The 72,089-nt window shown below is 41.8% G+C and overlaps 1 long non-coding RNA gene across 2 annotated transcripts; it reads right to left on the bottom strand.

Annotated features, from left to right (window-relative positions):
* Nucleotides 1-18,666: 18,666 nt before the first annotated feature.
* Nucleotides 18,667-42,871, bottom strand: LOC141937869 (uncharacterized). Of its 2 annotated transcripts, XR_012627104.1 has the most exons (5): nt 42,708-42,871; nt 42,108-42,187; nt 39,639-39,723; nt 20,701-20,780; nt 18,667-19,262 (listed from the first exon to the last, which is right to left on the bottom strand). It is a non-coding gene; the product is annotated as an uncharacterized LOC141937869 (long non-coding RNA). The 2 variants fall into 2 exon arrangements; XR_012627105.1 differs by lacking the exon at nt 39,639-39,723.
* Between the last annotated feature and the right edge of the window lie 29,218 nt (nt 42,872-72,089).

The following is a 72,089-nucleotide window of genomic DNA, read 5'->3' on the forward strand; positions in this document are numbered from 1 at the left end:
TTCTGATCCTGGCCAATCTAAAAAAAGGCCATAATTTGTATTAATCCAGGATGGTTTCCCAGTTCATCTGGTACAGCCACCTCTATAGTGGATGCTGTTGAGTATCATCAGCTCCTCTGTCATTTGGTCTGTTGGATACATTCTCAGTTTCTGGTAGCTGACTATAGTTACTGACTCATAGCTTGTTATGGCTTCTAATGTGAGAATCGTATGCCTGTCCCTGTGTTGAGCAGGACAGAATAAAGAGAAAATAAACATACACTAAGCCAGAATTTTCCACAGACAATACCAGATGGGCGCCACCATTTTATGGTTGGTGTTGCAGTCAGGATACCAGACTTAGCCCAAACACTGGAACCTTCCTTATTCTGAACAAATACAACCATTCCTCTTTTTAAGAGCTCCTCACCCCATGGAACAATCTTTAATGCATATACAGGTAAAAACTTTAATGGAAGTCAGATCCCTTTTAATGGCTCTAGACAGGCATTTGGAATGCTGTCTGAATGCTGCAGGTTATCAGGTATACATTTTCATTCCAACTAATTTCCATATGAATGACTTGGGATAACTGAGAAGCTAGATATATACAGTCCTGTAATAATGGGTCAGAACTGTTTCAACAGAACTGAAAATAAAATTTATGGATGTAAATAAAGAGTAACGTTCCTCCTATACATTAGGTAAAATATGTGCACCCTCATTTTGACTTCTCAGGAAAACCTTCCATTTTGTAGAAGAAAGAAATGGACTATGGCAGTGTGTTCCGTACTGCTCTCGCCGTGGCTCAGACAGCTCTCCTGCTCTCATGCTGCTGCTCTGCTGCAAAAGCCAGCACATGTGTGGCCACTGCTAGGGTGTGCTTGGCAATCATCGAAGCACAGACGCCAAGCTCTGGAATGCATTTTTTCCAACATTGATATATGTAGCTGTCTTCCTGGCTGGATTTCTTTGTGCTGCTGGCTGGCTCCACAGTTGGCTCCCAAAACTACTGAAGGAGTTGCCAAAAGGACTGGTGTGAGGATTAGTCTGGTTTAGCTGTCCTAACTTTCAGGATGCTGTGATCTTTCAATTTCCCTTTCACAAAGGAAAAAAAACCCCAACACATCTTATTTATGTTTAAGTACAAGATTCTAGAGGCATTTTTTTTGAGAGATCCTTTTTCAAGTGACTTTTGTGGTGAAGGAAGAGGAAGTGTCATATTTTTCTAAAGTGTTAGAACATACACAGCAAACAAACCCCTGTACAAATTCTTCCCATACTTTTTGAGCAGGCCACAGATTTGTCAAGTTCCTTCCTTGACTTGTTCATAGCTATATGGGAGAACCATATTGCTTTCTGCATTTCTTCAAGACGGGTTGTCTTGAATATTTTTAAGTTGGCAACAGGCAAAACAACTTATTTATGTCTCTAAAAACAGCATGTAAGAACAAGTTACATTGTTCAGTTTACGACTAAAGCAAGAATACTGAGAAGAATACAAAAGAATACTGAGACAGGAACCTCTGCATCTTGAACAAACATACCAATCCAAACATCTTCCTGAACATTTTAAATGCATCGGATAATGGTGTTAAAGAAAGGGTATCAAGATGTGCCTGAGCTGTCAGGTAAATATCACAACACAAAAGCAGGTTGAAGGTATTAAAATGTAATAAAATAACATTTATTTCATTGCATCTTGACTGTATGACAGGTGTGTAAATGATGTACATTCTGAAAATGGGCCAGTAGACAACACTTTCCCACTTTATTTTGGAGGTCTGAAAGGCGCTGTAGCTTATTGACGCAAAAACCATTATAATGTTCCTTTGGGGATAATGCAGTTCTGTACTGATGGCATTCAGCACTATGCTTACAAGGCACAAGAGAATCCATCATGCGTTCACTCCAATACCTCTAGTTTCCAGGTAAAGGTATCTTTGGTACTAATTTCCATAAGAACATCCATTGCTAAGCATAGGCATGTGCTGAAGAGGTGAATACCCTTGGCGCTCACTTTGTGCTTTGAAAAGTTCTTATGAATTTGGTCGCTTCAGTCCTTCCTGGAGCACTGCCTGGGGTGATGTTGCTCCATTCCCAATGTGAAACAGACTGTAATTTGCACAGACTGTTCCTCAATCTTTTTCAGAAGAATAAAACTTGGGGAATGTTTCCAACAGTGAAGTGCCTGGAAAAATTAGGGTAAAAGATTAAGAAGCCCAAATGATCAAAAAATGAAGAACAGGGGAAAAGATGGAGGAAATAGAAAAAAGGAAGTAGCAGAAAATGGATCAGAAAGGGCTGTATTTAGAGAACACAAGGTTTAAACCTTGTGGTCTTATGTGCAAATCACACCACAGGAACATTTCAAAACTAGAGCCTGTACTTTGGGCCCCATAGACCTTATAAGACAGCTCCCGAATGATGTACTACTTGACAAGTGTCAGAGGGAAAAGTAAACAGCTAGTGTTTTTCCAGAGGCAATGGCAAGGAAAGAACAGTAAAACGTACAAAAAACTCACCCTACCCTCAATTAACTTGAGACTGTATAAATCTTCATCCATTTGTTACTAAGGTAAAAGGTTGTTCCTAGGAGAAATAAAGGATCAAGTGAGATAACCATTGTAGAAATATCTTTTTATTTTTCTATTTTCTTTTTCTTGTCTGGAGAGGGCAGGAAAAATAATTGAACCTTTTATTGATGACAAGGGTTTAAAATAAGAAAATTAATTTTAAAAAATGGTGTGGGGGTGTTCTTTGGGATGGGAGAGGAAGGGATACAATAATGGATTAAAAGAATGCAAGAAACTTTAAAGACTTGTGAGGACAGAGGTGACATTTTATTTCATAGTGTATTCATTGTTGTGTCTGTGGCTGAGGCCTGAAAAGTGGGTGTGTACTTTTGGGTAAACATCAAAAGTCTGAGAAGTTCTACTAGATGGTTCCAGAGGTTGCTTATTCAAACCAGTCTGGTTTGGAGGGGATAGCTCTTCTTGCAGTTCATTTCTGTTTCTTGTTGTGGCCAAGGAAGCAGAGAGGCAAAAAGAAAAAAGAAGATGAAAATATTACCATGTTTTAACAGCCTAAGAAATTTTGTTTCGATTTGCTTTTTGAGGTAAAGGTTCAGCTCTGTTCCTTCTCCATGTTAGTCTGTTAAACCATGACATAAACGTACTGAGTATGCTAACTGGTGATGGGTGTCTGTCTGGTTTAAGTATTGCAGTACCTATTTTTGATCCAGAATGTTGGTAACTCAGGTAATGCAAGCAAAGGGTCACTGTAACCATTCTGCTAACCAGATATATTCGGCATATCATTTCAGTTATTATAGTAAATTTTGAAGAAACTTACTTAGGACAAATGTCAACAAAATGCCATCCAGCTGCAGGCTGTGAATCCTTCAGAGAGCTGTCAAAAATCTTTCCTCAGAGACCAAATATTCTCTCTCTGTGATCTGATGTAGGCTCCACAACCAAAAACCACAAAAGTAAATGTATTACATTTTAATGAATTCAGCAAATAATTCTCGAGATCACAGACAGCATCTTTACAGATTTACAGATTCACTAATTTAAAATAAAAATATAACTACAAAATTAGCCCTATTATTTATTGGTGCATGACAGATTGTACTGCATTAAGTCTGAAATTAATAAGCAGATATATAGTCCTATGAAGTCTGAAATTTTAAATGCAGCTATCTACAGTTACAGACGTGAGATTTTGTTCTACACCTCTAGAACTTTTGATGTGATTTTGCTTTGCTTTATGTGTCTACAAGATGCGAATTAAAACCAGTTACAGTAAATTCTGTATTTGCAGAACAATCGCATTTTAACTTTAGAAAAACACTCATACTGAAGTGAGAGTAACCTGACATTACTTTCTTCTAAAAGACAAAGTTAAAAGCAAGTGCTTGGGCTAAAATGTCAAATTTGCCAAGACCTTAATAAAATCCTGCAAATACAATATACGTTATAAACATTAGCAATGGGATAAGGAAATAGCAAGTTATATCAAATACATAAAAAAAAGCTCCAAAAATTTCCTGACCCTCTCGAAGTTATGACAAGCAGAGGGATTATGGGAAAGGGGAGAAAAGAAGAAAAAAAGGGAAGAAAGTGTAAAAAAAATGGAATCAGAGGGAGGTGAACCTCACTAACACGCTGTTCATACTTAGACAGTTACTCTACAAGGTGAGAGGACACACGGGCATAGATTTGAGCATATGTCGCCGTTTTGTCCAAAGAATAGGGAAATTTAAAGAAGTAAAGGAAATTCCTGCAAATATATGCTAAGAAGCCTGTTAAAACAGAATGAGCATGTCTAAGTCTTTCAAATTAGAGCCTAAGGGGACATCTTTCTTCTGTTGTGAATTAACTAGGAAATACAGAAAATATCTTTTACTAGAAACCACCAGCTGATTAACTGACACAGGGCTTCATTGTGCACAATTTAAGGCTTGTCTATACTGTCAAAACTCTGACAGAATTTAAGGTAGGAGTTTTTTGCTACAACTGTAATGAACAGGCAAATTCACTTCGGTTTGCTTGTGCAATCTTAATGAATCCAGTGAGTGTTTTTGAAAACAATCATTTGACACGCATGTTACAATGTGCCCATTTGTTGCTGTGCTTCATGCATTCTGGGCTCTCTTCATGGGACTCTAGGACTTGTGGTTAAATTTAGTAGCTCTCAAGTCTTCTGATAATACATAATTCAATCTTTTTAAATGAGCCTGTGACATTTTGAAATTCTGTGGTAGTAGTATTGCTGAGTATGGCATTCCTCACGGTTATTAAAATGAATTAATGTATTTCAGATTCATTTGCAATGATACAAACAAGCATCTTTGGATGAGTAAAAGGAATGGCAGCCAGCCACTTGGTTAATTGCTGTGGTGCTATAACAGTTCTGTTTGAAAAGCAGGAGCTGAGAACTACCCAAGTAGCCAGTTTACATTAATTTCCTCACGCTGCTTACTTTATTTAAATGTGATACTGGTGGGATACATTAGGAGGATGACCAACAGTGATGTCAGAACTTCAAGTAAGGAAGATTTCTGGGGCAAAGAAGGGAATGAACTGTACGCTGTTCATTTTTATGAAAAAATTATGCAATTGTTCTGTTTCATATCTTACCTTAAATCAACAGGGGCTCTTGTGGGATGAAACCATCAGCAATTTAACAATGACTAATGACCATGACAAAACAAAGCATTGAGCGCTGGGCTAAGAATACCAAGAGTCATTGAGAAAGCAGCGGGGATATTACTAAATGCCAATTATTAGTCTAACTCCAAAAGGACTGGCAAAGTCTATCCTCCTGAGCCTAAGAAAAAAAGAAATCTAAAGACAAAGGGGGCAGGAGGAGTCTTAGGGCTGTCAGTGCAAACTGTGGGAGGCAAAGCAGGAGATGTGAGAGTGGCATGCTTAAGAAAGACATCAAAACTACAATAAGCCTATAAACGGGTGGAGAACTTGTGTTTGAACAAAACTGAAGTGTGGTACAACAGGGAAAGCTAGAATGGAAGATGACAGAGATTTGTCTGTGCATGTTATTTAACATGTCCTAACAGCTGTGCAAGATCTATGCCCTATTGTCTTCAGTTCAAAAATTTATGCCCTGCTGTCACCTTGTTAGCTAGTCAGTCTTGCGCAGGTACACTAGATCTTGCTACAGCCACACCTTCATTCTGCTGCACAGGTGTCCTCAGAAATACAATCTCTAATCACAACAGTGTTTGCTATCTGCATAAATCACCCTGGTGTTACACCCTGCAATACCAGTATGAGAAGTGACAACAGTGTGGACAGTATTTGGCTGATATTCTTCTTTGTCACTGCTGCATATCAAAGGTTGAAAACCATCTCTGAGGACATCCATGGATGGAGGGTTGGGAGGAAAAGGTTTGGAGCTTGACCTTTTATGCTATAGATTCAGTTTTGAGTCCAGCAGGAAAGAGGACTGATACACGTTGGGCAAAGAAAATATACTTAGTCCTTCACGTAGTCATAGCCTCCACAGGTAGCATCAACCAGAAATAAAATTGCTGATGTTTCCCAACAATGCAGTCCAAGACAGTCCTGACTGAACCATTCAGAGACTTAGGCTAGGGCTATGATACTTGACTCCACGACTGCGTTTCAGTCAAGAATTTGATTGAAAGGACTATATGGAATTGCTGTAGAGTGCATTGCACTATGCAGGCTAACAGAGCAGGAAAGAAGTGAAGCTTATGATGGTCAAAGGAGCAACATAAGCTACAAAGTAAAGGAACTGGCTCAAGCAGAAATGAACAACATAGAGGGTGAGCGAAGAACTGGTGTACCCAAAGTTATCCATGTATATTGTTACATACATATAAACCCAGACTGTTTCACTGTTGAACTCAAGATAGCAAAACATGCCTTTGAGATAAGCTCTATCTTTTGTGCTAAAAAAAGAGAAATTATAGCAAAGAAGAAAACAAATCCCCAAACAAGCCCTTAGGAACATTTTGCGCAGCCCCACTGAAAGCCAAGAGCAACATAAAAGGATGAAAATTAACCACGTTTAAATCCTTAGAAAACTGTTTTTAGGGGAAAATATGCACTACGTTCAACTAGTTATTAAAAAAATCTTACTGCTTGTGACTGTAATTTTTGAAAATTATGTTCTTCTCAATGTTAGTGTGTTTATCTTGAACTACATTGTGACTGTACATTGGTAATACTATGCTGGATCAAATTGTTTTCTGTCTTGGGCTAGTACTAGTGTGCATGACAAAATACAAGCATAAGGAAAGTGACACCATTCAGTTTGCTCCCAATACGTCAACTTTTGAAAAAGCATAAGGAATTATATATATTCTTCTGATATTCAAACAACCTCTCAAAAAGTTTCATGCTGTTTTGAGTTCTGCTGAAATTACATCACATTTACATCACACCTCAAAAACATTTGCAGTGCTGGTAAGAAGATGAAAATCAACATGTAAAGGAATATAGGCTTGAAATAAAAACCTTCTCCTTTATTGCTTTCAGTCTTCTAAATTCAATTAAAATGATTGCTGTAAGCGAGATGCCAGAGGCTGCAAAAGGAAATTCATTGATGATAATAGTGGTGACTGTGTTTTATTCATGTTTGTGATGATAGAAGGAATATTGGTCTGATTGGGTTTGATTTAATTGGGTGCATATAAAATTTTAAATTATAAATTATTAATTATTTATCTGTGCTGTACACCAATGAGCAAATATGTATACCAATGAGCAAACAGAACATTGTTCATCAGCCAGTTTGTGTGGCAGTTCACCCTGCAGAATAATTCAGAATAATTTATACCTACATAATAATGGATTCTTTGGGGCTCTTTCACTTTGTTTGCAAATGGAATAGTGAATCTTCAGAAACACAGGTATTATTAACTGGTTCCTCAGGCAGTCAGATTATGAGAGAAAATATAGACAAAGGTAATAAATTCATAATGAAAAGCTGGACAAGGACACCAAGCCTTATGTCTTCATTTTCATGGCTCACACAGAAGCAAGAAGCTTGTCTTTTTATTTCCCCTTCAAATCAGGAGGCAAAATCTGCTCTAGAATCAGTGCTAGAATCTTTTCTGTTCGCAACTGTAGATTTAAAGCAAGGCAGGAAAGCTACATGCTCTTCAAAACAGTAAAGATTTGGATAGAGAAAATGGTCTTAATTTGCTACTAGTTATCCCCGTAAAAGCTGAATGGCTGTTTTGTGTGAGCTTGATGAGGAATTGAGCCAAAATCAGTGTTTCTTTAATAGCTTTGGAGCATGCAGTTCAGCCTATTTCCTAATGGGTGTCCATGAAATGGCCTTCATCTTACAGTATTGACCATGACATTATCACACAGATAAAGACAAAGAGAGACAGACAAAATTAATGTTGCTTATAGTCTATAAGAATTATAGATTCTGTAAGAATTACAAATCATAATAAGGAATGGAGTTTATAATAAGTAAATCTAAAGCCTACATGAAATACAAGGTTTATAGATTACGGATAATAAATATGGATTTTTGCACATAATGCATGCACCTGGGGTTATGCTGCTTTCTGTTTTGTGGATTTTTTTTTTTTTTTTTTCCAAATAGGTGAAGAGACAGCTGAACACAGATGGCTGGCTAGAGAAATGTCAATTATCTTGCCTTTGCATTTTCATATCTACGATAGTAAAAAAAAAAAAAAAAAAAAGGGAAAATGAAAAATGCCAGATGTGTGTCCTAGCACGCTGATGTGAAGGAAACTTTACAATGAATGTTGACATTTTGGCATTCAGAACATTGTTCTGACTGGGGTCTAAGTGGTGGATTGTCAACATTCTTCACTTCCTCCTAGTAAAATATTTGCTATACAGTGTAAATAAAAACTACGGAGCTTTTTCTTCACATTAGCTTGCTGAAACATCTGGATTTGTGTTTAGATTGGTTGGCATCACAGGCTTATCCTTCAAAGCAACTTACTTTTATTTTCTGTTTTCTAATGAACCACTCAAACATACAATGTTTTTCTAAGTAAGACAATATTGTTTGACTATGGGAATAATCTTAAATATAAAGTGAAAAATGGTAGAATAGGGGCCAGATGAATCTGTAGGATGCTGATGTGAAAGCAGGTGAAATATGGAATGATACAGCACATACAAAAAATGTTTACATTTCTGTCTATGGACAAAGAACTTTTCAGCTGCAACTGCTGGACTCAGTAAATAAGAGTAGGTATCTACTTCCTTTATATCTACAGTCAATATTAGTTCTCTAACGTAGCCTGGCTGGTGGGGAAAACATACACAAATGTCTCACACAATTCACTAATGACACCATGTCTCCAGATCTCACAAGACTTTGGCAGTAGTTTTCAAACAGCAGCTCCTTTTTTACTCAATTAACAGCCCACTGAAATACCAATGAGAGTTCTCATGAAACAACCACTTCATAAAAGAAAATCAGGGCACCACAAACTACCAAGCTACCACCAGCAGATCAAAGGCTACCTCACTGTGAGGTTCAAAAAAAAATCCAAACCAGGTAATGTCCAATATGAGATCACTGTGTCATGTATTACTGCATTCCAACCTTGCTAAATATTTTGGGTTTGGACCCACTATATGTACATTAGACCATAATGGTTTAGCCTGACATGTGCTAGAATGAAAAAGCATAAACCACATTTTCCAGTGCTCTGATATCCACCTACAGCTTTGATAAACTATATCACATGGAACAAAATACAAAGCAACCTGGGTTACTGTAAGTAATGTAACGAAAGGAAGCAGCCATGTTTCTGGACTACTAATTTAGGTTGAATAAGATGTGACCAAGGCATTCAAGGTTTTAAGATACAAGGACTTTCCTAAGCAAATTTTATCTGCATTATTTTTTAATGTGTCTTGCTACAGTTAGTAAAATAGCAAATAAAAGTACTTATTCTCAAATTATGTTATACCAAAATTAAGGTCATTTAAAAGGGAAACTCAGAAAAAGGGATGTGGCTGCAGAGAATCAAAGTTAACTTTTAACAGAAGACTTCAGCAAATACTATGAAAGAGGGGAGTGTTTTAGAGCGAGACGGTAAAACAAAAAGAGAGATGACAACTCTTTTACCTGAAAGTAAACTTGTGTATGGTCATATGGAAGCTCTGTCCAACTCAAAGCAGTAACTGATTAATGTATGAACCTCTTTCTAACCTGAAAGACAGTACAGAAATACCACAGCGGTTTGAAATTTGTGCTTCTACAAAGTAATGAAAGGCGTGGAGTCTGTTTCTGTGATTTTTATCTAGTGCCTTTTCTGCTAGACAGTGTGGTACAATTTGGCTGTTAGGAAGACCAGTGACTTTGCTGAACAAAACCAAGTCTTTCACTACCTTCATTTTTAACAATATATTTTGAGAGCACCAATAAATTATTAAAATAATATAATGACAGAAATTCATATCTGGTTTTAAATATTATAGCATGCACTTAAATGCATGCACATACATGCGTGCACTTAAATACATGTTATAAATGCAACTCTTCTGTTGTTTTATCTAGTAGTATTTCTACATAATACTTGAATTTGAGATGTGAAGAAGGCACCTAATCTTGGTTCATACTAAATATGTCCACATGTGCTCAGAATTGTGTATTATTTTTGAGTTTATAGTTAATGACAGCAGTAGAATTTTTACTCCCTGAGATATTATGAAAAAGAGCAAGATTTTTTTAGTGGTTATGTAGCTCCAGATGCTAGGACAGACAAATGCAGAAGAGTAGACAAATTTGCACTATCCACAGAATCGTTTGGAAGCCATAATCTACTGCTTTCTTTTCTATACCTAAATGCTCATAACTTAGGCATAATGACACTTTCTTATGCCAGTTTATTTTTCATAATGGAATAAAACAAAACTCTCTCACTTTTTCTGGAAAATCTAAGCTTTGTCTTGGGCAGTTGCTGCTCACTGTCATGCAGTTTGACCTGGATGTATCCTTCTGACTGAAATCATAGAGAAAACCACTTACCTAAAGCAACAAGCCTTTGACTGTCCAGCAGCTATGGTGCTCTAACCTCAGACCAACAAGGTGTTACTGAATTTTTAACTTTTTATCATACAAGGCTTACTTCATCAGGTATTGATTAATTTTAACATCAAAAAGGATAAATTTTAAAAGTTATTTTAAATTCTCTTGCAGAAAGCAAATCCTAGCACATGTTTCTTTTTTGTTTTAATCTTCTAAGATGTGTTTTCAAGAAAGCAAAAAAGATTATTGCAAATAAATCTGTATATTGACAATTATATTTCAGTGATTGTAAGAGCCTTCAGTCAAAATCCTGTACACCTGATGTGCGTTTACATAAAAGGTAGCATGGCTGAAAATTACTACCAGAAAGGATCTTCCAAACCTTGCAATATTAAAAGTAATAATAAGAATGCAGTCAAAAATAATTTAGAAAACCCAAAATTTTCTCAGTGATTTTCATCCTCACTCCAAGGTATATCTGCCTCCAAAATTAGCTTAGTGTAAAGCTATTGATATGCTCTTACTGTTCCTTTGTCTCTTTACATTCATTATAGTTGAACTGAACCAAATATTTCTTCTTCATGGCTAGGCTTTATTAGCAAATAAGGATAAACATCCCTGTTATAGTGAGAGAAGAAAGTGGTTACTGATTTTTTGTCAAAACTTGGACCCTCAAAACAAATCCATGCAATATTCAAGCCAAAACAATAAAACCAATGCTGCAATTCCTCTTTGAAATAAAATTTATTGTGAAGAAAAATATGCTATGTGAAAGATCTCTTTTCTGCAGACAGTAACATTATTGTCTTAACTATTTACTGACTACAAATACAAATACAAACTACATCTGATTGCAGCCTTTTTTTCTTTTCCATTCCCAAGATACTTCTTGTGACATTTTAATACACTTAACATACATGTGTATACATTTCTGTATAAAAAATAGTAATATGCTTCTAGGGTCTGTTAGTCTGTTTATTTTACATGTGTGCATTTATATGAGAAATATTTTAGTTATTAAACTTCCTGTCAATGAAAGATTAACTTCTCAGTATGGTTTTATACAGTAGAACTTATATTATTGTTACAGTCAGAAAAGTGACTGTAAAAACGGTTCTGTTTATGAGTGTACCAGTTCCTGTGTGCCTTCAAGTCAGTAGGAATTTATAGTAATGGTTCTGTAATTAAGGAACATATTTTGCAGACTTTACTCTAGGGACACCAGCATCTATTTTACAGCTTTCTAAAATGCTTTAGTTTGAAAGAACTCTGTCTTAGCATAAACATGTATATCAATTTATTAGCAGCACCCTAGTCGTCAGTAAAAGACACTTCAGAATTTGGTCATCTTGATTTAAAGACAATGAGATTCATTACATCTGTTATCTGTGTAGCAATGGAATAGACCCTAGAATTGTGAAGAGCCTAGGAGCTTATTTCTCTTCCTGTGGAGTAGTACAACACATGCAGGGACACTTCTCCCACTTTCAGACCTTGATTTGAGGCAAAGAAATGGATAAAGAATTCAAAATAAATCAGACAAACCTCAGGCTTAGACAAAGGGAAAAATGAGAGCTGACTGGACTCTCACTCGAGTCCCAAAGGAAGAGAATTTCACTGCCACTCACAAGTGAATGAGCAAGCTGACTGTTGGCCTGGCATCTACTCAGGTATAAACTTTCCAAGGAATGGAGGCTGAAGACAAATATTTTTTATCACATAATTGTGTTTTTCTACCATAGCAGATAACCATTCTGGGCACCTACCTGAGTTAAATTATTAGTTACTTGTAATGGAGCATCTATTGTGGGTAAGGGCCTCATTTTTGCAATTTATTTCTGTGGGTTTCACACTGTCTTTGTTACTGCCCACTGTGGACTCCTTAGGAATGCCACAGATTATTATTTTTTTTCTTTCTTGTTTTGGTTTTTGCACAATGGTTTGTTTCTTTTAGTAACTGCTATTACCTAACTGTTGGACATCATAAGCAAAAATTTTAAATACAGCTTCTGTTTGAATGTCTGCTAGCTAGCCTTCATGTACACAACAGGAGCTGCAATATTTTGAAAAAGGTCACAGAGCACAAGTGACATTTTTTGATGTACAGATATGTAGCTGTAGCTATACAAAGATATATGTGCAGCTTTTTTACTTGTGGTATATAAATATAAATACCTGTGGTATATATATAAATACTGTGTCAGAAATTACAGCTGAAGACCTTTTAATTGTTGCTAAAATCCCACCTGTTTTGGACTCACCTACTGAAGGACAGTTAGAGTCAGTAATCTGGGCAGGTCAATGTCTCCCCTGCAGACCACAGTGTGGGCTGAACTGAACTAACTGTCTCTGTACCCTGCTGTGCTTTTTGTAGGTCTACTTCACTGTCTGTCTGTCTCTTGTCTTGATGCTCGAGGTAGAACTATTTTCTCAGATTTTTCTGAATACCTTTCCTGTCTGTAGAGCAGAGATGCAAAACAGGCTGAAATAAATACTGAAAAAAATCAACAGTGGCAAAATCAGAATTGAGTGATGTTAGAGTACTTGTGAACTAGAGACACTATAGAATCAGAAGAAAAAAAAAAAAAAGGCCAGTGGGGAGAACTGCTCTTTTGATGAAAGGAAAATTTAATGGCTTACTGACTTGCTCCAGAGAGACAGAACTATTCTCTTCTAAAAAGATGTGAACCCAAGCCCAAAGAATGCTGTAGAAAAATGAGGAAATAGAGACATGGATGTGGACAAAGGATTTATTTTAAATTATGTACTTCTTATATTTTGCTAGGAGTGAGTTTTACAGTTGTATACAAAATCTGCATTCTTCACATGTGTTCCTAAATGTCCACAATATTGACTATAGTACTGTCATGCTGAAAAGTGCTGCTTACACTAAGAAAAAACATAGGGGTAAGCAGTAATTTTACAGGTCAGAGCAAGCTGGTGCCACTTCTGTGATAAGGTAACAGACAGTCTGTACTCCAAATATGTGGAAGAATAAAGTGCTTCAGCACATTTAGAGCAAGTCCACATGATCCCTGCAGACTAACCAAGCCTCTGTCTATGCTTCACGCAACTGGACTCCAGCCAGATCTCAATTGGAAACTGCTGTGAGTACAGTGCTATGCCGAAGTTAATAAGTCTTGCTGAGAGACTGACTTCAAGCTCAGAGCTGGATCACAAGTGGCAGACAGAGCCAGTTTAATTCTGTCTGCAAAAGCCTGAGCAGACATAGTTTAGGGTAAAGGAAATCTGAGATTATATAAAGTCTATGGATTAGGATTTCACACTGCATAACTCCCTAGTGGGACAGCCAAGAACACTACCCAGACTGGCAGAAATGCTCTAAAGCCTGCTAAGAACAAGATAGATTTGCAAAATAGTTGGGACAGATGAACTGAGACATCTCTAATTGGGTGCCTTCTACAGATCGATCAATCACAACTATTTCTTGGAACTTATTTTCCCACTTAGGGTAGATCTAAAGTAGATATGAGAACCTATATTTAAGATGAATCCCAAGGCCTTACATGCATACAGTCTGTATTATCTTGTGTGTGCATATGGTAGCTCTTCTATTTATAAGGCTTGTTTACTAAGTTATGAACTTTGATTACAGTAATATATTTTGATACAACTACAATGAAATGATGAAAATTTTGACAAAACCCGTATTTTTTATTTAAATTTATTTTAAAACTTTTAAAATAACTTTTTAAAACTAAAACTGATTTGAAAACTAATTGCAATCATGGAAAGATGGCTGATCATGACCATGTCCATATAAAATTTTGGACTTGATAATGAAGAGTCATACCTGCTTTGAATGTCAGTACATTATCTTATTTAAAACTGATGTAAAAACCCATGTTTTCTCTGCATATTTCATGCTGAAATATGCAGCTGTCTTATAAAACTTGTCTTTTCATCACCAAACACTTCACATTTGAAGCATGTTCAGCATGTTTGATAAACATATAATTTCAGAATTTACCACTCTGTCCACTTCCTTCTAATCAACTACACTGATGTTGAAATGGCAAATCAATATACTTTTTAAATGGAGGAATCTATTTACTGCAAGGTCCATCTTTCTTTGAGGAGATAGCACAAGTGTTATTGAACGCCAGAAAAGAGACTATGAAGTGGTGGGCTGGAAAAAGTTTCCTGAGGTCCAGAAAGGCTGAAGAGAAATCCTTTTGAGCTCCACTGTAGCACTGGGAATAAAAGCCAAAAGCCAACTTTACATGCAGACCACAGGACTGAAACTAGACACGATAAAGAAGAAACTAAATTGTATGGATCCTAAGTCTGTAGGAAATGTGTGGCTAAGATGTGTCTACAGGTGGGGGTTTTTTATTTGTTTTTAATTTCTGCAGTTTCTTGCTGAAGTAACAACAGATTTTATTTCCACAATAATGAACAGAAACATCTACTTCGAAGACATATTTTTTTAGCCAAGAATGAGTACAACCAATATGACTCGTCCCAAACAGACCAGGTTAAAAAAGGATCAATATAGCTAAAACTGATACCAGAATGTGAAAATCAATGGCTAGTCAAGAAAATGTTCAAAAAAGTCAAATGATACCACTCAAGAGCTTTAAGATCAGAGTTGAGCCAGGATTGATCAAAGCAGTAGTTTCTTCAACTTAATGACTCAGCAATGATGTCACAATTTTAGTGGCTTTTCTCAGGAATGTTTACAGCTCATAAGTGTTGGAGATCTCTGGAAAATTTGGAACATGTCATTTTACAATTTGGCCTGTACAAGCTGGGTTTTTTCAGCTTAATTAATGACCCAAGGACTCAATTTTTTCATGAACTAAAAAAACCCCCAGGGTTTGGGTTGAACAGAGTTGAAATGGATTGAAAACTGACTGAATGGCCAGGTGCAGAAGGTGGTGGTGTAAGGTCTGGTTGGAGGCCAGTAACTAGTAGTATACCCCAGGGATCAATACTGGGTGCACTCCTGTTCAAAATCTTCATTGATGATCTGAATGGTGGGGCAGAGTACACCTGCTGCAACTTTGCAGATGACACAAAAATGGGAGAAGAGGCTGTTACACCAGAGGATCATGCTGCCATCCAGCAGGACCTCAGCCAGCTAGAGAAATGGGCTGACAAGAACCTTGTGAAGATCAACATGGAGAAGTGCAAAGTCCGAAGATTAACCCCATGCACAATATATGCTGGGGACCACCCAGTTGGAAAGCAGCTTGACAGAAAAGGACCTGGGGGTGGATGCTAAATTGAACGTGAACTAGCAATGTGCTCTTGTGGTAAAGAAGGTTATCCTAGACTGCATTAGCAGGAGTGTCACCAGCAGATCGAGGGAGGTGATCCTTCCCCTCTCAACACAGGTGAGGACACACTGTGACAGGTGCATCCGCCCAATGAAAGCAGAGCTTCTTGGCTGCTGAAGGGTAGCAGCTCCTGACTGCCTTTGTTCTCAGGGCTTCGTGGTAACTGGGGACTTTGGCCAATGGGAGCTGCTATTGACCACAGGTCAGATTCAGCCTGGATATCAATGGAGTCCCCTGGGGGAGCCATTTTGGAGCTCGTCCCCTAGAGCAGCACGCTGGGGTTGAAAACTCTCCCCTGGGGTCAGGACGCTGCCCAAGGAAACTCCTCGAGGGGCCTTGGGTCAGGACGCTGCCCTGAGCAGGTCCTCGAGGTTGAGAGCCCTCACTTGTCAGGTGAGTGATAGAGAGATTTGGGTTGCCGTTAAACCCTAAGGAGTGGGGCTTTGTAAAGTGTTTTGGGTTGCCATTAAACCCTAGAAAGTTGTTCTGTTCTCCTCTCACAGACACTCAAACCTGTAATTTACGGAGAGCTAGTTAATTGTGTTAATAATAAATTTTTTTATTTTTGGTGGTTGGTTGTTTATTTGAGAGCCTCTGTAACACACACATGCAGTACTGTGCCTAGTTCTGGGCTCCCCAGTGCAAGAGAGAAATGGACATACTGGAGAGAGTCCAGTGAAGAGGCACAAAGTTGATCATGAAACATCTCTGCTCTGAGGTAAGGCTGAGTGAGCTGGGACTGGAGCCTGAAGAAAGGAAGGTTCAAGAGAGGTCTCATCAATGTATCTAAGTGTGCTGGCTTTGAGTGGTGTGGGGTTTTGGTAGTGGGGGAGGAGGCTACAGCAGTGGCGCCCTGTGAGAAGCTTCTTGAAAGCTCCCCCAGCTCCAAGTTGGACCCGCCTCTGGCCAAGGCCAAGACAATTAACAATGGTGGCCATGTGTAAGGGACTGTGTCAGCTGTTCTGTCTCAGCATTGCTGTTGTGCCATTACCATCTCCTGAGTGGCAGGGTGGTGTAAGACTGTCGGACCATGTCAACTGCCTGTTTTGGCACTGCACCACTTCCTAAACTAGGCCTCAACATCCCATTGCCATGAAGTACGCCCTGAAGAGGACAAAAATAGCCCCGAAAAACCCACAATGTCTGCCCAGAGCTGGAACAACTACCTCTTTCGTAACATCTACCAAGCTGAGCATGCACGCAGAGCAGGGGGGAAGAAGTTGGGATGAGGAGGACGTGCGGAGGCTAAAGGCGTCGCCGGCTGACACCCCCCCCCCCCCCCCAGTACGACCACCGTGAACACCTGAGCATGCACACATGGGGGAACACAGGGTGACAAATATGATAATGAACTCTGTGGAAATGGGCGGACTGATCATGGGGACTGGGATGATAAAAGGACTGCGTACTCTTCAGTCGGGGGACCATCACCTGCACCGAGACCGAACCAATGGGATGCGCTGGATTTGTGGTGGTGGTAACTAATCTCATTGCATCTCTTTCGTTTGCTTGCTTAGGTATTCTGACTCTTTCTTTCTTCTTCTTTTTGTCCTATTGCTATTATCAGTTGTTACAGGAAATAAAGCTTCCAAGGTTGTATGACCGTCCCTGCTATTGGATTGGGACACCATACCTCTGTGATAATCTATTTAAGAAGGGCAGCCTGAGAAGGGGTAGGGATTTTGTGAGAAGGAGAGAAGGACACCTATGTGAGCATGAAGGTCAGTGGAAGGAATGAGGAGGAAGGCGGGGACGTGCGCCAGAGCATGGAGCTCCCCTGTATCCCATGGTGAAGCAGCAGGCCCACCCTCCCTGCCACCCATGGAGGTCACCGGTGGAGGACTGGTGGAGCCTGTGGCCTGTGGAGGACTCCCGGGACTGTGGGAAGAAGAAACCCCCACTCTTGTAGTTCAGCACTGGGAGGACTACAACACATAGGGGTGACCCATGCTGGAGCATCTCAAGAAGAATGCATCCCATGGGAAGGACTCACGACAGAGAAAGTTTGTGGATGACTGTCTCCCATGAGAGGGATACTACATGGAGCAGGGGGAAGCATGCAGAAGAGTGCTTCCCCCCACACACACCTTGCAGAAAGAAGTGGCGGAGTGACTGCACCCCCCATTCCCTGCTCCTGCACCACTGGGGGAGGAGGTAGAGGTATTGGGAACAAAATCTGAGCCCAGGAAGAAGGGAGGGGTGGTGGGAGGTGTTTTTAAGATATTCTCACTGTCCCATTACGTCTGTTAAGTGTCATTATCGTTACTGTTTTGAATTAAAGTGATGTCCTTTTTCTTCCCCTAATGAACCTGTCTTTTGCCTGTGACCATTAATGGGTGAGCAACACCTCTCTGTCCTTACCTCTATTCCTGAGCCTTTTGATTAATTTTTCTCCTTCCCAGTGCTGGGAGGGAAGGGGTGAGCGAAGGGCTCAGTTGCCCTCTGGGGTCAAACCATGACAGTAAGAATGTAAAATTTTTGTTCCTAGGTGAAGCTTTCTGTTCATTCTTGGTGAGTTAAAGAGAGAGTTAGTGGAAGGAAAGCTTTAGCGTGATCAACAAAAAGGTGCTAGTATCAACACCCTGTACTCTCTTCACAATTTCTGCTGGATCCTTACATATAATAGTATGCTAGAGAAATTACATAATCCTCACCCCCAATTCTCTCTACACACTCATAAAATCCACTCCTGATTCACAGAGGCATCAAACACACTCACAGTGGAGGAAATACTTGTCATAGGATTACGTTTTTGAACAGAAAGAAACATGAAGTTAAAAGGAAATATACAAAGGAAATGAAAATGGAAAAAGATAATGGACACAGAAAAGACAAATGAAAAAGAGGAGCCCTACACACGTGAAATTCATTTCACTTTATTTCAGCTGTTTGCCATGCAGGTGTCCACACCTGAATTGTCTATCTCCCCTGTTCAGTCAAGGGGGAGGGGATGAGAATCCTCCCAGTGGAGGATTATCCTCTCCTGAGGTTGACTTGGCCAGTGTAGGAGTCCACTTTAGGATGAGATGAATCACAGAAGAATTTCACTCCCAACACTGGTCACCTCTCCATGCAGAGAAATCATTACCTGTTCCGGAGCCAACACAGACACACTCATGAAGTCAGATGAATCCAGATGCCGCTGGCTGATTCCAATGGTGTTTAGTCGCCAACAAGAACTGCTGCAAGATTAGGGGGATCTTGGGACTAGAGGGCATCTCTCTCAGTGTTCTGAGACTATATGCTTCTTCCTCTCTCACTTGATAAACACTTTCTGCAGACCTATGTGTATCCTAAATATGGAAGTCCCTAACACTGACAGGGACACCAAGGATTATTTTACAATTTCTGAAGAAAGAGTATGGGGGGATGGGAGAAAGAAAGGATATAACATTGAACAAGTGCAGGAGCACTTCCTCTCTGCTTTTCCCTCCTTTCCTTCAAGATTCTGGGGCACTGCAATAAAAAACAGAGAACAATGCAAAAAAAGAAGAAACACATAAATTCCACCCCAGTATCTCTTGACTCTCACCCTGTCCATTTTCCCCAATAAGAAGTGTTGGCCTCCTCTTTTTCTTGCAAAAACACCACTTCTGCATATGAACATAATGAAAAGAGTTCATGAACTAAGCTACCCTTGTGGCAGGTGCACCTGCCCAATGAAAACAGTGCTTCTTGGCTGCTGAAGTGTACCAGCTATTGATTGCCTTTGCTCTTGGGGCTTCACGGTAGTTGGGATCTTTGGCCAATGGGAGCAGCTATTTACTACAGGTCAGATTTGGCCTGACTATCAATGGAGTCCCCTGGAGGAGCCATTTTATTTTGAGCTTGTCCCCTGGAGCAGCACGCTACGGTCAAGGACTCTCCCCTTGGGTCAGAACACCACCCAAGGAAACTCTTTGAGGTTACTTGGGTTGAGATGCTGCTCTAAGAAGTTCCTTGAGGTTGAGAGCCCTCACTTTTTAGGTGAGTGATAGAGTGTTTTGGGTTGTTGTTAAATCCTAGGAAGTGATAGGGCTTTTTAGGTTGTAATTAAATCCTAGGAAGCGATAGGGGATTTTGGGTTGTTGTTAAAGCCTAAAAAGTGGTGCTTTGTTCTGCATTTTGAGTTGTCATTAAACCCTAAGGAAAGGTTCTTTGTTCTGCATTTTGGATTGTTGTTAAATCCTAGGAAATTGTTTTGTTCTCCTCTCACAGACATTTGAACCTGTAATTGACTAGTTGCGGAGGGCTAGTTAATTGTGTTGATAATAAATTTTTAAATTTTTGATAGTTGTTTGTTTATTTGAGAGCCTCTGTAACAACTGCTCAGGAAAAAAAAAAAAAAGTTACAGAAATAGGCTTATTTTGCTGGTCCTGGTGGTGTGCCTTGTGAGCCAAATTTAATTTGTTCACTGCTGTTGGTATCTGGCAGTGGGAAAGGCAGGTATAAATAGCTAATCTATTTCTCAGGGTCTCCCTGGTAATATTTCAAAAGCCTTCTTAGAACTGTCAGTTTAACTCTGGCAATTGCAAAGTGATTGCTACCTGGATTACTGCAGACAGCTTGAACAGCCTCCACAAAATTCATGATGTGCTGAAACACCAGGCATGAAACTGAATTCATAGCCAGGTGTGACTTTTGCCCAAAGGCCACCAAAAATGCTGTTTCTGATTTTCCTGAAACTCTATTGAATTGTTAATACTGCTAAGTACCAACATTGATGCACATTCCCAACTAACTTACTTGTTCTAGAAGAGAGCCTCAGCTCAGTCAGCAAGATAAGAACATGTAAAAGATTGTGACTGAAGAGTGTGACAAATTATATCGATATTGCTTGAATAAAACCAGTTCAACAGCCCATGAACATCGAGATTTTAAAAAATACATGAATGCCACTGAATGCCTGCTTACTTGGTGTCCATACTGGCTTTGGAGGTGCAAGTCTTCTCCTGGTACAGTTCTGGGATTTTTTTTCACAAGTGATGCACTTTCTGGAAAAGCAGGGACTGCAATGAGTTGGCATTTTTTAACAAAACATGTTTTGCTAAAAGTTCCTGGTCTGCTGTTGCAAGCAGAGCACAACTTCATGCTTGGCACTATTTAGCTATTAATCTATTTAAGCTCTGGACCAATTTCCATCAAAGAGGAAAGCAGGGGAGAGGTCCAGAAAAAATCAGTGGCTTCCCCTAAGGAAGAGGAAGGCATGGGATGCTACCTGCAAACTAGTTAATAGGCACATGGCTGACTCTGCCCAGCCACAGCATGTCTACATATACAGCACGCAACAGTTGGGGAACAAGATAAGGAGTAACATCAGGCAAGTATGGGAGGGATGGAGTTAATGTGGAATAACAACATCAGGTCCAGGGACATGGTCACAGGAAAGCAGATTCCTGTGCTTTCAGGATATGGCCTACTTTAATTTTGACTGATACATTTTGTAAAGAAGCCTGAGCCATTATGGCATGCATAAAAATAAGTCTTGACTCCACAGAGCACTGGTGAAGACGCTTTCTCCAAATGTGAGAGAACCATCTCCAAAAGCATCATTTTTGCAGTGCATCTTGCATCTCACTCTGTGTTCAGAATTGCTAACATGTGCCTGCCTCAAAAATGAGCTGCAGTGCATTAGGAGCATGCATCTACTATCCCTAGTCAACCCTATGATGGGACAGTAAAGTCAATATTTCTATTTCCTACATATGCACCTTTTTGGTTTTTATTTTGGGGTTTTTTAAAGTAAATTTAAAGAACTGTACAGTAATATAGATCAGAAGGGGCATTTGGAGGTCAAATTGCCCACACAAATAAGGGTCAACTTAGAAAAGGTTGCTCAAAGCGTTGTCCAGGTGACTCTTGAATGTCTCCAAGGATGGATATTCTACTCCTCCACACCACTTGTTCCAGCATTTGGGGTGGGGTGGGGGAAATCCCAATGTCTATATATCATTTTAATCACATTTGCATACGGTTTGTTGGATAAAACATAGAAACAAATTAATATTAGGTTAGGTAGGAAACCTAAAATTTGCAGTAGAAAATATTTTCCTTTGTTCACAGTCAAATAGTGCAGCTTGTTGGCACATGACACCTTTTTGGTGACTAAACTTTAGATGATTGAAAACTTTTTAAGAATTTGGGTGTGTATTCTAATCAGCAAGCACATTCCAAGTTATACTGACCCATGCAGATAAAATTGTAAAGGGATGAAACTTCATAAGTCACTAGTCAAGACCTCTTAGGAGATATGATGAAATATTTGTAGGAATGAAGGCACTTTCATTTCTGCCTCTTCTTATGCCTTCAGACCCTGCCTGGAGGTATGCACTGCTGGAATACTGGACCTTCTCACCATGATGAACAAGACCACCAAAAATGTTTTTTTACACTGCTTACAGTCAGGTAGATAATTCAAAGTATGTTCCAGTTGAGTGTTTTCATATAATAAATAAGAATGAGTCCCACCACCTAATTGAGGAAATCTCAAAAGTCTCATTTTTCAGTTTTTAAGAAGTGGAGCACAAAAGTGATCTTTCTTGCAGTAATATTCATTGTATTAAGCAAAATCTAAGCCACTAGGTTTATGTCCATAAACCATGTCTCCATTTCATGACTCTCCTAGCAAAAATACAATGAATCATGATCTTTTACCACTTTTGTTCATGATGTGGGAGTTCAAGTCCTCAAAAACATCAGGAACAGAGAAATTTTTGTGAGTTACAAAAATTACTAGTCCTAAGTGGGAGTTACATGCCATATACCTAGATCTTGCAGAGACGTTTTGGTTCAGTAAATAATTGGCACAGTTAGCTCATTCCATGGTAAATTTGCTTTCTTTTTCTGATCAGAGGTACCCATCAAGGGAAGTTGTTTTCTACTTATCTTCATGAACAAGCTGATAACATTATGATTCAAAGTACATTAGTCCTGATAATATATAATATGACATATAATAAGGGTATGTTTGTGGCACAATAAAGCATCTACTGAGATTACGAAAGCCTTTTCACCAGTTCTAAGTCAACTGCCAAACTGTCAAAACAGAATCTTTGCAAAATTTTGTTTTCGTAACAACTTTCACTTGAGAAACTGAACTAAATGTTTTGTGACTAGAAGTCTCAAACCAGTCTGGCCTGGAACTTCCTCTTTCAACTTCCTGAAGTAACTAGATTACCTAGGATATACTCAAATCCTCTGTGAGTAAACCCTGAGAAAACATTGAGGTAAATTTGATACTGGTGTCATATCTCTAGTCCTCAGAAACTTATTTTCACATTATTCTTGTAAGCATTCAAGCAAATGCATTAAATAAAATATGCCTCTTGAGCAAGGCCTATCATGTCAAAGGCACTTGAACTTATGTTTAGCTCTGTTGAAGAAAGATCAAGAATGCAATGTTGAATTAGGGATGTACTGTCCTTCTTCGGCTAGCTCTCGGGTGTGGCACACATTTCACAGTCAGAGACAGAACGACCCTCCTGTTCGGCCTACCTTCTAAAGCTAGCGGGGGTACTGTCAAAACCCTGACAGATCTCAGCTAATGACTGATGATGATGTTGATGTAATAAAGACTGTTGAACTTGTGTCTTTCAGGAAGTGCTGCTAATCATTCCAACAGTACCTGCTTGTGTTTTATTTAAAAGCAAACCAAATATTTGACGAAAACTTGCATGAAATTGAAATATGAGTTTAGTTCGCCCATTGGCAGCTTTAATTTATGCCGTGTAGGTGTGCTGGTTATTTTCCTCCTTGGGTCTTTTAAAGAACTTCAAAATGTGAAGAACAAGTGCTGACTCCCGAAGTGAGGCGTAGTTTGTTGTGTTGTTGCTGGAAATACGCAGTAAGTGTTGACCTTAAAATATCTGAGAGTAAACTCAAATACTTCCATCTCTTTATTACAGAAATACTACAGTACTCCATTGCAATAATTGACCAAATAGGATGTCAGTCAAATAACTATGGTAACTACATGTGCATACTGTTTGGTGCAGCATAAAGGCTTCAAGTCTGGAAACTGTTACAACCAGAGCCCACAGAAATATGACAAAGTAACTCCCTGATAGTGAAGGTAGTGACAGGGAGCAGCTTCTTTTGTCCCCATGGTCCTGATACTAATCCTCACCAGTGGATCTGGTGCCATGGGATGTTCCACTGATATCAGTGATGTCAAGACTGCTTCTGCAGAGTGGAGGCCTGACACTGTAAAGTTATTCCCACCAAATCTATGTGCTAATACTAAGGAAAACTAACCAAAGTCATGTGGCTTTGGGTTGCATGAATTTCAAGCATTTTTTCCAGGACATTGTTGCTTCTCTTCTTGGACTCTGAATTTCACATTGAAATTTAAGATGAGAGGAAAGAGAATTGAGACAGAATGTAAGCAAGAATCAAAAGGTGAAGCTTTTCTGTGATCATTACCTCTCTGATTTTTCAGAAACTCCAGCTTATTCCAGTGACAAAAAATGCCCTCAGCCTGGACAGCACTTTCAATCCTCCTTAGAAAACAGCTGAATATGTGAGAATCCAAAGCCTGTAATATACCCTTGTAGTTTTATCCTGATAGAGAATAAATCTAACATATTTATTACACTTTTAGAGTTACAGAAATCAAAATAAGTTCTAGATTCTTTGCTATACTCAAATCCAACTCATTTACAAGTTTAAGTGTCCAACCCTTCAATATTTTCCTAGCTATATTTATTTATAAGAAGGTATTTAGAGTTCCCTGTGAGAGAAATGTTGTGAGTAAACTATCTGTTAAAGAAGCTAACCTTTTCACCATGTTTTCTGTTGATGGTTTTTAATATACTGTCATGTAGGACTGTAAACAAAATCTCACTGATTTCTTTGATAAAGGGATTCAAGAGAATAAATCCTACCCTATATATCAATCCTGCATACATTTGCAGCTCCAGTTCCAGAAAAAATATGTACCCATGAATGCAAATACAGAAGCCCTTAACAGAGTAACACAAGACTCAACTTGTCAGTAGCTAGTATTTGGAGAGGATGTGTTAATATACATTTCAAGACTTCTCAGAAAATACTCTGCATTTTGAGACAGGTGATAAAGGTACAATGACAAGACAAAAGTCAGTGTAAAATTGAGCTGCAAAATAAGAATGTCAAAATTCACTGTAATATGAATCTGAACATGAAATATATGTGTTAGAAAAGACTGAAGAAAAAAACCCCTTACTAGTACTGCAAAGTTGTGTCCAAAGCCTTCATGAGAAGATTAGGGCAAATGTTTTCCCATGGAACTGAGAAGTAACGAAGAGTGCCATCCTGCATGAGAATAACTGTGAGCTTTCAAAGTTTTCCATTTGAAACTGAAAGTGATATTTCTCTAGCAAAAATAGTCAGGTCTGAAAAGACTACTGCCTCTTGCTTTCATATCCCAAATAAAAAAGAAGAAAGTCAAACTCTTTCAAAATAGACCAGACTTGAGGTTTTCTTCCTATCAAAGAAAACATCCCATCAGGGCAGGAAGGACTGTTTTCAGTCCTTTATCCCTCAGAATTGGGCAACTCAGGAGAATCTGGAGACAGGAGAACTGGCACTGTGTGAGTTTGTGGTGACTGGTGTTACCAGAAGTCTCTAGCTTTGGATCAGTCTGAGACTGAGCAGAAACCCCTTCCAAAGAAAAATTCATTGATCCTGCTGTGTTCTTCTAAAAGGAGTTGTTTTATATGAATCAATATTTTTCACCAAAATGTTTCTAAAAAATCCCAGTCAGTTTTAACCTCTATTGGGCTTTAATAGTTAAGTTTGGGAACTTCAGTGTCCTGCAGTAAGTAGGTATCAAGAGTACAGTACTGCAGCAGAAAGCAAAGCAGAGCTGCCAAAGAAATTATGAAGAGAACTCTCTCAATGCTTTTTAGAGACTGTTCATTTGCACAGCAGGGGTAAGTTTTCAGGGGTTCTCTGCCTGGTCATTATTTTCACATGACTGTCACTCAGCTGATGGGGTACTTCCATAGTGAATGTTTGTTGTGGCTTGTCTGTTGTGTATGGTTCTTGGAACAGAAGTGTACCATATTACTAGAGCAACATGGGAAATGAAACCTCAGCTTTAATTTCACTCCTTTAAAGTATAGACTTGTAAGAAAATAAACTAATTTATAACAAATGAATAGTAAGGAACTGAAACCAAAATGTGGTGACTAATGGGCCTATCTTCAGAGTTGGCCCTGCTTTGATCAGGGAGCTGGACTGGGTAGATGATGTAACGCCTGAAGTATTTTATGGTTCTGTGATAAAGTTCCAACTAGGAATAATTACATTGCCCTGTTAGCATATAACTGCAGGTTTTCTGGTGTGCAATAGCAGCCTTAAAAACTAAGTTTTCCTCAGTAAAATGCCTAAGCAGTTGCTAAAGTGCCAGCAAAATCAAAAGAGAAACATTTTCTGAGGGAGGTCATAAGGGGAATTTTTAGACTGCATAAAGCAGAAACCTAGGGCTTGGGTCTAAAGTTATGCTGTTCCCTTTGTTAAACCTGAACCCTGGACACCTGAATCCTACCCAGAAGTCTAAAATCTGAGCACAGAAATCTCATCTCAAGTCTGACCATGATGTGCAATAGTCCAAATCAGGTCAAGTTTACACAATTCAAACCAATCTGGATTTAAACTGCTGCTGAAAACGGTTTACATATCTGTCTCCTTCCTTCTTTCTTCCCTGCACCAACATTTACATAGCTGATCCTGCTGATCTGCTGGGACCATGTTAATAATTTCTTTTTTAGCTTCAATTTTTTTTTTGTTTTTTTAAAATGAGGTTAATTTTCTGCCTGATGGTTTATCTGATCTAGCTCAGCACACGGTGTCATAAATATCTAATGCAAGCAAAATCGAAGCAGCAGAAAGGAGTTCCCAAGTCAAGGACGAAACAGGACTCTTACTAATAGCTCAGATTTATCTACTGCCCATGTAGTCATAGCTCCAGGCTGGTGTCTTCTATGCACCCTCCCTCCATTGTATTGTGCTACTTTTTCAGGAACATCCACAAGACAACAGTAACTCCTCTACCTCACCCTATTCAGCTTCTCCTTCACAGGTTGCCAAAAATCTATTTAGGAATAAAATAATTAAAGAACCACACCACCTGAAAGTTCTAGTTTCTGTGTTAGCAAGTAACTGAAAATTAGCAATAACAGGGCTTCTAAGTGAGAGTGAGAATTAAGGAGTGCTGACAAAACCAAGATCAAAGTTATTCCTTTTCCTTTCTCCCACCCACACAAGGCTGGCTACAAAACTTGCTGACCCTGTGAACTTTGTGCCCTGTCTGCTAAGGTAACAATTGGCTAAAGAGCAGGTGGATGGAAGAGCGATAAATAAATTGTCAGTAAATAGTTTGGTCAACGTACCTACAGTCTCCTGGAAAAGCCTTTCTTTAGTCCTGGTGCAATAAAAATCACAGGCAGAGGAAAACATGTTTCATAAAAATCAATCTCCAAACTGCCTAGCCTGTCTTGACTTCTACAGCCCTTACCTTGTCCTTCCTCCTCTCCCAAAAGACTGGCAAGCACGTCTCCCTCACCTGCACAGGAGCAGACAGCAGCCTGCTAAGGGAAAAGGAGGAAAATTGGACAACAGTCCTGGTGCAGTGTTTAGCGGTGTCTGGGAAGTGCTGTTTAGAAGACATGGAGGCTGCTCCATGGGCAACACCCACCTCTCAAGCTGCTGCAGCATCAGAGGCGTCAGAAGTTGCAGCATTTACTCTGCAAAAGGCTGGATGTGAAAGGCAGGTTGAGGACAGGCAGAGCAGGGGGTTAGGGGCCTGTTTAGTTTTCTGCATCTTTAAATCATCATTCTCCACTCCCTTTCTTTATTATTTCTTCCCTGGACTTTGGTGACGGGATAGAGGCAGGTGAGTGGCCTGTTCGCCTTGCTGTGACCAAGAACTGGACATCTCTTTGGTTCAGGGTTGCAATAACTGCTCACAGGTCCCTACAAAGGCCACTGCAGGATGGGGTGGCCTCATCTTTGCCTCAAACCATCACCTCTGGCAAAAAAATAAAATCACCAAAGAGCATTCTTCTTCAGAAGCCATGTGCAGAAGATATGCCAGTATCTACAGCAGCCTGAAATAGCAATTGTGCATTTTCAGAGTGTGCCGTAATAAGATTTAACTGCATCAGACTACACACCCTCAAATGCTGTTAACTGAGTTTACAGTAGTAGTGATTTAACAGTCTGCTGGGCAAACCCATACTTTTGTACATATCTTACCAAGCACATGAGAAAATAGTGCAGAAAGAACATACATTTACTATCACACAACTTCTGAGAAGGCTATACAAAACACTTAAAAATTAAACTGTATATTACAATAGCCCATTTGCAACAACTTTCCTTTCATAATGAAAATACCAGTAGGTCAGTGTCATGGCTTGAACCGGGCCAGCAGCCAAACCACACAGCTGCTCACTCACTCTCCCTCTGCCCAGGGGGTAGAAGAGAGAATTGGAGGGGTAAAGGGTGAATCATAGGATGAGATAAAAACAGCTTAATAATTGAAATAAAATAAAGCAATAATAACAATAATAGAAAGTACAAACAGGTAATGCACAATGCCATTGCTCACCACCCACCGATACCCAGCCTGTTCACTGCTAGCAATCACAAAATACTAAGATCCTGCAATCGCAATTCTGGAAAGTGATAGAGAACCCCCTACTTCCTGGCTGACCCTCCTCTATACACTGAGCATGACCTTACATGATATGGAGTATTTCGCTGGCCATTTTAGGTCCAGTGCTCTGGTTCTGCTCCCTCCCAGGTTCTTGTACACCTGCACATGAGCAGGACCTGGGGAATTGGAGGGTCCTTGATCTCTTAGCAATAACTGAAAACATGAGTGCTTTATCAGCATTCTTCTCATAAGAAATCACATACTGAATCCAAAGCACAGCACTAATCTAGCCACTAAGAAAAATTAACTCTATCCTAGCCTAAACTAGAACAGTCACAAACAGCCATAGTTAGAGCCTTGTTCATATAGTCCTGATGTCAGACCACAGAAGTCAAAGGGCATTTGTCCTTGAAGTCCTTCATACAAGACCCTGCTTCTTTGCCTGATGGTCTTATTCTGAGTTCTTGTTTGCTGCTGAACCAGAAGACACAGCCACATGATTAAACCACATGATGTGACTTATCTTCCTTTGCTACTGCTAAAGTGCATTGAGGTATTTGCTCATTTTCTTCCATCAGACTAAAAAAAGTCACTGCACTGTGGCTGCAGACTGTACGCTTAAAAACCATTGGTCCTTTATTTGGCCATTAGGACTTGACAGAGGCTCAGTGTTACTTCTGTATGGTATTAAGGGAATTATTTAATGGCACTATAGGCCTCAGGCATAACATCAGAATAGATTCGAAATATCCAAGTCCTTTTTTAAAATTAAAACCTGATTGTTTATTGAGAACATTAGGCCATTTTATAACCAATGGCCCTATTGTTTACCCTATGTAGTTCATCAGGTCAACTTTATGCTAATTTTCTCTCTTATTAATAAGATGGCTCTCTGAATGCAGAACAAGTCATTATTTATGATAATAAAGTCCTCTGTTTCAGTAATGTTGAAGGAATATGAAGTTGCATTTCTCAGATTTGCACACAAAAAGCTGGAAACTAGAAATATACTTTTAAAATAATTAATAGCAGTCATTTGGATTGGAAACATTAGACCTTTATGATCAAACAAATCAGATCTAGGAGAAACAAGGATCATAACCAAGCACAAAGTATTTCCCTTCTCCCCAAAAGTTTATATCTCTCTATCCTCCTGATAGTGACAATAAAAGTAGCAGGAAGAAAAAATACTTCAAAAAAAATGAATATAATGTTTCTTTTTTTTTTTTTCCATTCATACTACACCTGAAATACTGTTAGTACTCTGAAGACTGATTTGAAGTATTCTCCCTTTAAGTATCACTGGATGATACCACTTTGCAGACTTCTTCACACTGAATGAAAATGTGATCCTAAATGGTGATTTTTAAAGAGATTATATTTACTGTAATACAATTTTGCTCAGTTGTGTTCATCTATGATGGCTGCATTTATACCCATGTTTAAAATGTGTGTAACTCAGTGAGACAATAAGAACCTTTTGAGATAGAAATAAAGGAGGGGAAAAGCTTGATGACTAAGAGAGTGGGTCTATGCCTTTGTTTTGACTTGAGGAAGCCATTCTCTGTGGTTTAGGTAGAACAGGGAACACTAAATATATTTAGCAATAATATGACAGCTGAAAACCATTTGGGTGGAAATCTTAAGAAAACCAAACCAGTTGTATCATCTCTAAGCAAACTTACAAGTATACAAGCAGGGGAAGCACATGAAAGCAGACTCGAATGATATTTTCCATCATAGTCATGTCCAACACAACAAGGATCAACAATTTTGTTATTCATTTCAGAGGCAAACCCAAACTTTTATTCAACCTGAACAAAAATGAAACTGTTTTAGCCTTCCTGATAGAAATGCAAAATTCTCTTCAGAAGTTGTATGTTGCTGATTACTGACCCAACACACCCTCTGTGTGCCAGAAGATATCTGCAGTGTGTGATAAAGTCAGAATGGTATGAATCCTTTCTACAGGATCCCATTTGAAGCCTCCTTAAGTAGACCAAGAATTCAAAGCTGGCTTTTCCAAAGCTGAGGCACTCATCAAACCAGTGATAGAGTGACAGTTCAGAGATTGGATACTCTCAGTTTCTGTTTTATTATTGTTCTGTTTTACACACTATGAATAGGGATTAGCAATGAGGTTGGAACTCTGAAATCCCAGCTACTAGCCATCAGGTCTTGGGCATTCCTCTGGGAGAATGCAAGTCATGTATCTGGAAACCCTTAATGCAGAAGAGAACCATATTTGGGCCTTCACTCATCCTGTTTGCATGCACTGACTCCAGCTTAAAAATGGGGGGAGTGCTTGGTTTTAGTAGAAGATTCTTTCTAATAAGTCAAACAGATATTCCCCAGCTACTGATCAGACTGTAAACTATGCTTGTTACCAGAAAGTTAATGAGGACAAACACAGTTTATCCCATGTCTCTCAAAATTTTATTTACAAAGTTCGAACAAAGCTCAACTCCCCCACTGCCCACCCCCAAGACCAGAAACACATCAGCCCTCAGACCTTACCAGAGAACTGTGTCAATTCTACCAGTCTCTTCCCCTTTCTGTGCATCACCAGCCCCCTGTCTCCTTGGGGCAGGGCTATATTCTTCAGTATTTTGAGTTCCTGTAAGAACATTGGCAGAAGCCAGAATACTCAATATAAAATTTCCCTTCCCTAGGTCTTGTTAATCAGTATTTTAATGACAAAGTGGAAAAATCACTGTAGAAAAGAATGCTACCAAGTGATCTGGTAAGTGCAGGAAAGTTTTCCTGGATACCCTTACTCATTCAAAGGTGCTTATTATTCTTGTAACATTTGTGATACCACTTCTCTAGCTGCCTAGTTCACTCCCAGTGGGATATGTTTTAGAACACTTGGGATACTCTAAGGAGTCTGCCTCTGGGAGGTAGGTAGTGTCCAGTGCCCAGGTTTATAGGTTCACTGCTGCTGTGTGAAGAACGTCTTGTCAGCCAGTTTACTGTGAAATCATTCTTAACTCAAGCCAAGTTAATGTAAAAATGCAAATAAATTTATTCACAACATCCAGAATATCAAACATAGTTACAGAGACTTAAGTGAAGAAACGAAGGAAAGAATGCTCTTAATCCTCTTGCAGTTGAACTGAATCAGAAGTAGTCACCCTCTCCCGCCTGTAGACTAACTTGTAATTTTTCCTAACACATAGTTTGTCAGGGAATCTCTGTTTGACTCATTAGGAAGAATCTTCTCCTTATGGAGCATTTTGGCTTTCACAGCCTGTCTTGCTTTTTGAAGACTTTTAGGATCTACAGCAAATTGAGACAGACTAAATCCTTCTTTCCAAAGCTTGGTTACTTCTTCCCATTAATGAAATTAATTGACTATTCCTCTCAACTGAAACGGTTCCACTTTATTCACAAAGTGAGTATCTCTTTGTAATCCAAGTGTCCCTTTCTGCATTTGTTTGGTTAATTGACAACACTTTCATCTCAGCGTGTGAAGCTCACTTCTTTTTGTAACTTACTCTATATGTTCCTTTATGAAATATCTTGTCTGCTAAGCACTTTACAAACCATGCTGTGATAACAACAGATTTGGCGTGAACTTCACCAACATCTCCTATTTAAACCTGTTGTATGCAACAGTTACTCCAAGGCTCTTCTATCTCTTGAGATCCACTCTTATTTTCCGTTATGAAGGGCTTATTCCTTCCGAAAAGGTGGCAAAATACAAGTAAGGAGGGACTTTAATGGTAACTTTTCAAAGGGCTCAAATTCAGACAGTCAAACGTTAGGCAGTATTAAAATGAAACTCTCTTTGGCATCTTTCATTCGTAACTCTTGTTGCCTGTGCATAACTACACGAGCTGTCATTACTTGATTCTATGTTATTTTTTTTTCTCATGAAAGATCTGAATTTCAGGTGCAATAGAAGATACTGTGTTTCTTTGGAGATATGACAATTTTAGCTGCAAGAAGAGCAGTGCATTTATCTTGAAAAATGTAATTTTTAATGTCCTGTACTTCACAGTTGATTCCTGTTCTTTTTCTCATATGCCCCATACTCCAGTTTTGAACAGGAATAAAGTTCACAGTACACTGAGTATTTATGACAAAGCAGAGGGTTGCTAAAGAGGTGATTTGAAAGACTTCAGCATGCCCTTTACAAAGGTCTGTGGTGCTGTTCAGGACATCGTGACATACAAGGTGCTGTTCAGAGTCACAGTATATGTAATTTGAAAATGGAAATTAGAGATTACAATGAAGAATAGATATTTCCAGTTGATAAACTCTGGAGGATTTTTGATCTACTTATGTGCCAGTTTCCCCAGACACAAGGATAGAACTGTGTTCAATACAGATGCTGTAAACAGAAACTACATGAAAGCTGAACAGAATGAGAAGCAAAAGTCCAGAAATATTATTAGACAACAGAAGCTGAAGGGGAAGAAAAACCAATTCTTATCTCACAACAAGAATTAAATATGAAGCATGAGGGCACTAAAAAATGAATGTGCTGTATCTTTCGTTATCAACCAACCTAGTCAATTCAGTACTGACATGCAGGCTGTTACTGTAAAAGCCCACAATCAAGGAAGAGACATTCTGCATTAAAAGTAAACTTAAAAAACAATAATAATCCGGAGTTTCTGCTGAGGAGGTTCAAAGGAATGAGTAGTGAGCAGATCAAAGCATTATATGTTCAGCCATGAGAGAAAGTTAGTTCCTTCAACAGCAGACTTTGCCAACACTGAGTCATCTGGATCAGGGTTCAATCATTTTGGAATAATTAGGACCAGTTCAGAAGAGCCCTCTTCCATTTTTGCTCATTGGAATTTTGGTCATTGAGCATCTTGCAAAGAAGGTGATAAAACTTGACAAGTACAAGTGACAAGTGACATGGTGTTGTCTGGGGACATACGCACATTAAAACACAGAGAACTGCTCTGGGGGAGAAATCAACATTTGCATATTTCTGACCTGGATAACAGAGGTAGTTCCTGTCAGGGGAAAGGGTGCTACCACACTTAGAGTGTGTGGGAGAACTTAGAGAAGGAGGTTATTTGTAAGTGAAAATTAAATTATGGTTAAAAGTTTTGTATCTCCCAATAAAAGAATTTTCACTACAGCAGGATATTTGGGGAGGAAAAAAATTTCATGAAGAACCTGATTTCCTTTTCTTTGTTACAAAAGGTTTGCAAGAAATATCTGCCCAACTACAGGTTAGGTCTAGTTTAACATACCTGGACATCTACCACTTCATGATGGTCCCACTCAGAAAAACAATAGTAAGAAAAAAAATGGAGCACAGCAATTAAATTTTACTGAATTAAACTCTTATCCCTCCCCACTTTTATCCTTACCCACTCTGGTAAGCAAAGATATTTATATTCTCACAGCTGCTGTTAAGAGCTGGGAAGGGAGAGGAGGGGAGGGGAAGGAAAAAGGAGAAAAAGTGCTCTACAAAAAGGTTTTGTTGCCATTAGACCTTTTTATAACTCCTTGTTTTTACTAACTTTCAAGCATTTCTCAAGTGCCTGTATCAGCGAATGGGATAACATTAATTCTCCTCCAAATCTTACACCTGCAACTTCATTTTTAAGAGTTTTATTCATTGAGTTTCAAGCTTTGAGTAGTCTGAACAGACTCTACTAAAAGTTTGATTTAAAATAAAAGTATACTATATACCTTAAGTATGCACTTTGTTCTGTTCGAATTACAGTGTTTGTTTCAATGCATTATGAACAACTTTTTTCCATGTTCTGCTGTTTCTGTTTCTCTTTTATGGATATCTCTGATTAAATTTTAAATAATTTATTGATAGTGCTTCTATTTCTTGAGCCCTTACATTGGATATTGGATACATTTGATAAATTACATTTGAATTTACTTCTAGCCTGGAGAGAAAATGAATGTGTGTGCTTCAGATTTATTGCCTAGTGATTTCCACACTGTTAAAATTTGTATTATCACTTTTATTTATTAACTATTTTTAAAAAGAGGAATTGGATGCTTCTCGATTGTTCATTATCTCAGTCGCAAGAATCACAAAAATTGTCATATCATATCCATCCTAGGGTCACCCTAGGGTAGGGTGTGTGGCACAGATCCCTCTCTTCACAGAAGTTGCTGAGTCTGTACCAGGACATCTGAACTGGATGGACAGTTTTAGAAAATGCTGACGGCCTTTCTGGTCACACTCATATCACAAGGCAACCAACCCCAGTGGGGGAAGAGCCAAGGGACTGAAGAATGTGAAGCTGTAGGAACTGAAGATTTTGGTAGCCATCACTGCCATCTCTTTTTTATGTCTTTAGTTCACATTGCCTAAGAAAAAAACCCTCTTTAAACAAAGACATTTACAAATTGCCCTATGAGCTTAAGTAGTTCCCCCAATAATATCTTCTTGTATATTACTTGAAGTCGAGCATTTAAACCACTAGCATCAGTTATTAATTACTCGTTTGCCCTGTGGTGGCGCATCAAGGAATCAGAGCCACCACTGACTCACTGTGTGTGTCTTCAGTCAACCCTGACTGCAATTACAGTGCCTGCCCCAATGGTCCTGCAGGACAAATCATGAGGTGTTTCCCTTTGAGGTCAGTGACCTTTGTAGAAGGTCCTCAGCATTCTCTTCTGATAAAATAAGGTTTTATCAGTGCAGGGCAAGGTCCTGATTAACCAAAATGACTGGAGAGAGTAACAGGAATAAAGGTTCAATCAGACTGAACATTAGAACCCCACCATGCATTTCGACGGTGTATTCTTCACACTTCTGATCATTGCTTTATAGACAGTTATTACTGACTGCTGCAGCAGCGGCCTACTGACCCTGTCAAAACCAGGGCTAGCACCACAAGGTACTAAACACTGCAGACGCAAAGCGCTGCCCTTCACCACAGGCTTGCAATCTGCACAAGGTAGAGTCACACAGCTTGAGAAAACTTTCCAATGAGACAGCTGAAATGCTCAAGTTTTTAATACTGATTCTGGACTGAGACCATGATAATTAGCAAATTATCCAGGAGAGACTGAGTTGTAATGATTCATCCTCACTGATCAAACTACAGGGAACAGCTCAAAGGTTGGCCTTTTTTTAAAAAATAGAATATCAAGATCCACATGATTGTTTGCAAACACTAAGAGTCAGTTAAAAACCCATTCATGTCAAGGTAGCACAAATTTCACCTGGGCTAAGGCATGGAAGTTTAGTTCACTCTGTGGGGAAAAAGAATGAGAGAGTAATCAGGAAACCTCAGTCAAATAAAGGTAGAAAGTCCTTGTAATAGTGAAAAGCTGGAGGAGTCCAGAGATCACATACACTGAAGTCAAGAAATAAAGCTGTAGTCACAGAAATAGATTAGAAAGTGAGCTAATCCATGCTAAGAGAAGAGACATAATTAAAAAAACTGGTTCAAATATGACAGTTTTTCAAACACAGTTTCAAGAAAACATTAAAGAAATTAAAGCCCCAAACCCAGTATTTTGCTGAAAAGAACCAGTTTTAAAGAAAAAAATAGTTTTAAGACAACAGAACACGGGGTGGGATAAGCCAGGTCAGCAAAAGCTTGAGAAAGATTATAAAATTAAAGGCAGGAATCAAAAGGCCAAAAATTGAAGAGAAGATTACAAACCAATAACTAGAGCCATTTGCTCTGGAATGACCTTCTGGAGCTGTTGCATCCCACAGGTCTTATTACCAGATACATGGCTAAACTCTGACTATCCTTATCAAAATCTGAACAAAGAGTCAGCAGCGTCACGGCAGGGTCTTTTCTTCTGGCCACATGATTTGGGCTAAAAAAATCTTCTCTTTATTCGCAGTAAGCTAGTCCTAACCTCAGATGCAACCTGGCCCATCAGTAACTCAAATTCATTGCAAAAGGAACTACACAAGGCTGTTGCTTAAGCAGTAGTGTGAGCTACTTTGGGAGAAAATCGTGCTGAGGAACAAAACTTGACCAAAAGCGTGCACCCAGCAATATACAAAGGGGAAACAACAGAATTTGAGCCATGGAGCATAGGAGGTAAGGCAGCAATGTCATTTCTGACCATTAGTCTACAAGACTCTGAAACTGTTTTCTCTTTCCAAAGGTGAAAATGCCTGAAAAGGTGATTAACTGATAAAAGAACTAAAAGAGAGAAAATCCAGGAAATGAAAAGTACTGGTTCTGGCAGCCTGATGGAGTCAGGGTGCCATGGTTTCATGCCCCAGGTCCAGCCAGTAGTGAGGCTAAATATGCAGTCCCAGCAGGCACACTCATAGGAACAGAACTGCATAATAAATAGATACATGTACATATGGCATAGTTCCACACAGAGAGAAAATGGAGAAAACAGACAGTCTGAGAAATAAGGGCAGGCTCTCAGAGGGATTGTGTAGGAGCATCCCTTCATATGTGGGGAAAAAATACACCCTCAGTAAAGATGCTTTTCACAGCAATTTAGGAGTCAAAACCAAAGTTAGGTACATTGCCTCTCATACACTTGCAAATCATCAGCAAAGCTACAGGTAACCATTTCTGAGTAAACCCAATGTTTTCTATGGATTTTCCCTGACAAATTGAAAACCTTAATTTTTATGGGGCCTTGGGGTACAGATTGTAAATATTCTGTGGAAGATCACTGTGTTTGTTGATGGCACTTCTGGCCAAGCTGAAGTGGTACGTGCCTATTTATAGCATGCACACACACACACGCACAAACACACACGTGAAGAAATCCTATCAATCTGTACAGTGCAACTTTCAGCTCATTTTTCAGTCATCCTGAATATTTTTAGTTACAGAGAATGGAAACAGTTTGCAAAATTATTCACTCAATTACTTGTTTCTCCCATTCAAAATGTTGCAATCTTTTCGAAATCATAGAACACACAAAATATCCCTTATTTCAGAACTCAATGCACTACATATATTCTGCACTACATATAGGCTGTACTTTGGTTGTGTGGGTTGACTTTTATTTTCTTTAAAATATTGCAGTCCCAGAAAATTTATGCTCATTTAGTGCAATATTTATTCCTCTATTAAATAGAACATTAAATAAAACTGTACTGATTGCCATAGGCACTACATTTTTTGGTTATATTTAATATAGGAGAAAATTGTTTGTTAAGGGACCAGATCAGTCAGCATCTATTTGCTCAAATTTTGCAGTCCCCACAAGTGCAAACAATTTTCAGATCACTGGTCAGACATAAAAATGAAACACAGAATTTTGACGGCTATAAAAAAGTTTCTTATGAACAAATTCTGGAAATGTCTTCACTGAAGGAAGGAGAATTCAGTTTCAAAATTCAATGTTGAAATACCAATTTAAAAAGTACTTGTGAATGTTTCATTCATTGAAATGGATTGATTATATACACAAAAACTGGCAACACTACTTTTGTTAAATTCAATAAATTAGTATTTTTCATTTTGCCCTAAGAAAGTCATCCAGTTGGAGACACACAACTCTAACAAGGATGCCTCTAGAGTAATTCTTGCTCCTTCAAGCTATAGAGTTAGTTACCCAAATGCTCTGACTCTTTGAGCAACCCAGAAAAGCACTTCAGATGTCCTTCTCTGGATTTTGAAGGAATCCTGCTGCTGCAAGCTACAGTCCCCTAACTATGGGGGGAATTGATAGATATTCATCAGGTGTGTCAGCATTGTAGTCAGAGCAGAGGCATGTGTCACCTACAAGTTATAAATGTATTAATCCAGATAGAATTAATATTAGCTTGCCTTGAACCTGAATACGGGTGTACTAAAATGATATAGCAATAGCAGGCAAGTTTTTGTAGTACTGCCAGCCAAGTAGAATTTTAAATCAGGATATGAGCAGTGTGATCATCCAAAAGGCAAAGGTTGGTGAAGTTGCACATAGGAGGTATACAAGTAACAAAAGTGGTGAAAAAAGGGCAAGATAATCACAAAGACATGCAAAGAGACAGGACATCCTCCCAAATACAGAAGAAGGATGAGTGTCAAGACAAGAGAAATCAAAAGAAGCAACACAGCAAGCAGAAAGGATACCCTATGCCCCTGCACTGCTGTTTTTGGAAAGAGAGGGAAATAGTGTGAAAACTGGCATAGGCAAGGAGAACCTGAGAAGAATTAAAACACAGACAGTTTGGTTCTGATTCTTCTCTCTGCAGATTTCTCCAGCCTGTTCACCATGACCTCAGGACAAAAAACCTCCAGGGACTCTGGCCATACGGACTCACTATGTGGCATCAGTTCCATGGCACTGTATACCCACAGATAATTTAGAGTATGATTGTATAAGACTAACATATACAGAATATGATTGTATCAGACTTTTGTAGAAGTACAGGTATTGAATAACGTTGTGTAAGAACTCCCCAAGTGTGTTGTTAATGAATGAATTCAATGCAGTTTAAAACAGGCCAGATTTGCCAGTCTTGTAAACATGTCCATCAAATCAATCCTTAATTCCCTGAGATGTATAAATGCATACAAATGATATAGGTATCTGTATAGGTGTAGGCATAGGTGTAGGCATAGGCATAGATATAAGCATAGATATATGCATAGATATGTACACATATAGTCTGTTGCAACAGTATGCACAGGAACTTGTATTTTAGAGTCTGCTCTAAAAGGGATCTCTCAGGAAAGGAACAAAGTCTCTGCTGACTTACAGAAAAATCAGAAAATTCTGAATTTGAGACAGACAGCATGAAGTGGGTAAACACTTACTGTTATTAGGACATTATTAGTAATTTGTTTTGTATGGAAAAACACCACTTAAACAAAAAATCTACTTCAAAGTCATGATGCTTTTCTGACATGTCAATTGATCTGATTTGATTATTTCATACTAGAGCTTTCAAGCTACTTTACAGAAAGAAAAACAGCTACTGATTCAAAGAGGGAAAAAAAAAAAAAAAGGGACAGGGACAGGGACAGTGTTGGAAATAATAATGGGCTCATGATCTTTCCATATGTTTTTATTCCTGCTGCTAAGACCAAACTGACTGATGTTTCGCTTAGCAAAAATTTCAAGTACAAAGAGTTGTATGAAAAACAGGGGATTACTGAAGTCTAAAGAAAAGAGAAATGCAAAAATGAGGAGAGAGTTTCTCAAAAAGCAGGAAAAGATGAAAAGGACAAGTGGAATATGAAGCAGAGTTTGTGGCAGAGCCCTTAGCTGGAGTGTTGTAAGAAACATTGCATAGCAAAAGCACAGCTGGCAAAGGGGAGTAGCAAACCACCACCAATGGCCAAACCTGGAAAAGAACAACTCTCCTTCAAGGGCAGCAGTTCCCCCTGTCACCAGGAGGCCCAGCATCATGGCAAACCCCTCTGTGCCAACTGCAAGCACAAGGGAATTTTCTTGAAATGCATTCAGAAGATATGCAAGAAAAAAGGTGAAGCTGTAGCATAAGTCCCAAGACATTGAAAGTCTCCTGTGAATCCATAGTCCAGCATAGTTTCTCCACTGTTTCTACAGTTTGTGTTATTTAAAATAGCTGAACATGGCTTCATTTTTATTTGCTAAGTCCTCACAAGCTCAATTTGAATAATTAACTTTACTCCAAATTTACTGGGGTATAACTGGAGTAGAATTTGTCCATTTTAGAATTCCCACAGATTTCAAACAAAACAAGCAAAAAATTCACATGATAATGAAAGTTTAAGCAGCAGCCCGTAATCAAGAGGACATGGTTAATTTAACTGAAATATTTGGACTGCAGTTAAAGTCAACCTGTGGTAATGCAACTGCAGCATCCCTGCCTGTGGCTAGAAACAAAATAATTTGAAAGTTTGTTTAAAATAAAAACTAACACAACTCCATCCATATTATCTGTATTCCTCCATCTTCATACTCTTCTTAGTTTCTAGCCTCCTATCCTCCATTGTTTTGATTTCTGGGATTTGATACCCTCCAGGCTCCCACACAAAAACGTGCTTTTGCCTTGGGAACCCTCTTCCACCAGTCAGCTGCCTGAGGAAACCCTAATTTTCTTCTCAGTCTCACTCTCCTCCACCTTTTATCAAGCAGTCCAGTCCCCAAGGCTCCCTTTTCCTCCAGCAAGTAACTCTGCTCCTTCTAAAGTTGTACAGGGCACAAACCTTCCTTCTGCCACAAGCCTTGTCCCCTTTGGCACTGTCTGTCTTCTAACTGCAGGCTCCAGGCTCCAATCCTGAAGCCAAAGATTTTCAATACGTTTTTTTCATAGACACTTACAAGGCAGATATAGAAAATATGTAATTCAACAGCCATTTTTGTAATATCATCGTTTCAGAATTAAGACGGTTTGAAATTAAACTAACTGGAGCTTGGCTTGTCATTCAAACCATCTACTGAGGAATTGTTTTATTTCACTGCGATGCATCTCTGCCATGGATCAGTATACACACTGCCAAGCTAAGTGTGAAGCTCAGAAACATCTTAGACAAATTCACTGTCATGAGGAGAGTTTCATCACAAGCTATATACATCAGAGTCTCATTTCCATCTACAAAGTTAAATGTGTGTGTTTTGGGGCTTGCCTTCCTGAGAGACCTAAGTTTCACTCTGTGTATATGTAATTAAGTGGTTTTTTAAGGCAAGACACAATATAATGAGTCAGTTTCTTCAGCTGATAATGAAATATTTACAAGGTCAGAAGTGACTAGACCCTGGCCCTCCTGTCTACATAAGAAAACTTCTGATACTTACCCAGCTGACAAAAGCACAAAGGAAACAGTGGCTTGAAGTGGGAAAAATCTAAATTGCTTATCACATACATATTTTAACAGAGAAGTACATTACCCTCTAGAATAACTAAGTGGGATGAACATGAAGAATATTTATTCTGTTCCCCAAAAATTTAAGAAACAAGAACAGATTTTTTTTTTTTTAGAACGTATGCTCCAGGTCCAGTGTGTGTTACTGGACTTGACACAGGAGTCACTTGGTGAATTTTTGAGGTCTCTTTTACATGGGAAGCCAGATGCATTGATCATAATGTCTCCTTCTGGCCCTAAAACCTGTGCATCTACTAAGCCCATGGAACAATGTCCAACTCCTAATGTGAATTTGAAGGAGACAATCCTCTGATTGTGCTGCTCCTCATGAGCCACAACAATCATTGTAACGTATTCACCATACAGTAGGTAACAAACACAAACTCAGCTGCTCAGGTTACTGCAGAGGGAGTTTAGTCAAATAATACCTTTAAAAAGGGCTGGCTTAGAAAATAGCATATGCTATTCTAAAATGCAGAAGTGGAAACATTAAAAAGAGGATGGAGCCTGAGAGATGGAGCAAGAATTGGTTAAGCAGAAGATACACTTGGGAAAGAAAACAGTATGTTATTGTTCTTATCAAATTTGGTGTCACAATTGTCAGAAAAGCACATGACGTGAAAATAAGGCAAACCTCCTTGCAAAGATCCTCCAGCACATCAGTGTATGGTGTGTGGAGGAGGTGGAGCACCACACTTCAGGGTGTTTTCTCCTCCACTCTATTAGGAATAGGGCTACACTTGAGCATTAATAGATCAAGAATATCTCAATCCTGAAGAGAGGTGAAGTTTCACATGCTTCCTTTCTCATTTTAAGCAAGGGAATTTTAAGGAATTTTGGGCCAAATCCTATAATGAAACATTTCTGAATGAAGGCTAAATCCTGATTTGCAGAGCTTTTTTTTCTGTTGCATTACCCTATATTTTTACTGTAAGCTGATGTCCTTGTAGCAGACCTCTCCTTACCACAGGGCTGAGTTCAACAGGTGCTTTGTTTTCCTCAGTTATCACAATGTTCCAGTCCTTGGTGATGGGTAGATCAAGACCTGCAGGCGAGATATCAGAGAGTAGTCAGAATGTCAGAGTTGAAGAATGCAACTCAAATACACAGCAGTGGAAGAAAAAGCATGAGAGTTACTAGTTTACAGAGCAAAATACTCCATAATTCTCTGTCCTTACATATTGTCCCCTCCAATACTTTCACCCTTGTTACAGCTTTACATTATCTGTTTTTACAACTACTGCACCCACATGCTGCTGCAGTACAGAGCAAAACAAATTCATTCCAGGACAGGTGTGAGCACACAATCTTAATTTCCTTCAGTCTAGTCACACAACAAAACTGAAAGCTTATGTCAGCCTTCTGCTTTCTTGACAGCTTGCTGTAGTTTGAACCCAGCTGGCAGCTACTTGCTCACCATTCCCTGCGCAGGGCATGGGAGTTAGAATTGGAAGGCTAAAAGGAGACAGGTAGGTTGAGATAAAACGAGTTTATTAATTGAAATAAAATAAAACAACAACAATAATAGAAAGTACAATCAGGTAATGCACAATGCAATTACTCACCACCCGCCGAGCGATCCCAAAGCAGCAAGATCCCACAACTGCATTGCCAGAAGCAAGAGAGAACCCGCCTCCTTCTTGGTCACCCCTCCTTTATATACTGAGCATGATTTTACATGATATGGAGTATTCCATTGGCCAGTTTGTGTTCAGTGCTCTGACTGTGCCCCCTCCCAGCTTCTTGTACACCTGCACATGGACAGGACACAGGGAGTTGGACAGTCCTTGATCTCTTAGCAACCGTAAACGTCAGTGTATTATCAGCATTCTTCTCATACCAAATTCCATAATTAATCCAAACCAGAGCACTATTCTAGCTACTAAGAAGAAAAATTAACTCTATCCCAGCCTAAACCAGGACACAGCTGCAGGAGACAAGCATCAGAAGAACACACCACAGCTTTGCAACAAGCATCAGTGACATTTTTGAAAGGTTACTACAGGCTTCAAGGCCAGACTTGCCATATATTCACACTTTTCTTTTGCCCTCAATAATTCCATTATCAGACAGTTCACCATGGGTATGTTACTAGAACTAGTAAAGGCTTAAACTACCAATCAGGAGAATAAAACAGGGAAGAGGCTGAAGGAACATAATTTGCAAACACTGGGGTGAAGTTACCAGTGTTTTACATAGTTCTAAAGAGTTGGTTGATTTCAAAAGGCGTTCTGCCTACGTAACAACCATGGCCTATGCCCAGCATATTCTACTTCTGTTGATTTATTTCAAGGAGGGAAAATAAAAGTATGGTGAGTTTTGATTCTAAATAGCAAGATGTTTGTCAGTTGTGACAAACCCCAGGACTACATATTAGTGGAGATCAATGCCTTCTGCTCTGCAGCAGTGTAATACATCTCTCTGCATTTGGTAACAGTCCCCATCTGCAGGCACAATTCCCGAACTCAGTTCTAAGCTACACATGACACAAATTTAGCACGGCAAGGAAGACCTCCTGTTTGACACATTTAGCATGGCAAGGAAGACACTGCTATATTCTTTGACACTGAAGCTCCCCAAACTGCAGGCTGCTGTTTTGAACAAAGCACAATGCAGAAGTGTGGTCTTTGAATAAACCTTTTCTGGAGTATGGTAATGTAACACAAATTCAGGAGCCCTCCAATAAAATACCATGCAACCGCAGTGCAGTTTTTAACATGTATTTACTGAATACAAAGCACTACAAAGAAAAAGAGCATTCAGAGATGTATTGCTACAGAAGGGAGTTCATTTCTGTGACGTCTTTAACGTTACTCAAGTTCAGGCAGTGTACACAAAAGGAACCTGCTGTAAAGGAGGTTTAGAGTTGCCTGACTTCAACTAGCTGTGAATAACAAATTGGAGTATAGTTAAATGCAAATAACTCTCATGACAAGTATTCTCAAGATATAAAGTAAAAAATGCAAGCCTCTGGATGGCACAGAGTAATTCTGTCACAACCTGGTTTTGCTTAATTTCATTATGACACCTGATGTTCTCAAAACTACCCTGTGTCTCCATTGCTCTTAGCAGGAAAAGACTGTCTTCACTTGGGGACAGCTCAAGTGAACCAGATCTGTTCTTTGTAAGTGCTCTGACGCAAACACATGTAATATTAAAAAGTGATTTCATTCCTCCTCGGTTTTGGCTGTGTGACAGCTCTGCACATAAAACCTTGTCCTGTGCACACTGCCTATAAATAAGAGAGGAAACACATGCATTGCTTCTTGTCCAAGCTGTTGGAAGCTCTCAGTCTTGTAACTGTACACATCTTTGAAGGACTCAGAACAAGCATCTTTCCAAAGGGATTTTACATATGATGATTAAATCAATCAACTGAATCAGGATAATTTCACTTATCTATTGCCAAGGTGTTACATGGGGATTTTAATGCTGTGAAGTATAATATTTGGGCTTAGGGGCATCAAAAAGTGCCCTCAGTTTGTGAAGTATTTATGATCTACCTTCACTGACTGGAAATGCTTTCACTTATAGGTTGATATAAAAACCAGCTGTCTAATGAGCTTGCAATTACAACTCTTCCATCACAGACACTATTGCTGTTGGTCCCTCTCTGCAGATCTCAGCTGTAGTGTTTCCAGTCTGTTATTTCATCTCTTCTCCTGGCAGGAAGTTAGGGGTAAATTCTGACCTTTGATACACCCTCTCCTGAATCTGAGCTGTGTCACTATGGTGCTGAGGTTAACTAGGGAAACAGCTAATACCAACATAACATACCAGAAAGGGACTATCTCCAGCTGCAAGGAGGATTCAAACATTGCCAAGTCCCAAACCACAGGGAAGACAGAAATGAAGGGGACTCATTTGGACCACCAATTTCAGTTCTTCTGAATCAGTAGTGGTACAGAAGGTCTGGTGGAACGTCCTCTACAAAATATGCTGTACTGACGTCTGACAGCAAAGTTAATATTGTGGAAGGTTAACCATGATGAATGGCCAAACTCTCACCCAGGCCGTCCTCAGCAGGACTGGGATCGAAAATAGGAAGAGAAAGCACATGGGTCAAGTTAATGTCAGGAAGGTTGCTTACCAGCTACTGTTGTGGACACGACAGACTCCACTTGGGAAAAATAAATCTCATTTACTGCCAAATGAAAAAGATTTAGGTGGTGAGAAACCAAGGCATACATTAGAACAGCATCTTTCCTCCTGCCCTGCCTGGCCCAGAGCCTCCCTGTCCCTCAGACTCCTCCAGCCCTGCTGAGCACCCCAGGGTGCCACAGACTGGCAGCACTTACTGAGTTTCTCTCAGCCACTCTGTCCTTCTCACACCTTCCCTTGCTCTGGTGTGGGTTCCCCATGGCTGCAGTGGATACCTCCTGGTGCTGGGATCAGCCGAAACATGACGATGGCGAGACATACCATGAAGCAGGAGTTTCAGCAAGTGGCAGCACAGCTCTTGAGCAGACGTGACTGCTGGAGCTGCTGCCCTGCTAAAGGCCTCAGATTTATTCACATTAAAACCTGTTCTGCTGTCATGACCAATAACAAAGAGCCTGTTGGATATAGTGGAATGACTTCAGCCAAGGGCAATGGAGATGACTAAGGGATGACAGTGTCTTCTGTATGAGGACTATGAACTGGGAGAGCTGGGCTCCTTCAGCCTGGAGAAAGGACAGCTCAGGGGATCTCACCAGGAAGTGCCTAATGGGGACAGTAATTATGACAGAGCTGGACTCTTCTTAGTGGTGTCCAGCAGAAGAACAAGAGGCCATGGGCACAAACTGAAGTACAGTCCTCCAGTTAGGCCCCACTGATACCAAGCTACAGTTCTTACTGTCTCCTCTTCTGCATTTTTCCTTGTCAGATTTTCCTTAGGAAATTATATGGTCTTTGGCATCTCCTTTGTTTGCTTTCTTGTTTCTCTTGTCTTTGTTGGTTGCTTTGTGGCCATGTTGCACAACAAATTATAAATACATGATCAAATTAGAGGATGGCTTTTGATAATGTAATGCATTCAAGAGACTTTTGTCTATATACTTGTTGACGACATGAGGCAACTTATATTACACAGAATCACAGAATCATCTAGGTTGGAAAGGACCTTGAAGATCATCCAGTCCAACTGTTAACCTGACAGTTTCCAAGTACACCATATCCCTAAGTGCTATGTCAACCTGCCTCTTAAACACTTAAACACCTCCAGGGATGGGGACTCCACCACCTCCCTGGGCAGCCTATTCCAACGCCTAACAACCCGTTCTGTAAAGAAATGCTTCCTAATATCCAGTCTAAACCTTCCCTGGTGCAACTTGAGGCCATTACCTCTTGTCCTATTGCTTGTTCCTTGATTAAAGACACTCGTGCCCAGCTCTCTGCGACCTCCTGTCAGGCAGTTGTAGAGGGCGATGAGGTCTCCCCTCAGCCTCCTCTTCTCCAGACGAAACAACCCCAGGTCCCTCAGCCGCTCCTCGTACGACCTGTGCTCCAGACCCTTCACCAGCTTCGTTGCCCTTCTCTGGACACGCTCGAGCAATTCAATGTCCTTTTTGTAGTGAGGGGCCCAAAACTGAACCCAGGAATCGAGGTGCGGCCTCACCAGTGCCGAGTACAGGGGGAAGATCACTTCCCTGTCCCTGCTGGCCACGCTATTTCTGATGCAAGCCAGGATACCATTGGCCTTCTTGGCCACCTGGGCACACTGCTGGCTCGTGTTCAGCCGGCTGTCAATCAACACCCCCAGGTCCCTCTCTGACTGGCAGCTCTCCAGCCACTCCTCCCCAAGCCTGTAGCGCTGCTGGGGGTTGTTGTGGCCCAAGTGCAGCACCCGGCATTTGGCCTTATTGAAACTCCTCCAGTTGGCCTTAGTCCAGCTCTCTCTGCAGACCCTGCCTACCCTCGAGCAGATCAACACTCCCACCCAACTTGGTGTCATCTGCAAACTTACTGAGCGTGCACTCGATCCCCTCGTCTAGATCATCAAGAAAGATGTTAAACAGGAGTGGCCCCAAAACCGAGCCCTGGGGGACACCACTCGTGACTGGCCGCCAACTGGATTTAACTCCATTCACCAGAACTCTTTGGGCCCGGCCATCCAGACAGTTTTTTACCCAGCAAAGCGTGTGCCCATCCAAGCCACAAGCAGCCAGTTTTGCCAGGAGAATGCTGTGGGAAACGGTGTCAAAGGCCTTACTGAAGTCAAGGCAGACAACACCCACAGCCTTTCCCTCATCCAATAAGCAGGTCGCCCTGTCGTAGAAGGAGATCAGGTTTGTCAAGCAGGACCTGCCTTTCATAAACCCATGCTGACTGGGCCTGATCATCTGGTTGTTCCGCATGTGTTGTATGATGGTACTCAGGATGAGCTGCTCCATCGCCTTTCCGGGCACTGATGTCAAGCTGACAGTCCTGTAATTTCCTGGATCATCCTTCCGACCCTTCTTATAGACGGGCGTCACATTGGCCAATTTCCAATCTGTCAGGACCTCCCTGGTCAGCCAGGACTGCTGGTAAATGGTGGAAAGTGGTTTGGCGAGCACCCCAGCCCACTCCTTCAGCACCCTCGGGTGTATCCCATCTGGTCCCATAGACTTGTGTGTGTCTGTGATGCAGTAGGTCACTGACTGTCTCCTGGATTGCGGGGGGGTCGTTCTCCCAGTCTCTGTCCTCTGGCTGAGGAGACTGGATTCCCTCAATACAACTAGTCTTGCCATTAAAGACTGAGGCAAAGAAGGCATTAAGGACATCAGCCTTCTCATCACTTATTACCACGTTTCCTCCTGCATCTAGCAGGGGATGGAGGCTCTCCCTGGTCTTTCTTTTGTTACTGACATACTTACAGAAACATTTCTTGATATCCTTGATTGCTGAAGCCAGGGTAATTTCCAGCTGGGCTTTAGACCTCCTGATTTCCGCCCTGCATAGCCTCACAGCCTCTTTGTAATCATTGTGAGTGGCTAGCCCCTTCTTCCAAAGGCTGTAAACTCTCCTTTTCTCCCTGAGCTGCAGCCAAAGCTCCCTGTTCAGCCAGGATGGTCTTCTCTGTCACCGACTTCTCTTACAGCACCTGGGGACTGCCTGCTCCTGAGCCATTAACACTTTCTTCTTAAAGAGTGCCCAGCCTTCCTGGACCCCTATACCCTTCAGGGTCATCTCCCAAGGGATCCTGTCAAGCAGGTGCCTAAACAAGACAAAGTCAGCCCTTTGGAAGTCCAGGATGTCAGTTCTGCTGTCCCCTCTCGTGGCCTCTCTAAGAATAGAGAACTCTATTATTTCATGATCGCTGTGCCCTAGTCATCCTCCAACTGCCACATCATCCACCAGTCCTTCTCTGTTCACAAAAAGGAGATCCAGCAAGGCACCTTCTCTGGTTGGTTCTCTCACCAGTTGTGTCAGGAAGTTATCTGCCACACATTCCAGGAATCTCCGGGACTGGTCCCGCTCTGCTGTGTTGTATTTCCAGCAGATGTCTGGGAAGTTAAAGTCTCCCACAAGAACAAGGGCAAGCGATCGTGAGATTTCTCCTAAGTGCCTATAGAATATTTCATCCACCTCTCTGTCCTGGGTAGGTGGCCTATAGTAGACTCCTACTACAACATCTGCCCTGTTGGCCTTCCCCCTGATTCTAACACAAAGACACTCCACCCTGTCCTCGCTACACTTGTGCTCAAAGCAACCATAACAGCCCCTAACATACAGCGCCACCCCACCACCTCTCCTTCCTTGTCTGTTTTTCCTAAAGAGCTTGTAGCCATCAACAGGTGCACTCCAGTCATGGGAGACATCCCACCATGTTTCTGTAATAGCCACGACATCGTAATTTTCCTGTTTCATCATGGCTTCAAGCTCCTCCTGTTTGTTACCCATGCTGTGTGCATTGGTATACATGCACTTCAGATGGGCTGATGTTTTCCCCCCTTCCCCTTTCAAATCTAGTTTAAAGCTCTCTCAATGAGCCCAGCTAACTCCTGCCCCAAGATTCTTTCCCCGCTCTGGGACAGGTGCTTCCCATCTAATGCCAAAAGGTCTGGTGCCCTGTATACCAACCCATGATTGAAAAATCCAAAGCCCTGACAGTAACACTAGTCTTGGATCCGCAAGTTCATCTGTTGAGTTCTCTGGTATTCTTCTTCATTCATCCCCGCAACTGAAGGGATGGAGGAGAACACAATTTGTGCCCCCAACCCCTTAATCACTTTCCCCAAGGACCTGAAATCTCTCTTCATTGCTTTAGGACATCTCCTGGTAATGTCGTCACTACCTACCTAAAAAAACAGGAGAGGGTAGTAGTCCTTGGGTCTCACTAGAGCGGGGAGTTTTGCCTTGAGGTCCTTGACACGGGCCCCAGGGAGGCAGCAGACTTCCCTGTGAAGCGTGTCCGGTCTGCATATGGAGCCTTCGACACCCCTCAGAATGGAGTGACCCACTACAATGACTTGAAATGTCTGACAAAAATTAAGAACTTGGGGACATACAAATAATTAGAGGACACGGTCTTCTTTCAGACTCCCCATAGCACATTGTACTCATTTATAAATGGAACAACTTTAACCCCTGAACAGCAGTCTGCAAACCTCCCCACCCCCCGCCAATTCCTATGTGAGCCAGAAGGGCCATGCAATACGATAAGCAATCTTATCCTTTAATTATTTAGATTACTTTGCACCACTGGTCTCTAGGCAAAGTTTGTGAGGGTCTCCTGGGGCATTCTGGGCATTACAGACCAAAACCTCTGTTGCAAACTGTATCAACAAACCACAATAAAGTTGCAAAGTTCAAAGCAAGGAGGAGAGGGAGATTTTTATTTCAAAATAAAATCTACTTCACCTATTCACATGCATACTGTCCATATCCACCTATTTAAAAGCAGCTATAAGTGTCCTGCCACCTAGTCTGGACAAAATTACCTGAGGTGAGACAGAGGACAAGAGATATAACTTTGAAGGCCTCTTTATATCTCCTGGATTGTCCCTGCCTGAGTGTCCTGAGAAGCTGCTTGTAGATGTGATCTTGATGAAGTGCTAGTGTGAGTGCTATCAACACCTGCCATTCTCACAACCCTTTTTCTTGCCAGTCCTGAGGCTTCAATGCTCAGATGTTCCCATTCATACTTGATCATACGAATAACCAAAACGCTGAACCACTCCTGATAGAATGGGACTGAGAGGGTCTCTTGTACAAGCACTGGCTCAGGACAGGGTCAGCAATGAATTGTACACCTGGATGCTCTGCGTTGTGGCCACTCAGGTCTTGAAGGCTGACCTGCAGGCTCAGGAATCCCACAGCCTCTCTGGGCAACCCACTCCAGTGCTTCGTGATCCTCACAAGGATATAAAAACATATCATGGCCAGTTTTATGAGCTGGTAAGAGTGCTTTTGGTACATATGATATTTATTTTTCTGGTGTATATTACTGCCAATAGACTTCCAGAAATAAAGGTTCTCATATACTTCTGTTCAAAAAGAAATTATGTTCAGTGGTTCAGTCAGGGATGCAAAGACTGTGATTCAAAATTATTACAGTTATGACTTCATATATCACTTAATACTAATACCTTCTCTATTTGTGCTGAGATACTTAAATCACATCAGATAGTGATGTTCTGCTTTTTTTATAGACTAGATAGACTGTGAGTGTTAGAACACCATGGAGCTTTTTGCCAACTCTCTCTCTAAAGCCACTTTTAAAATGGTCTCATTCTAGGACGCCAGACCATGTGGATAGGCACTGTGGTCTATTCTAAATGTTCCAGGCTATGCCTTGCATCAATATTCAGTGGTGTTTACTTCTCAGCATTGATGTATTCTATATTGTAATCACCAGTGTGACTCAGTGGAAGAAGCATTTGACCTAGATTCATCCTCAGGAGATCTGTACTATAAAAATAATTCTTACCATTTTACTCCTACTTTGTCACATTTAATTTCTAATGCGACTTTCAAGAAAGGGTGACTACACACTTCCGTGTGATTACATACAAAAAATTTCAAGACATACAAGCAATTGAACACATATTAATACGAACGTGTAAATATATGCACATGAAAATATACTGTATAACATTCATATTATATCACAATGATTATGCACCTCAAAGTCAACGGTCGAGCACCATTAAATTATGAAATACCTACACTCTTAAATTGCTGTCCCAAAAATCTCTAAATATTTTCGCTTCAAACACATGAGGCCTGACGGGTGCTGAGCAGAGGGGATCACCCTTGTGCCTTCTGGCTAGGGGGAGAAAGACGGGAGAAAAGCTGCCAGAGCGAGGCAAGTGCTGCCTGTGCCCGCCCGTGGGGGGAAGCGGGGCAGCCCGGAGGGCCGGCCAGCAGTGCTGGGCTGTGGGGAGCGCCTGTGGGACTTTGTCCTGCGGCCTCCCAGGGAGGCATGAGGTGTTACCGAGTGAACCCTCTCGCCATATGTGCCTGGAGACGTCTGCCAGGGCCAGAGTGAGCTGGCGGGGTCCTGGGAAGACACGGCCGAGGCCTCAGTGACTGGCGTGAAACACCGATGCCAAGCACAAGGACAAGAGATGGGGGGATGGAGCGGGCAGGGGTGCTGCGGTGACCCCAGACGCATGCGCTGGGGCGGCAGTGCAGCTGGGGTGAGTGCCGTGGGTGAGGACGGCCCGTCGTGATGTCACCGAGCAGATGGGTTCTGATAGCACCCCGAGAGATGGGTTCTGATAGCACCAAGTCCCTGAGTGATTGGTCCTGTGGTACCGAGGCATGGGCTCTGACGTCACTGAGCGATGGATTGTGACCAGGCGTTCCTCGCTGCTTAGAGCCGGGCGCCGAGTCCCACCCAGCTGGTTTGTGCCCGCGCTCCAGCTGAGCAGGTCGCAAGGCTGGAGTGTTGAGTGCAGCGTTGGTGCTGGTGGTCTGGCTGGGGAGTGTTCCTGCTTGCCTGACCCCAGAGCCCTCACAGGATTTGCCCCGGCCCTGCCAGGTGCAGGCAGCTGGGGCACCCAGGAGCCGTGCTTGCAGCAGCAGAGGTGAGCTGTGCGGGGACACCTCACCCTGGGGAGCCGGGAGGGTTTCCTTCTTGAGGGACCTGGGCATTTCTTCCAGCCCTCCTTGGGCCAGCCACTGACCGTGGCCTCTCTTCCTTTTCTAGCGTGACACCGGCTGCTGCATCACCAAAGAGAGGGAGCAGTTCACCATCCCCAGCTCCCCCCGGCTCACCGCAGCAGGTGGAGAGCATGGCCACGGAGCCAGGCAATCGTTGTCCCATCTGCCTGGACAGCTGGGACGACGCTGCCTACGTGATGCCATGCGTCCACCGGTTCTGCTACCGGTGCATCCTGCGGTGGGCTGAAACCAAGCCCGAGTGCCCCCTCTGCAAGAGGAGAGTGCAATCCATCGTGCACTCGGTGCGGGCAGATGACGACTTTGAAGAGGTCGTCATCGGACCATCTGGGCTGGCACCAGCGTCAGCTGGCACTCGCCGGGCAGGAGAAGTGCCCAGGCACGCAGCCACCCACAGCCTCCCTCGCCCTGTAACAGCCCAGCTGCTGGCGGTGGAGCCAGTGCCCGGGGCTCCTCTGGGTGGCCTCCAGCCCGACACCTGGGCGTCCCTTTTTGACGACCACCCAGCTCTCCTCCAACGCTTTCTGCCCTGGCTGCAAGAGCAGCTGGGGCTGATCTTTGCGGAGGAGCCTTCGGCAGCGGCTGCGTTTGAGGAGCTCATCCTGTCGCTCCTGGGCTTGTTTGGGCTGCGCGAAGACGTCCTCGCGCGGATGATGGAGGCCTTCCTGCAGAATCGCGCGACGGCATTCGTACGCCAGCTTATCGATGTCGTCGTGCAACGCTGCAGCGGGGAGGCCCACCGCCTGCTGGGCCTCGAGGACGGCCACGCTGCCCAGGAGCGGGAGGGCAGCCCCGCGCCTGCCCCTCGTCCTGCTGCCTCCCGAAGGGAGTCTCCTGCCCCTGGCCCAGCCCCCTCTGGCAGCCCTGCTGGAGCCGATGAAGAGGAGCGGCCCAGCACCTCAACCGCTGCTCTTCGGGGGGGTCCCAGCAGCCCCCCTGACGCCCCCGTCCCTACACGCGGGGAGCGGGAAGAGCCGCGCGAGGATTCGGGGGAGGCTGTGGCAGGCCCCTCCGCTCCCAGACGGGACAGGGGCCGCTCGTGTGCGGGGAGACGGAGAGCCCTGAAGAGGAGGGCCGGCAGCTCCCGGGGCTCTTCCCAGCCACCCAAGAGGCCGCCCCGACGGCAAAACTAGGACCAGGCCGCAGGAGCTGTCGAAACCAGGGCTGGGCCAGCAGCTGGGGCACGTGCCAGCCCGCAAGTCAGTCAGAAGGCTCTCAGTAGTCTCAGCCTGCACCTCAGCAGCCGGTCCCGGGGCAGATGTTTCCAGCCAGGGGCTCTCCAGGGCCAGCCCGTGCCCCATCGCTCATCCCCCCCGGCCTGTCCTGCTCCTCACCGCACCCTCTGCCCCCACGTCCCGGGGCTCTGCTCTCCTACCAGCCTGCGCTGCCCGGTGCAGCCTCTCTACGGCGACGCCCAAATCTCTCCTCCTGCGTGGAATCACGACTTGGTGCTGTTCTCTGCCCCGGAAAGAAAAGCACGTTGGAGGGCGACCAAATGTAAAGACGCAGTCTGGAAGTCTCTGAGCTGCAAACTGCTGGGTGAGTGTGCTGCAAAACTGTCACCATTGGCTTGCCCTTGTCTTATGCCCTTTCCTAGGTATTTTCTACTGGCCGCTATCACTGACTCACTTCTAGTCTCTTCAGTGCTCATCATAGCAAAGTGTTCCTCCTTTAACTGCAAAAAATGACTTGCACGCTAGCCACTAGGTAAGGCCTTTTGCAGACCTACTAGCAGAAAAGGGTTCAGAAATAAGATGCGGTCATACAGGAATTGGTACGCACTGAGCCACCTGTCTGCGTAGTTTGACTGTCTTTATGCTAACTTCCTTACAGAGAAGTTCACACCAGACGCGGAAATTTCCTGCATGATTTTCCTTCTTCTGTGAGAATCAGAATGACAGCGTACCCTGCCCTTCTACAGATCGGCACCGTGACGAACTGATTTCTGCAGTCACCTTACTTTTCTGCGTCAGTGTTCACGTAAGTCATGAATACAGATCCATTGTGAGTATGCACGTTTCCAGTTTACAGCTGAAACAAAACCAACAAAACTTAGAAGGTTAGCAGAAATCTCCTTCCAAGGAAATAAGTTTCTTGTAGTGACAAGTAAATTCCAGGTATGGAGTCTGATAGAAATATAACCAACGACAATGGCAAAAAAACCAGGAACAGAATCCCGCTACTTCACCCTAACAGCCAAAGTGACGCTTTCAGAAACTGTGTCTTTTGCCCTGCCAGCAGCCATATACAGGTGACTAGTCGGCCCTTCGAACCAGTGTAGCTCCAAACGGATGCAGGACTGTATACATATGTTCAGAGATGTGTACACACAACCTACATGCCCTATTTTGGGGTCCAGGGTCAAATGCCATTTCCCCCCTCCGCGTCATTCTAACTGTAAGCGTATTGGAAGAGGCAGGTCCAGGGTGTGACAATATTCTGCATTCTCCCACACCTAACTTTGCTGAAGTAAAGCTCCTTCACTTGCAAAAAACCAGTAGATCATCAGCCATCAGGTGAGATGCTTTACAGCCCTAGAAGTGAAGGTTTAGAAGTGAGGCATATTTCTATGCCGCTGCGTAAAATTATGCCACTTCAGGCAGTTTTAACTGCACATAGCAAGTGCTCTTGTAAAATTCCACCAGGACCTAGTAAAAATCCTCCAGGATGTTGTTATCTCTCTGAATTGGAGGTGCCGTGGTTGAAGGTATTCTCTTTAATTAGCTGAAGGAAGAATGCGTTGGTTAGCTGTAAAACTGCTTATATCATGCTCTGGAAGTTAAGCAGTTTGCAGAGCTGAAGAGCAAAGCCAGGGCTCGGTTTTGGGGCCACTCCTGTTTAACATCTTTCTTGACGATCTAGACGAGGGGATCGAGTGCACCCTCAGTAAGTTTGCAGATGGCACCAAGTTGGGTGGGAGTGTTGATTGGCTCGAGGGTAGGCAGGCTCTGCAGAGAGAGCTGGACAGGCCGGAGCGATGGGCTCAGGCCAACTGGAGGAGTTTCAATAAGGCCAAATGCCGGGTGCTGCACTTGGGCCACAACAACCCCCAGCAGCGCTACAGGCTTGGGGAGGAGTGGCTGGAGAGCTGCCAGTCAGAGAGGGACCTGGGGGTGTTGATTGACAGCCGGCTGAACATGAGCCAGCAGTGTGCCCAGGTGGCCAAGAAGGCCAATGGCATCCTGGCTTGTATCAGAAATAGCGTGGCCAGCAGGGACAGGGAAGTGATCTTCCCCCTGTACTCGGCACTGGTGAGGCCGCACCTCGGTTCATGAGTTCAGTTTTGGGCCCCTCACTACAAAAAGGACATTGAATTGCTCGAGCGTGTCCAGAGAAGGGCAACGAAGCTGGTGAAGGGTCTGGAGCACAGGTCGTACGAGGAGCGGCTGAGGGACCTGGGGTTGTTTAGTCTGGAGAAGAGGAGGCTGAGGGGAGACCTCATCGCCCTCTACAACTCCCTGACAGGAGGTCGCAGAGAGCTGGGGATGAGTCTCTTTAACCAAGTAACAAGCGACAGGACAAGAGGGAATGGAAGTTGTGGCCGCACTCGGTGATGACGGGCTCGGAGAAGAGCTCCAGGCACACGGGGCAAGTGGCCTCGGCCGGCAGGCTCTCGCCCAGGGCCAGCCCGGCCCGCGCCACGCTCGCCACCGGCCGCCGCGCTTCCCGGAAAGGGCGCCCGGCGGGGCGGGCAGGGCCGCGGGCAGGGCTGCGGGCAGGGCCCCGCGGGGTGGGGGGGGCTGCGGAGGAACGGGTTCGCGTGTGCGTGTGCGCACGGGTCTGCACGCGTGTCGTGCGCTCGTGGGTGTGTGCATGCACGTGCATGCGTGTCTGGGCACGTGTCTGTGTGTGCATGGCTGTGCTGGTGTGTGCATGTGCGTCCATGCACATATATGCGTGTGCGTGCGTGTGGTGGGCTTGTATGCATGTGCATGTGTGTGCATGTGCTTGTGTGTGTGCATGCATGTCTGTGTGTGTGAATGCGTGTGCATGCCTGTCCACACGTGTGTATGCATGCGCATGCATGTGCAGGCACGCGTGCATAGGTGTGTCCATGCACTGGCACGTGCATGCATGTGCGTATGTGTGCAGGCGTGCTGGCACGCAAGTGTGTGTGTATTGGCATGTGCATGTGTCTGTATGTGTGTGTGCGGTCACGTGCGCTGACGCGCACCAGCGTGCTTGCATGTTGATGCGTGCATGTGTGGGTGCCTACATGCCTGTCTTTGCACTGGGGTGTGCAAGTGGGTGCGTGCGTGCGTACGTATGTGTATTTACACGTGTGTATACACGTCCATGCATGTGTATGTGCATGCATGCATCTGTGTTGGCACGTGTAGGTATGTCAGTGCATGTATGGGTGCACGCGTGTGCCTACGTGTGGCCACGTGTGTTGGTGTGTGTACCTGCACGTGTGCTGGCACGTGTGTGTCTGTACCGGTGTGCTCCTGTCTTGACGTGCACGTATGCGGGTGTGAGTCTGCACGTTTGTGCAGGGACAGGGAAGTGATCTTCCCCCTGTACTCAGCACTGGTGAGGCCGCACCTCGATTCCTGGGTTCAGTTTTGGGCCCCTCACTACAAAAAGGACATTGAATTGCTCGAGCGTGTCCAGAGAAGGGCAACGAAGCTGGTGAAGGGTCTGGAGCACAGGTCGTACGAGGAGCGGCTGAGGGAACTGGGGTTGTTTAGTGTGGAGAAGAGGAGGCTGAGGGGAGACCTCATCGCCCTCTACAACTCCCTGACAGGAGGTTGCAGAGAGCGGGGGATGAGTCTCTTTAACCAAGTAACAAGCGACAGGACAAGAGGGAATGGCCTCAAGCTGTGCCAGGGAAGGTTTAGACTGGATATTAGGAAGCATTCCTTTACAGAACGGGTTGTTGGGCGTTGGAATGGGCTGCCCAGGGCGGTGGTGGAGTCCCCATCCCTGGAGGTGTTTAAGAGTCGGGTCGACGTAGCGCTGAGGGATCTGGTGTAGTTGGGAACTGTCAGTGTGGGGTTAATGGTTGGACTGGATGATCTTCAAGGTCTTTTCCAACCTAGCTGATTCTGCGATTCTGTGAAACCCTCATCGGAGACTGTTCTGAGAGCCCCACAAGCTGTACCACTCACTTGTAAGAGTACTAAAAGTTGGGAAACTATTTGTCAGAATCAGTGGCCTCCTGCCCCCTTCTGACTAAATTCAGTCCAGAGGTAGCTGCACTTGCAATGAAAGAAAAAAGATCTGAAAAAAGAAGAACCGGGCTGAAGATGTGGCTTGGCGACTGGATGAGCCTTCTAGAGCAGTTGTTTGGGGGGGAACCTCTGTAATTTCTGAGTGGCAGATACAGTGCACCAGACCAAAGCCAGAGATACGGAGAGCTGGAATAAAAGCCACATGCAATGTTATCTGTCTATTTTAGGAGAATCGCGTCATGAAAAGCAAGGTGGCATGACTTGAAAGCAGCAGGTGGATGACTTAAAGGAAACAGGAGGTGGTTCTCGTGCAATCAAGCAATGGGACTTCTTGCTGCCCAGCTTTGTGCATACCAAGCTTTTCAGATGTTCAGAACCAAGAAACCCAAGCCCCAGAAGGAAAAGCACGTTGGAGGGCGACCAAACATGAAGACACAGTCAGGAGGTCTCTGAGCTGCAAACTGCTGGGTGAGTGTGCTGCAAAACTGTCACCATTGGCTTGCCCTTGTCTTATGCCCTTTCCTAGGTATTTTCTACTGGCCGCTATCACTGACTCACTTCTAGTCTCTTCGGTGCTCATCGTAGCAAAGTGTTCCTCCTTTAACCGTGTTTATGCTAACTTGCTTACAGCGAAGTTCACACCGGACTTAAATGCAATGTAGCTCCAGCTGTAAATCGCCACGGACTCTGAAAATCCGATTGCTTTTCAGACCTGTCACAAAAAGATAAAACTAAAATTATACAAATTGTGTCACATGTTAATTAATACCTGTCATATTTTAATACCCAGGGTCGTACCCTGCCAAAGCAGGAGCGCCAGGAAGCCCACCCAGGGGAAGCGCAGCGTCCTGCACCTGTGGAGGGACAACCCCAGGCACCAGCACGTGCGGCGGGCTGCCCGGCCTGGAAAGCAGCTTTGCAGAAGCAGCCCTGGAGGTCCTGGTGGGCTCCACCTTGATCATGGGCCAACCGTGTGCCCTGGCCACAGGGAACACTAACGGTGTCCTGGGCTGCATTAGGAGCTTTGCCAGCAGGTCAACGAAGGGCGATCCTTCCTCTCTACTTGGCACTGGTGATGGCACCCCTGGAGCACTGTGCCTGGTTCTGGGCTCCCAGTACAAGAGAGAGGTGCACATACTGGAGAGAGTCCAGCAAAGGGCCATGAAGATGATTAAGGCACGGGAGCATGTCTCCTCTGAGGAAAGGCTGAGCGAGGTGGGACTGTTTAGCCTGGTGAAGAGAAGGCTCGGAGGGGATCTGACCAATCTAGTAAAAGGCCCAAAGGGAGGCTGCAAAGAAGGGAGAGCCAGACGACTCCTGGTGGTGCCCAGCGACAGGAGAAGGGATACTGAAGAGCAGTCTGGACATGATCCTGGCTAAGCAGCTCTAGCTTAGCCTCTGCTGCCTCTGCTGGAGCAGGCGGCCTTGACAAGACGACATCCGTCGTTCCCTTGCAGCCTTCCAAACTTTCTGTGCTTCTGTGAAAGTACCTGAGTTGTGTAAAGAATCTGTTCTAATAAATTCGTTTTGGTTATACAAAGTAAACAGAGAAAGGGAAGTAAGTAGTGCCCTGGCGTTATCCACCCGAGGGTGTTAAGAGAGCTGGCTGACGTCATTGTGAGGCCACTCTCCATCATCTTTGAGAAGTCGTGGAGATCGGGGGATGTCCCACAAGTCTGGAAGAAGGCTAATGTCACCCCCCTCTACAAGAAGGGCCTACAGGAGGATCCAGGAAATTAGAGGCCCACCGGTCTTACTTAAATCAATGGTTTCAATGGTCTGATGTTGCTGTGTCTCCTCCTGCCAAGTCCTTTGGAGCATTAAATGTCTTGTCCTGCCTGGGATGTCTGCATGCTGTTATCCTGGCCGGATCTCCCACTGACAAGTGTCCCACCTGTCCCCACAGACACTGAGGACACACATAAATAAGCAGGAGAGAGGCAGGGACGATGCTCTGACTGCCCATGCCAGTCTTCGGCAGGGCTGCATGTGTCACAGAATCATCTCGGTTGGAAAAGAGCTTGAAGGTCCTCCAGTCCAACCATGAACGTCACACTGACCGTTCCCAACTCCACCAGATCCCTCAGCGCTGGGTCAGCCCAAGTCTTCAACCCCTCCAGGGATGGGGACTCCACCCCTGCCCTGGACAGTCCATTCCAATGCCCAACAACCCCTTCTGGAAAGAAATACTTCCTAATAGCCAGTCTAACCTAGCCCTGGCGCAGCTTGAGGCCATTCTCTCTTGTCCTATAGCTTGTTTCTTGGTTCAAGAGACTCATCCCCTCCTCTCTGCAACCTCCTTTCAGGTAGTTGTAGGGGGCGATGAGGTCTCCCCTCAGCCTCCTCTTCTCCAGACTAAACAACCCCAGTTCCCTCAGCCGCTCCTCGTACGACCTGTGCTCCAGACCCTTCACCAGCTTCGTTGCCCTTCTCTGGACACACTTGAGTCATTCAATGTCCTTTTTGGAGTGAGGGGCCCAAAACTGAACCCAGTCATCGAGGAGCAGCCTCACACTGTGGTGCACAGCTCGCACTGCAGGCCCAGACTCCCACCAGCCCCACCACGCACCGCGGTGTCCCGGCCTGGCCGCCGGCACACAGGCTCTGGTCTGCACCGGGATGCCGGGGACACCCCCAGCCCTCACCAGGGACTGGGGCGGAGGGGGTGGGGGTGGTGGTGGTGGTGTCACAGCGCACTGGTAGGTGACGCAGCCTCACCATAAGAAATTCAACCACAGGCTGGTCACGTTTCTTCTCTATCTCCGCAATCGGTGTGTCCAGCAGTGATTTCCTCTCTGAAACACTGGAGACGTACCGGCGGCGCTCCTCGGCGAGCTCCCGGTGTGCCTGCTCGAGCTGGGTGAGCAGGACACCCTCCTGCTCCTGCAGGAACCGCTGCAGCTGCTCCAAGGTGTCGCGCAGCCTCTGCTGTTCCGAGGCCACCTTCCCCTGCAAGGCACCCGCACAGAGGCCCCTGAGCCATCCCCTCCTCCGGCTGCCTCCGCGCCGGCACGGGTGCTGCGGGGAGGGGGGCAAGGAGCACGGGGAAAAGGAGAAGAGTTTTTGGAGAGGAAAAGCTGGAAGAGTGGAGCGGGGAGAGGGGGAGATGGAGCCAAGATGACAGCGGAGTCTGAATGAGAGCAGGATGGATAGAAGGATATATGGGATGGATGGAGAGGGCGAGAGAAAAGAGTGTTGTTATGGAAAAGGAGATAAATATATACAGGGAGAGGGAAAGAGGGGACCCGCCCGCAAAGACGGGTGGGTAAATGCAAGGAGCATGGCGTGCGCACGGAGAGAGAAACACACACCAGCAGGCCATCGCTTTTCTCTTCTCCTTCGGGCGTAAAGTCTTCCTTCTCTTTCTGTAGAAAAAACAGGTTGTCCTGGAGTGTGTCCTGGGGGGAAAAAAAAAAAGCGTATTTGGTGATTTTGGGATTACATTTGCAGGAGCAAGATGGTGTCACCAAACGGTCCCTTGTGGGCACAATACTGCCCTGGGGTGGGGGTGGGGGGGTGAGCTCAGCTCTGTGGGGAGGGGAAAAGCTCCGAGCCAGCACCCACCTCCCCTCTTCCAGACAGGTGAGGGAGATCCCCACGCGCAGCGGGGTTGGCCAGGAACATTTCTGGAATAGCTTCATGTGGAAACCCTGAAGTTTGCGGGTTTTGGGTTTGGTTTGTTGGTTTGGTTTTGGGTTTTTTTTAATTAGGAAAAACAACTTTTAGTGTTGGAAGTGGGATTTGTGGGCAGAGGTTTGCAGTGACAGTGTGTCTCAGATGCGCTCTGTGAATTCACGGGAGTATTTAAAAAAAAAGAACCCGTGGCAGAGCAAGTTGCTGGCGTGGGGGACCCCAGCCCGCATCCCAGGGTGGGGGGAGAGACCGTGTCCCCTTGTCACCGCGGCCCCATCCCTGGCTGGGGACAGTTGGGGCACTGGGGACCTGGCGGGGCCTCAGAGGGGTGAGAGGCGAGAGGGACCTGCACTCCAGGGGGGGGAGGTGATGGGGGGTGGGAGCCGTGGGGGAACCGGCAGGCCCAGCAGGGTGGGGGGGATATGGGACCCCAGCCCGCAGCTGGTCAGGGACCCCAAACCATGGCCAGGTAGGGACCCTAACCTGTACCCAGATGGGGACCCCAAACCACGGCCATGTGGGGACACTAAGCCATAGCCAGATGGGGACCCTGACCCGTACCCAGAGGGGACCCCAAACCCATACCCAGAGGGGACCCCAGCCAGCCGCTGGATGACGACCCAAACCTGTGGCTGGACAGGGACCCTGACCTGTGCACCAAGGGGATCCCAGCCCGTGCTCAGAGGGGACCCAGGTCCATGCCTACATGGGACCCCAACCCCTGCCCAGAGGGGACCCCGACCCATGGAGGGGACCCCAGCCCCTGCCCAGAGGGGACCCCAGCCCCTGCCTGGAAGGGACCCCAGATTTGTACCTGGAGGGGACTCCAGCATATGTCCAGAGGGGACCCTGACCTGTGCCCTGAGGGGATCCCTGGCAGGATGGGACAGTTATGTCCAGACACTAACAAAACTTCGTTCATAAAGCTAAGCTTGTTAGCTTTTCATCTGAGTGATAGCCGGGTGGCAGGTCAGTAAGGAAAAGGTATAAGCAGTAAAAGCTTTATCAGACTCAATGATCAAATGAGAACATCAACCAGACTAAATGATTAACCACCTGCACCGCACTGTTCTAAAGTAGTTACTTATTAAGAGAAGGCTACTCTATTCAGTATTTAATGGCTGATAATTAAGTATGGCTTTGAAACTGCTGAATGAGTTTTTCTTTGTTTAAATTTTTTTCTGAAGAAGTGTTCCAAAGGCACATTTGGTTCCACAGCTGAGTATATGATGATAAACTTATCTGTATAAAGCCATAGTATGAACAGTGTGGTGCAAAATCTTGATTGCCCCTGGAATAGCAGTCCTGAAGAACATTGGAGCTAAATCATATTTAGGACAAAAGTAAGATGTTATCAAACACAGCAGTAGCAGAAAAGCAAGTCTGAAAATATATAATATATTGTAATGCTTGCTTCTCAATGATGGTGGAAAAAATTGGTTAATTTTCTTAATTTTATACTTGGGAGTTAGAAAGTTACTGAAGGGAGGTGACAAAAGTATTCCTACCTACCACAGAAAACATCATGTACAAGTACAAGGTTCAAATGATATCCACCTGCATTGGTCAGAGATTGGCACAAGAACTAGCAACAAGGGAATATCTGAGACAATCCACCAGCTGGTTTGTACAGAGACTTATTATTGTGTGGTCTGGTTGTAGGAGAGGGGTCAAAGACAAAAAGGTATTAGAGGGAACAAGCCAGGAAAGCTGTTGGCCAGAACTCAAGCCTGTACAAACATTATGTCAGTAGTCCATGGATCAAAAAAAACAAAGGAATAATTAGCTAGGCCAACTAGTTCTGTGGAGGTGTCTCCTGAAGGAAAAGGCAGGAAGAAATTTCTTTTCTTGGCTCAGTAACAAGAATTTAACAGAGAAGATATTGGTATTTAACTGGCAACTGGTAAGAAGAGGGAAAAACAGAAAAATGGCCTAGCTATGTTGAGGAAGCTGAGGATGCCAACAGAAGTGGATCAGAGTAAATGCAGAGTCCTGTCAAGATCAGGTATCTTAATGAAGTGTAATACATATAACCTCTAGTATACCACACAGGTTCTTCCACAGTGAAAGAAATAAGTCAGCTAGTTGCATTTCACCCAGACTCCTTGTGCTGTGGCATGCCAGAGCATAGCAGTTCTGGTGTTGCTGAGGTCTAGGGCTACCTAGATGAGAGACCTGTTGGAGTATGCTCTAGGTCATATTCAGGATGTCTGTCCTTACCTCCTTTCACAGAGCATGCCTAAATCTCACACTGAAATTGAGAAAGAACATAGATTTGGGAACTAGGAGGCACTCTTGTATTTCTTGATGTACACAGAGATTCTAGACACTACTCTCTGGCTAAATATGTCTACAGGAAGCTTACCTAGCATCCATGTACCTATCAGAATTAAATTTAAACATGGTACTCCACAGAAGGTAACAAACAAAACAGGAATGTTTTGGTTTTTATGTCAAGGATGTTTTTAGAGAACTTCTAAAATACAGATATTTTAAAATTCAAGTTAATGCAGGGAGGTCCTGCAGATTGTTACACCAGGGATGAAACAAGGTAAGCATAACAGTTTCTCCTATGCTTACAGTCTGAGATTTTCTCTAAGTCCCAGAGCCTCACCAGCTATTTTGAAAAAAAAAAAAAAAAAAAAAAAAAATCCATTCTTTCATCCTGAAGACCAAGTGCTGAAGAAGGGACAATATTAGGTGTGAAGTAACTCTCCCAGTCAGCTTGCCAACTGGTTCGTGATTCCTTCAGGTTTACCATTAGAACTGCAAAATAAAACAGAGCTCATTAAGCAGAAGCAGGGAAGTCTCCACTCCTGTTTTTAACAAGTGGAGTTTAGTCTGCAGTACAGCTGATCCTATTATGGCAAATAATTTATCTGCCATAAAATGCAATTCTGGATCAAATTAAATTGTCTGTCAATCCAGAGTTCACAAAACAATTTTATGTGAATATTTTTAAAGGTGAAAAAGTTGAAACACCGATTCTGCTAAATATTTCAGTGTAATTCTTAGGCAATGTTCCATTTTGAAATCACCTTATATTAATTAGAAATCAAATATATTTTTACAGTTTTTAAAATTTAACATAACACTGATATGGAAACAAAATGCATTTATTTGGTTTGAAGAAACCACTCCTGTGGTCCTGAAGTAATTTTATTTTCTGCTGTTATTCAGTCATGGCAGTAACTTAATCATTCAATCTCAATTATATCTCAAAAAAAAGTGGGGGCTTTTCCACAGGCAGAGTTTTTATTATAGTCCTATATATAGGGTACTGAGCAGTCTAGGCCAATGCAGAAAACATTTATGTATGTAAGCACTTGAGCAGTTTGCCACAGTAATGTCATAATTGTCATGTAAAAATGACATGTTAACACCTATATTTTGACTGCAGATTTGATTACCACCTTTTCTGAATTTGGATTTAATATTAAAACTGTACCTAAACAGATGAGATATGGTAAGGAGTTTTAAGTCATTCTGTTACTTTTTCAGGTTACTTAGTCAACATGGCAGATGGGTAAAATTTACTGCCGAATAGCATTACACGTAGAACTGACCATAGTGTGTCACAAGTGTTTTCTAAGACAAAATTTCATTTATGCAGAAAAATTCCTTTCTTTGGTTCAGAAAGGAATTTCCATTCTATGGGTAATGACACTTAGTTAAAACCTAATTATTTACATTTTCAAGATAAAAATAATTCTTTTAAACTTTGTAATATACATCTCTGTTACAGATTTTTTCAGAAATAAAGTTTGCACCTTAACAAAAATCCTTCAACCTCAAACCAACAAGAATTGAGATGATTTTCTGCTTGATTTTTACAAAAGAAATACCCTTCTGTGAATTATTTTAGTCAAAGTGGAAGTTTCTAAAGGAAAATTGTTCTATTAGGAAATCTGAGATCAACTCTAGGTATTTAGACCCACTTTTCTCAGCTGCAGAATGTTTCTTTTTGGTTGTTCACAGAAAGAAGAGGATAGAATTCACAAAGTGTGAATTGCTCTAGGAAATGGTATCAGACCTGATGTCTGGAAGGAATTTCTGATGAAGTTTGGCCCAATTAAAACGTTTGAATTCTATGGATCCACAGAAGGAAATCTTAGTTTCTTGAACTATACTAATAAAATAGGTGCTGTGGGCCATGCTGGCATCTTCTCAAAGATAAATGATGTAATCAAATCAACGAACCAATTAACCAGCCAACCAAAAAAAAGCAGAGGAAAGGCAGAGAAAGTGTACAAGAACCTGCTTTCTAGAGTCCAGATGTAGCAAAATTTAGTTCGTGGAAACAGAAACCTTATTCTTGCCCCCTCACTTGACTCTCTTCTCTGTACATACATTGTGAAGCTAGAATAAATACACAGAACATGTCCACAGAAGTTGAAACTACTGCTTCGTGTATCCAGCTTTTTCCCCAGAATATCAGGAAAGCACCTGACTGTATAGACGTGCCTATCTACAGGACTGATTAATGATGCTTTTTGTGGAAGTTTACTTATCATCCAGAAACACCACAGATTTTAAGTGATGAGGCAGCAATTAGTTTTGATTTGGCTTTTAGTATGAATCAGGAGATATACATTCCAGAGAAAACTTACACAAATGTACACTTTGACTGCATCTTCATTCATTAAAACCAGTCTCACACTTTCTTCTCTGAAATAAGCAAAACAAAAAATTAAAAATTCTCACCAAATAAAGGAGAAAAATATAAATCTCAAGATAGCGGAACTATAAACTTCATATATATGACTACTGTTGAAACTCTCGTTGGAGATATACATCTTCCACCCATAAAAATGCCTTGACAGTCTCTGTTTGTACAGACTCTTTGTGAACCGTGAACAGTATACTACAATAAAATACTGTTCAAATGATACTAATGCTTCAGATCAGCTAATATCAAAACCAGATTAATGACTTCCAAATGATTTCTATTTTTAATGAGATGCTGAAAATGCCTTCTCATGGCCGTAAGAACAACTCTGCAATGCTTTTGATCTTTTAGCCATCTTAAGTATGTGGACAGGGGATGAAGGCAAGAAAGCCTAAATCAAAGCTCTGAGCTGTAAGTTTCCACTTGGATCTTGCTGGAGTAATTTTTGAGATGTCTGTAATCTTAATTTGTATTTTTTGTCAGAGAATCTTCTTGATTTGCATTCCAGTAATGTTAAGCCTCTACTTAGAAATGGATGGTAGTTTTAAAGTAAAATTGACACTTTGATCAATAGAAGTTTTGGTTTACTTTATATAAATTATTTGAATGTGACCATACTGTAAAACAATGGATTTCTTTTTATCAACAAAAGAGATAAACATTTCATCTGTGTATGTATACTTAGCGTTGCTCATCAAGATATGAACGCTTTCTGACATTTGCTTCTCAGAATACTGTCAGTATATTTCAGGCTGTTCCAAGTCTTCCAAAGTCAACAGGGTACTATCCATTAATTCAAAGCAATTTTTATCAGAACAACTGAAGAGTGAGTAAGACAGTAAGGTTTTCAACTATGCATATGCACTTTTTAAATTTAGTTCCTGCATTCTTTTGAGTTGCTGAAGTATGATGTCTGGAAACAAGAACTTACCAAGGATGAAAATGGTGTAAGAAAGCACCCATAGGTAAGAAAAAGTATTAGTTATCTATTAACTAACAGATACCTCAATTTAGATGGTGATATTTTGGGGCAGGGATTAATTCTCTGTTCTGTGAGCAACAGGTTCTTGACATACACTTAGAACTTGAAAATGACACAGGAAAAAGGTATTATCAACAGATCCAAAGAGGGATATACCCAAATATACCAAATAACATCTCCAAATATTTATAATATACCCAAATAGCCAAAACTACAATAATGTAAGAACAAAATCAATATTCTGGGCTCAGAATATTTTTATTCTCGGTGGCAGAAACTTGTTCATATTCCTGACCAAATCAGATTTCTTGCTGCTGCTTTTTTTTCCAAATAAAATGGACACAGTAACTCCTAGATATGCCGTGTTCAGACACCAGATGTTTATAGATGCTTTTTAATTTCCAAATTTAAAGTTTTGAGGATGAACAGTACCATTTCAAAATCTGGATAAGATTTTTCATATTTTTACATTTAGTGATCAAACCAGATTTAACTATTTAGTACCTAGAGTCACATAGAATCTCCAAACTCCTATTTAGACTGGAATACTCCTGTTCAAAGAACTGAAGCTCCCAGGTTGAAAATAGGATGGCCTCACAGCTGAGAATATCTTTGAGAAAAATCCTGAAAACTTACTCTCACAAAAGACATAGCACTGCATTTTACTAAAGTCACATTAAATATCTGTGTGTCTGTGTACAGACACATTAATCCATGTGTGTCAAAGTTAACAGTTCTGGGAAATATGCCTTTAACATCACTATTTTTAGTACGTAGATTTAACTATCATTGAGATAAAATTCCAGAAGGCAAACAAGAGGCTTGTATAGCTGACCTAAATGATAATATTTCTCATGCTAATGTCAGATCTCAGTGACACATAGTAGTACTGGTCATCAAAGCAGCAATTGTTATTACTTATTTCTGATAATATATTCTATTTTAGTAGTAGTACTGGAAACCAAAGTATAAACTATTATTTCTGATAATATATAATTTGCTGATACTATCTAAACCAAGAAAAATAATGATTTTTTTTCTTGAAAAGAGCTTGCTTTTTCACTACAGTTCCATTGTAAACTGGATAACAATTCTTGGTTTCTCAATGAAATTGAGAAAATGCTCAGTTTCATGACACAACTAGAAAAATTTTTCAGGTTGTTACACATATTTTTTACATAACTCTGAATCGATCACTCTATGTAATGCAAGAATTCCCAAATTGGAATAAAGATTCATCCTGTAAAATTGACTGGGGCTTAGGACAACTCTTTTTTTAAATTAAATATCTTTGGTTTGTTTTTTCTTTTGTTATAGGGCATGCATCCTATTTGCAGTGATGCCAGCCCCTCTTCTGAGGCAATATGTGCTTTCATTCCACTTTCCACATTTAGAGTTCAAAACAATAAAGAGGATTTTATATGAGAGGCAGATATAGAACTATGAAGAAAATTATTTGTTTGAAAACATCTCCATACATCTGTTGAAGGAAAAATAATAAAAATCTTTAGAAGATGGAACTGTCTCTTAATCTCACGAACATACTAAGAAATAAAAAAGAATAAAAATTTGTTATCTAATTTTTAAATATTAAATTTAAATCTAAAATTTAAACTGAAAAATAAAAGTATTTAAAAATATTTTGTCCATAAAATATAATAAAAATTTTAAATATAATTATTAAATTAAATTTTAAAATAAAAATTATTTTAAAAAAATTTCAACAGGTGGAAAGGAGAAAATGTTGCCACTGTAGAAGTCATGGAGATCATTGGTATGATGTTTTTTGTCCAACAAGTTAATTTTTATGATGCAAGCATAAAAACAAGACATTCCCTATAGTTTGAGAATATAAAATGAAACTAGTAATTTCCTACTCCATCCTTACGTTCTTGCAACAGAATGCACACTTATGTGTAAGGAAATAAATAGTGTCAACTTGGCGATTCAGGCTCTCATACAGTGCGTTGAAATTTCAGTTTCAGTAAAATGCTGTATTTAATAATCATGACATGCTGAAATTTTGTAATGATTGGCAGAAACGCCAGAATGAATTAAAACTCATAACACAGATGTGAGAAGTACAGTTATAAACTACAGAAGACTTCTCTTAGGCTACAGGCTTTCATCTGAAAAATGGTAAGGGGCATATTAAGAGATGACGTCTGAAAACATGTGTCACTATCTTGGAAGTGCAGTCATTCTAGGATATACATTTTTTCATAATTGGAATGTTCCAAATCACACATGGTGCTTCATAAAAATATGCAATGCCATGCTGAAAAACTGTAGGCAACTAAATTACAAGATGAGGTGGAAGATTTCTCAGAAGATGCATCCACTGAATGAACAGGTTGAGAAAGGCAGACTTTCTTGTGGTACTGAATAACTGTTCCATGTTTCCTTTAGATGAAAGCAAACAAGGTCTAGTATTAAAAGAAGCTAGTCACATGAAGAAGCAGCTATCAGGAGACAAGCTACTACTTAGCACTGAGAGATGGGAAGCACAATGGATTCAAAGAAAGAGGTTATATGAACATAAAATTAACAAAAGACCATAGTCTGTATGGTTGACCAGCAAGTGGCTGTCAAATGTCAATATGGTCCTCAAGCATCTTCAAGGGCATGCAAATAAAACTATAACCTAACTTGGAAAGCATATCTCATTTTCATCTACAGTTGGAGCTGACAAGAACTCCTTAAAGGGTTATTGCTATCTCAGGCAGTGAATAGCACATCAAAACAAAACCTCAAGAATCACACTCATTCTTGGTTGTAGTGTTAATAAAATCTAGACAGCATAGTCTTTCATGTATCTGAATCAACTTGAGTCTCAAATATTGCCAAAACAAACTTTATAGCATATTACCAATTAAACAACAACAACTGCAACTAATTTTCATGAAAAGGGAACACCCGTGTTTTATCTTTCCAGTGCTTTGGCCACACCTTAAAGCTGCTCTTTCATTCCAGACAGATTTAACCATGGAAGCTCCTTTCTTCTAATTTAGATGTTTTCTCCGTTTGGAATTTTTACTTGTGTTTGAATAAGGAGAAAGCAGGAACTATGTTTGTCTTTTTTAAAAAGGTTTTATTTCTGTTTTCATGTCAAACATAATTTGCTGTTTGTAATTTACTAAGAGGCATTTCCCCTATTAGTCACTAATCTGTCTGTGGAATAGGGCAGAAAACACTCAGCACTGCTTATACAATGTACAAGAGCCACTAGACTTTATACAGACCAAGTACATTCTCATACATGTCTATGTCCATTCTTTGCACTATTCTTTGTGGAAGTGCATTCAACTTTTTATTGAACTAAATGGTCACTGGTTTCATTAGGCCACTATGTTACCAATGTTAAGATAGAGCAAGGTAGGAAGAAAACCTAGCAGCCACCTGCCAGCAATACAGAATTCCTAATAAAAAGAAGTTGGTGAAATTTTTTTAATTGAATAAAACCACTGAAAGTAACTTTAAGACTTCCAATACAAAGTATCGTGTATCTTCTACTCAGTGATGTCTGAGAGAATAGAGCAGGTATCTCACAATATTAAACTACTTTCTCTGACCAATACTAAACCCCTCCAAATGTCATACAAGACTCACATACACTCTTACTTGTCATAATATTTTTCAAATATGTTTTAGGCTATGAAGGAAGAACAGGGATGGCAGCTATCATACTTAAACCACACCAACCCTTTAATGGAGAAAAACTTTATAAGCATGTTGTGGAACTCCTTTCAAATTACGCCCAACCGCGCTTTTTGAGAATCATAGTAAGACAATCAGCTGCCTCTGACTTGTATTTATCTTCTGTCTGACCTGAAAATTTGTCTCTACAATCATGGAATGCAGGGAATAATTTATAAACAGTTTCAAGAAGTGAAACACAAAAAATACTAGTCTGAATTATTGTTGTTATTATGTTGAAGCAAATATTTGATTAATTAAACTTACATTTTGCTTTAAGAATCCATTCATACCTAAAAATCCTAGATGTGATTAATAACTTGGCAAAGTTGAATTTTGTTTCAAAGCTCTTCATCTTTAACTAGTGTGTTCCTCTAGCCAATGCAAGACTAAGCAGATGCACATGGGTAATATTACGCATAACAGTGTCCTCCTGTTAAAGGATTACATGATCCATTCAAAACCTTTTCCTAATATGGCTGTTCTTGAAGTGATTTTTACTCACTGTTACTTTCAAAGCATCAAAGAAATATGTAGTTCTTTGCAAAGAGATAGTAAGATAAATACTTTACAATGAAGATCTCATAATCTGAGAACTGAAATGTACCCACATGCATTAAGAGTATAAAAGCAGAACCAGGATACAATGCTTTTTAAACATGCACCTTAAAAGTGCAAGGATTACACTCCTTGTGTATTCCCCACAGGACAACCTTCTGCAACAGAACTGTTGGGTTTTTATTTTTTTCCACATTCAACATTCAACTGAGCTGCAAAGAGCAGGAAAGGGCCCCACATCACATCCTCTGAAAGTTTGTAGCAGACCGTTTTTTGCTGCTAGGGGATGCTGAGAGGCATGCAACAGTTTTGCCTCTCCCTAAATAAGGACAAGTTGTCTGAAAGGCACAAATTTGACTGCGAACAAGATGGGAATCTAACAGAGTGAGTGAGACTGGAGAGGAAGAGGAGAAATTTAAAGAGAAGTGTAATTTTTAAGACAGTTTAAAGAATTGAGGAAAGCTATTTTTTTCACTAATAGGTTACTCCACTAAGTAAACGTACCTTCAACTGCAGTTAGCATAGGTTACACTATGATGCATCAGGACAGCAGTGCCCTCTTCTGGGAAAAACCTTAGGAACAGACTTTATGGTTCCATTAGAAGGAGAAAAGCTATACAGAGCTCTAGGGTCTGTTTATGTGGAACTGATTAAACCTGTTTGCATTTAGGTGTTCTCTGACTAAAGCTTTTTCTAGCTAATTGAAGAGAGCTTACTACCAAAGATACTATCAGTACTAATTAATGAATTAGTAACATATGTTTACATATGTGTAAATTCTTATTAAAGAGATAAAACTAATTTTATAAAAAAATCAAAATTATAAAAACCATGTTGTTACTTTAAAAAACATCTAGGGGAGGATACTAAGATGAATGCTGAACTCAAATTTTCTGAGTGGACAGAAAATTAAGTCCTTCTGAAAAAAAAAAAAAGGATGTGTCTTGAGAAAGAGCTCATCCTAATCAAGACTGACAAACAAAAATATGAAATTCTCATGCAGAATAGGATTTAAGATAAAATCAGTCTTGAAAATTTTTCATCAGTCCGTATGTAGTTTCTTTCTAATACAACTTGCAACCATGATTGACTGGTTTTGTGACAACCATACAGAATGAGAGTTGTTCTTCTCAACCTCTTTGAC

The sequence above is a fragment of the Strix uralensis genome, chromosome Z (assembly GCF_047716275.1).
Source record: "Strix uralensis isolate ZFMK-TIS-50842 chromosome Z, bStrUra1, whole genome shotgun sequence".
NCBI classification, from domain to species: domain Eukaryota; kingdom Metazoa; phylum Chordata; class Aves; order Strigiformes; family Strigidae; genus Strix; species Strix uralensis.